The following is a 72,089-nucleotide window of genomic DNA, read 5'->3' on the forward strand; positions in this document are numbered from 1 at the left end:
CTGGCTGGTTCTGTGCATGCTGTTTTATAGTATTTTCTCTTTGCTGGCACGCACATTTACCTGAAGATGGTTCACATCTGTTCTTTGTAATTTAGTGATTATGTGAGGTCTCTGTGTCCTCCTTGTTTATTTTAAAAGGACTATGGGAAGCTTCATTTTCGTGAGATTTAAGGAAAAGTCTTGATTTCTGAGATTTCTTTGGTTATTTGCAGACTTTCCTTACAAGTCAGTGTCAAATCTTTACAAACTGTTAAACATTTAGAATCTGTTTAAATTATTTTCTCTGGTCATACTAATTTAGCTCATATACATTGATGGATGGTCCCTGATATTTTTCAAGCTGCTGCCAGTGCTTGACCATCTTGCTTGTTATCCAAAGGTAAACCTGATTCATTGGGATAATCGTATGTCCCAGTCCAGGGACAGTCCCTGTTTATACCCCTTGTCTTTATGTAATTATTGATATTCCTTCTCTCAAAATTGGACACAATTGGATGAACAAACATATGTCACCCTAGATAATGAGGTGTAACTGTTGAATCAGTAAAGTGAGAGATTAGATAATATCATTTCCAACTGCTATGGAAGAAGTCTTAGTAAAAAGTGCCTACTCAATTTTAAATTTGTAGGAATCAAAACTAAAAGTTTAGGAATTAATCTGCTTTTTGAAATGCTATAAATTATAGCATATTTCTAGCATATTTTGTACTTCTAGTTTATGTATCATCTGGTCTATTTTAGGTTATTTGGTATAGTGCAAAGTGGAACACTATTTAATCTGTACCATTGTCACTCTTGGAGAAATGCTCTTTTCACCAGCATCATCAAGTGTACTTTTATCCCCATTGTACTTATTAATATCATCTAGTCTTGTCCACTATATTCAATATATACTCTATTGATTTCCATTTGTTATGTGACTCTAACAGACAGAGATTCAGGGCATCTTTTAGTTTCATTTGAATCAGTTAGTGTAGAGGATCAGGTGCTTGATAAAGGTGAAATTACCCTTACAAGTGAGTGGAGAACTGTTTACCTAGAATAATGAACAATTTTGTGTGTTGGTTGAAATGCTGGATTTCCTACTGGGGAGTATTCCAAGGAGCAAGAAGCCTCCGTGTCAATATTCTATACTTGCATTAGTTGATAAGGTTACATCAATAACTCTCATCTAACAACATTGTGGATACAAAACGATCTGGCACTATGAGATATATGAATAGAAAATGACACTGGGAATAAAAAAAGGGATTGGTCTTCTAACCACAGGCATGTTTCTAATGTTCCTGCTGTGTTTCTTTCCTCTCAAAGATGAGATTTGGACCTATCCAAGCAGTATCATAAGTAATAAATGGTACTTTTATAAATTACCAGGATAAAAACATCTGTCTGCTTTCTCACTTAATGATCTCAACACACATCCTCCTTAAGAAACCTGTAGTTGCCTACGTATAAATAATACATTGACATGGTTTCAGTAAAGCCTTCAGTGAGAACTATAGCTGATTCAAATGTGAAATAGTGACATTTTCTTGGGAGTTATTCATAGCAATGGAAAGGGCACATTATACTTACTTACAGGGCTTTCAGCCAATACTCATTAAGTCATACTGTGTAGACTATAGTATTATTCTCAGAACTACCAAGATTATAGATATTATTAGCTATCCATTTCACAAATTATAAATAATGGAAAATACCTTTTAGAATTCAGACTGTATGCTCTATCAGACATAGACATTTCTGAGTGCTTCTAAGAGATTTCTGCAGGTAAAGCAATCAGTACTAAATGTAAACATATTTTATGATCACCCAGGGTTTCAGAGATTCTTAGGCTTCCAGAGACATTAAAAGTGGCTTCTAAGGAAATCCAGAACATAGCTTCTTAAATGTGGTAATTTTTAGTTCGCAAATATACCTACTTGAGGGGCTGTGTGTTTTCTGGCTTATGTGGACGCACGTACATACATATGTTATGACAGTGCTAGGGAAGTTAATTTTTTAAAAACTTAAAATGATGTGATTTGAACTCTTAAAATGTATTCCTTTCCATTGTTGATTTTGTAGCATTATTGACAAAATTGATGTCCATTCAACAAAAAAGAGAGCAGGAATGTTTTATACTCTCTTATTTATTGCTTCATGATATGATTTCTAAGGTATTTTGCACTATATCAAATAACGATTATTATCTAGAATATCCAATTATAAGTCATAACTAACATACACAATCAAATATATTAAGTAGATTTAATCTTTATCTGTCAAGAACAATGTATGTATACCAGAATGGCAAAGATTTCTTTTGAGTTATAGTTGATTTGCAATGATATATTAGTTTCAGGTGTACGACGTAGTGATTCAAAATTTTATATATTATAAACCATTTAAAGTTATTATACAGTATTTGCTATATTCCCTGTGCTGTACAATATATCCTTATAGCTTATTCATTTTATACATAGTAGTTTGTACCTCTTAAGACCCTACCCCTATCTTGCCTCTCTCCCCCTCCCTCTCCCCACTGGTAAACACTAGTTTGTTCTCTATATCTGTGAGTCTGTTTCTGTTTTGTAATGCACATTCATTTGTTTTATTTTTCATATTCCCATATATAAGTGATAACATACAGTATTTATCTTTCTGTATGTGACATATCACTAAGCATCAAAACCTGCAAGTCCATCCATGTTGTTACAAGTGGCAAAATTTCATTCTTTTTTGTGACTGAGCAGTAGTAATCCATATATAGATAGATATAGATATAGATATATGTATGTATATGTGTCTGCATGATGGATGTGTGTGTGTGTGTGTATATATATATATATATATATATACACACACATATATATATATATCACCTCTTCTTTATCCATTCACCTGTTGATGGACACTTAAGTTACTTTCATATCTTGGCTATTGTAAATAACGCTGCTATGAACTTTGAGGTGCATGTATCTTTTCAAATTAACATTTTTGTTTTCTTCCCATATTTGCCCAAGAGTGGAATTGCTGGATCATATGGTAGTTTTAGTTTTTTGAGGAATCTCCATATTCTTTTCCACAGTGGCTGCACCAATTTACCATTCCACCAACAATGTACACAAGGGTTCTCTTTGCTCCCTTTGCTCCCAAGTAACAAATGCTCACCAACATTTGTTATTTGTTGTCTTTTGATGATATCCCTTATGACAGGTGTGTGGTGATATCTCATTATTGTTTTAATTTGCATTTTTCTGATAATTAATGATGTTGAGCATCTTTTTATGTGCTTACTGGTCATCTGTATGTCTTCTTTGGAAAAATATCTATTCAGGTCTTCTGCCCATTTTTTAATCGAGTTTTTTTGATGTTGAGTTGTATGAGCTGTTCATATATTTTGGATATTAACCCCTTATGGGTCATATCATTTGCAAATATTTTCTCTCATTCAGTAGGTTGTCTTTTTGATAATGACAAAATTAAAGAGAACGGTTTAGGAACAGATAGCAAACAGTGGTTCCAGGTATTAGGAAGAGGGGAAGTTGGAGCAGGGAAATAATTGTGCCTATAAAAGGGTATTGTGAGGGGTCCCTGTGATGAAATTCTTCTGTATCTTGACTGTTGTAGTGACCACGTGAATCTACAGGCGTGGGAAAATTGCATAGACCTAAATACACAAACACACACATATACGCAAACTGATGAATTTTGAGTAAGGTCAGTGGATTATATCTGTCAATTTTCTGGTTGTGATATTGTGCTATGTTTATGCAAGATATCCCCCTTGGGGGGAACTGGATAGAAAAACATTCAAATCAGCTCAAACACCCTTTTCTCCATTCAGGCTTACCTAGATCATGCACAGAAGACACCAAACTAATTCTCCCTTGCTGGTATGATTTTCCACTCTTTTATCGAGGTATAGTGTCCTATCCATTTTGTATTCACAGAACCTAGTATCGTACCTGGCGCATTGTGGGTGCTTGATAAATATTTCTTCAGTGAATGTATAAATGAAAGAAAAAAATTCCACTAAATGAAACTGTAATCTGAGGAATTTCTTAGGCCTACAGAGATTTAGATTTCTGAAAATAAATTATTTTAATGAGAAGTACTAATTTTTATAGGTTAGAATCTTAGAGGCAATATAGTCTATTCTCTTTTATTATTTCGAGTCTATTTCTCTGTAATAATATAAATTATGCCCAGAGGAAAAATGGATAGTACTATATCATCAATAGCAAGTATGACCATCTAATTTCTATTAAGGTGTGCAGAGTTAAATCAGGCACATGGCTCTTGCTGTGCTGCTGTTTAAATATTCCCAACATAACTTCTCAGCCAAGAGAAGAGATTTGCTTTCAGAGACAGACTAGAAAATGTCTGGTGAATATAATATATGAATTATGAAGATCATTCCCACTTTAAAAGAGAATTATATTACATGGTCTTATGTATTCATTTCAAGAATAATAAAAAGATGCATGTATTCAATGTAACACTGTACATTTGTGATAAAGTATCACTTCTTCCTAATCCCGTTGGTCCAGTTCTAAGGCTTGATAGTTAAAAGGAAAAAAATTAAAAATAGCCTTTACATTCGATAGTTCAAATAATATTATATTGATGAAGTATACATATTTCATGTTTTATCTCATATCATTTCATTTACAGAGACATTATTGCTCATATATTTGAAACTCTTTTCTGTGATTGGCAACTATCAAATATCCCTTTCTCTTAAGTTACTAGGAATTTTTTTGTTAAATTATAGCACAGTAAACTGTAAGATTGTGCATAATGAAAAATGGTGTTAGAAAAGGCTTAGCAAATTTCTGAACATTCTACTTAGAATGTGAATATTATAGATTATGAATTTGTATGAAACTCTAGAGCAGAATCATGGCTAACTGAATGTTTGACTATACTTTTTGTTTAATTAAAAAAAAAACAGAATTAATAAAGGTACACTCCAATTAAATTTTATGGAGTAAATATCTGTAACCAGCAGCAGATAAAAGAAACAGAAAATTACCCAAGAGCACCCTCAGGCCATATCTAGTCTCAGTTCATTTTACCACACCAAGGGTAACTACTATTCTGACTTCTAACACTTTAGAATAACTGTGTCTACTTTTGAAATTTATATTAATGGAATCATACAATGTGTTCTATTTTGTGAATGGCTTATTTTGCTCAACATGGTTTTGGAATTCATTTGTGATTTTTGTTTTAATTGTAGTTCATTCATTTTATCGCTATGTAGAGTTATCGTCTATGAGTTCCCCAACATATTCATCCATTTACTATGCATACTCATTTGGGTTGTTTCTAGTTTGAGAGAATTTTGGAGAGAACATCGTTATGCATGTCTTTTCATGAACGTATCTATGCATTTGTGTATGGTACATACTAGGAATGAAATTGTGGGATCATAGGGAACCTGTATGTTCTATGTTTGGTGCAATAGTTCTCTCTTATCCAGGGTTTCACTTTCTGTGGTTTTACTCATGGTCAACGACAGTCCGGAAATATTAAATGGAAAATTGCAGAAATAAACAACTCATAAGTTTTAAATTGCTAACTGTTCCGTGTAGTGCGATAGAATCTCATGTTATCCTGCTCCATCTCTCTAGGGACATGAATCATCCCATTGTCCAGCTTATCCAGGCCATATACACTCGCTACCCACCCATTAGTCACTTAGTAGACTTCTTCGTTATCAGATTGACTGTTGCAGGATCACAGTGCTTGTGTGCAAGTAATCCTTACCTTGCTTAATAATGGCCCCAAAGTGAGAGTGTAATGGTGCTGGCAATTCAGATATGGCAAAGAGAAGCCATAAAATGCCTCCTTTAAGTGAAAAGGTGAAAGTGCTTGACTTAATAAGGAAAGGAAAAAAAAAATCATATGCTGAGGTTGCTAAGATTTACAGTAAGAACAAATTTTCTATCTGTGAAATTGTCAAGGAGGAAAAAGAAATTCATGCTATTTTGCTGTCGCAACTCAAACTGCAAAGTTACTGCCACAGTGCATGATAAGTACTTAGTTAAGATGAAAAAGGCATTAAAATTATGTGTGGAAGACATGAACAGAAAACGTGTTCCAAGTTGATGGCAGCCTGTTGGGCCATAAAACACTGAGCCTGTTCAAGGACTCCAGCAAAGGGTCCCTTGAAATGAGTGACACCAAGCCATTTACTGACAGTCAGAGATGGTTACACAGATTCAGGAATAGGTTTGGATTGAAAAATATAAAAATTACTGAGGAGGCTGTGTCTGCCAGTGAAGAAGTTGCTGCCACATTTCTGACAGAGTTGAGGTTGATTAAGGAGAGAGACAACGTTCCTATAACTTTCATTACAGTATATTGTTATAATTGTTCTATGTCATTATTGTTGTTAATCTCTTATTGTACCTAATTATAAATTAAACCTTATCATAGATATGTATAGGAAAAAACATAGTATATATAGGGTTTGGTACTATCAACAGTTGCAGCATCCACAGGGGGTCTTTGAACACATCTCTCGCGTATAAGGGGGAACTACTGTATTAGTAAACTGCCAAAATGTTACCGAGAGTGACTGTACCAATCTGTACTCCGTGGTGAGACATCTAGTCATCAAATATTCCTGCTTCTTTGTTTGAGCCTTTGAGGTGAGCACATAGAGATAACCTATTATAGTTTTAATTTGCATTGCTATGATGATTAATCAAATTGAGCAACATTACATATGTTTATTAGCCATTTGAATATCCTTTTATAACGTGCTGGTTCAAATTCCTCTTTTTCTATTATCTGTCTTTCTGTTTTTGTTATTGCATATATTTTCTGGATGTTTCAAGTATCTTCTCCCATTCTGTGGCTTATCTTTTCTCTGTCTTAATGGTATCTTAACTATAGTGAAATGCAATTAATTTTCCTCTTTGTTAGTTAGCCCTTTTTGTGTTTTAAGAAATATTTGTCCATCCTGAGGTCATGGGTTATGAAGTTACTCTTATATTTTAAAAACATTTTTATTATATGTAAATATTTTATGCATTATATATACAAATATGTTTTATATATGACTATATTTATAAATTTTATATTATTATATATGAAATATTTATATTAGATACTACTTTTTACTATATACGTATATATGTGTATATGTCTATATATACAGTATGTATAGCAGAGTGAGGTGTGAGGGGGAAAAAAAAACAGTGTATAAGATTGTGGAAATAGTGTTGGAATCTGTTGGGAGGACATTGAAACAGGCATTCATCAGTCAAGGGCATAGACAGGGAGGGGAGGGAAGAACATCTGAAGTTTGTGTCATCTTTTCAGAGTTTAATAGGCATTACCTTCTTTAATCAACTCTTGATAAAATGAAAAAACCACCCTTTTTTCTCAAGTTCATACAAAAATCATTTTTTGAGTTCTATCATCATGCATGTGGAAAGAGAAGTGATAAAACCTAAGAAAATTCTCACTATTATTATGAATACATTTTAGGAGCTCTGTCTGTCCCACACATTGTGCTGATTTCTCCTCATTTTAAATTTAAGGTAACTGAGCAACCTGAAAAGTTAACTAACTTGCTTAACATTACTCAGTAAGTACTGGAAATGGGGTTCATATTAAGATTTTGTACATTATAGTGACCACACTCTTAACCCCTATACTGAAGCAACTCTCACAAGGGTTTATGAAGCTCATTAGACATAGGTTTTATAGAGAAGAATAGAAAATTAGAATCTGTATCACTCTCATTGAGCCACCTTAACTACTGAAAAGTCACCATGCCTTAAGTGGAAAAATAACATTTTTCCAATTTAAAATGGAGTCCACATAATAGTTCAACCAAGGATGAAAGCCAACTCCAATTATTTTCAAAATTACATTGTAATAATTGGATTTTTTTCAAAAAAATTTATTCTGGTAAAATACATAAGCACAAAATATGCCATCTTAACCATTTTTAAGCATACAGTTCAGTGGTACAAATATATTCATAATATACTACTATTATCATGCTATCATTGTCCATCTCCAGAACTCTTCAACTTGTAAAACTGCAACTCTATACCTATTAAACAATAACTCCCATTTTCCCCTCCCCCCAAGCCCTGGCAGCCACCACTCTACTTTCAGTTTCTGGGATTTTGATTACTCTAAGTACCTCATGTAAGTGGAACCATAAAGTGTTTTTTCTTTTTGTGATTAGCTTATTTCATTTAGCATAATGTCCTCAAGGTTGATCCATGTTGTAATTTTCCTGATATTTTGTATTATTTCTATCTTTTCACTCAATTGAGACTTAATTTTGGCCTAACGTATGATCTAACCTGGAAAACGTCCCATGTGCACTTTAGAAATTTGTATTTTGTTTTGGTGTAGAGTGTTCTGTATATGTCTGTTAGATTTAATTGGTTTACTGCATTATTCAAATGCTTTATTTCCTTATTTCTCTTTTATCTGGTTGTTCTACCCATTATTGAAAGTGGGGTATTAAAGTCTCCAACTGTTATTGTAGAACTATCTATTTCACTCTTCAATTCTGTCAATTTTTGCTTCATATATTTTGATGGTCTGTTATTAACTTAGTAATAACAGGTTAGTTTATAATTTCCTTCTTCGTCTCCTATAACCTTTCTAAAGTATATTTTGACTGATATTAGTATAGCTACCTCTGTTCTCTTTTTGTTACTGTTGGTGTGGAATACCTCTATACTTTCACTTTTTTTTTTTTTAGCATCTTTATTGGAGTATAATTGCTTTACAATGCTGTGTTAGTTTCTGCTTTATAACAAAGTGAATCAGTTATACATATACATATATCCCCATATCTCTTCCCTCTTGTGTCTCCCTCCCTCCCACCCTCCCTATCCCACCCCTCTATGTGGTCACAAAGCACCGAGCTGATCTCCCTGTGCCATATGGCTGCTTCCCACTAGCTATCTATTTTACCTTTGGTAGTGTATATATGTCCATGCCACTCTCTCACTTTGTCCTAGCTTACCCTTCCCCCTCCCCGTATCCTCAAGTCGATTCTCTAGTAGGTCTGTGTCTTTATTCCCGTCTTGCCACTAGGTTCTTCATGACCTTTTTTTTTTTTCCCCTTGGATTCCATATATATGTGTTCACATGCTGTATTTGTTTTTCTCTTTCTGACTTACTTCACTCTGTATGACAGACTCTAGGTCCATCTACCTCACTACAAATAACTCAATTTCATTTCTTTTTATGGCTGAGTAATATTCCATTGTATATTTGTGGCACATCTTCTTTATCCGTTCATCTGTTGATAGACACTTAGGTTGCCTCCATGTCCTGGCTATTGTAAATAGAGCTGTATGTAATACATGGCTCTTTTTGAACTATGGTTTTCTCAGGGTATATGCCCAGTAGTGGGATTGCTGGGTCGTATGGTAGTTCTATTTTTAGTTTTTTAAGGAACCTCCATACCGTTCTCCATAGTGGCTGTATCAATTTACATTCCCACCAACAGTGCAAGAGGGTTCTCTTTTCTCCACACCCTCTCCAGCATTTATTGTTTGTAGATTTTTTGATGATGGCCATTCTGACTGGTGTGAGATGATATCTCATTGTAGTTTTGATTTGCATTTTTCTAATGATTAGTGATGTTGAGAATTCTTTCATGTGTTTGTTGGCAGTCTGTATATCTTCTTTGGAAAAATGTCTATTTAGGTCTTCTGCCCATTTTTGGATTGGGTTGTTTGTTTTTTGATATTGAGCTGCATGAGCTGCTTGTATATTTTGGAGATTAATCCTTTGTCAGTTGCTTCATTTGCAAATTTTTTCTCCCATTCTGAGGGTTGTCTTTTCATCTTGTTTATGGTTTCCTATGCTATGCAAAAGCTTTGAAATTTCATTAGGTCCCATTTGTTCATTTTTGTTTTTATTTCCATTTCTCTGGGAGCTGGGTCAAAAAGGATCTTGCTGTGATTTATGTCATAGAGTGTTCTGCCTGTGTTTTCCTCTAAGAGTTTGATAGTGTCTGACTTTACATTTAGGTCTTTAATCCATTTTGAGTTTATTTTTGTGTATGGTGTTAGGGAGTGTTCTAATTTCATTCTTTTACATGTAGCTGTCCAGTTTTCCCAGCACCACTCATTGAAGAGGCTGTCTTTTCTCCACTGTATATTCTTGCCTCCTTTATCAAAGATAAGGTGACCATATGTGTGTGGGTTTATCTCTGGGCTTTCTATCCTGTTCCATTGATCTATATTTCTATTGTTGTGCCAATACAATCTGTCTTGATTCCTGTAGCTTTGTAGTATAGTCTGAAGTCAGGGAGCCCGATTCCTCCAGCTCCGTTTTTCTTTCTCAAGGTTGCTTTGGCTATTCGGGGTCTTTTGTGTTTCCCTATAAATTATGAAATTTTTTGTTCTAGTTCTGTGAAAAATGCCAGTGGTAGTTTGATAGGGATTGCACTGAATCTGTAGATTGCTTTGGGTAGTAGAGTCATTTTCACAATGTTGATTCTTCCAATCCAAGAACATGGTATTTCTCTCCATCTGTTTGTATCATCTTTAATTTCTTTCATCAGTGTCTTATAGTTTTCTGCATACAGGTCTTTTGCCTCCTTAGGTAGGTTTATTCCTAGGTATTTTATTCTTTTTGTTGCAATGGTAAATGGGAGTGTTTTCTTAATTTCATTTTCAGATTTTTCATCATTAGTGTAAAGGAATGTAAGAGATTTCTGTGCATTAATTTTGTATCCTGCTACTTTACCAAATTCATTAATTAGCTCTACTAGTTTTCTGGTTACATCCTTAGTATTCTCTGTATATATTATCATGTCATCTGCAAACAGCAACAGCTTTACTTCTTCTTTTCTGATTTGGATTCCTTTTATTTCTTTTTCTTCTCTGATTGCTGTGGCTAAAGCTTCCAAAACTATGTTGAATAATAGTGGTAAGAGTGGGCAACCTTGTGTTTTTCCTGATATTAGTGGAAATGGTTTCAGTTTTTTTTTTGGTTTTAGTTTTTCACCATTGAGGACGATGTTGGCTGTGGGTTTGTCATATATGGCCTTTGTTATGTTGAGGTTAGTTCCCTCTATGCCTACTTTCTGGAGGGTTTGTATCATAAATGGGTTTTGAATTTTGTCAAAAGCTTTCTCTGCATCTGTTGAGCTGATCACATGGTTTTTCTCCTTCAATTTGTTAACATGATGTATCACGTTGATTGATTTGCTTATATTGAAGAATCCTTGCATTCCTGGGATAAACCCCACTTGATCATGGTGTATGATCCTTTTAATATGCTGTTGGATTCTGTTTGCTAGTATTTTGTTGAGGATTTTTGCATCTATGTTCATCAGTGATATTGACCTGTAGTTTTCTTTCTTTGTGACATCTTTGTCTGGTTTTGGTATCAGGGGGATGGTGACCTCGTAGAATGAGTTGGGGAGTGTTCCTCCCTCTGCTATATTTTGGAAGAGTTTGAGAAGGATAGGTGTTAGCTTTTCTCTAAATGTTTGATAGAATTCACCTGTGAAGCCATCTGGTCCTGGGCTTTTGTTTGTTGGAAGGTTTTTAATCACAGTTTCAATTTCATTGCTTGTGATTGGTCTGTTCATATTATCTATTTCTTCCTGGTTCAGTCTCGGAAGGTTGTGAATTTCTAAGTATTTGTCCATTTCTTCCAGGTTGTCCATTTTATTGGCATAGAGTTGCTTGTAGTAATCTCTCATGATCCTTTGTATTTATGCATATACTTTCACTTTTGACCTGTTTGTGTCTAGACCTAATTTGAGTGCTTTGTAGACAGCATATAGTTGTATCATTTTTCTCCCATCTGCCAGTCTCTGTATTTTGATCCAGGAGTTAAATATATTTGCATTCAATGCAGTTACTGATAAAGAGCCACTCCTGTTGTTTTGCTCTTTGTATTCTATGTGTTTTATAGTTTTTTGTCCCTTATTTCCTGAATTCCTGCCTTTTTTTGTGTTTAATTGATTTTTTTAGTGAAATATTTAAATTCCTAATTTCCTTTTTTGTAAATCCTATAGATCTGTTTTTTATGGTTACAATGGAGATTACATTCAGTATCCTATAGTTATAACATTTGAATTTATACCAGCTTAACTTCAACAACATATAAAGCTTTGTTCCTTTATGGGTCCATCACTACCCCCTTTTAGTGATGATATCACAAAACTACATTTTATACACTTAATGCCCCCAAACAGGGATGAAGAATTCTTTTTAGACTCTGAAATTGTGTAGAAAACACAGTTTGGAGTTACAAATCAATGTTACAATAATATTAGGTTTTAGAATAATACTGTTTTTAAATGTGTTAGTCTCTTAAATCATGTAGAGAACAAAAAGTAGAGTTAGAAACTGTTACCAGCTTTTATATTTGCCAATGTATTCACTTTTACAGAAATCTTTCTTTTTTCATATGGCTTTGAGTTACTGCTAATGGCCTTTTATTTCAACCTTCAGGACTCCCTTGGGTAATTCTTACTGGGCAATTCTTCCCTAAGCTTTTGTTTATCTGGGAATGTCTTGATTCTCCCTCACTTTTGGAGGACAGTTTTGCTAGAAATAGGATTCTTTGTTGACAGTTTTTTGTCTTTGTTTTTGTTTAGCGCTTTGAATATACTTGCCCACTGCCTTCTGTCCTCCAAACACTCTGATGAGAAATCTATGGTAATACTGTTGAGGGTCATTTCTATGTGATCACGTCTGTCTTGTTGCTTTCAAGATTCCATCTTTTTCCTTGGCTTTTGAAACTTTAAGTATAATGTGTCTCAGAGTGGGTCTCTGAGTTCTTCTTACTTAGAGTTGATTGAACTTCTTGGATATTTATATTCATGTATTTCATCAAACTTGGGAATTTTTTAGTGATTTCTTCAAATATTCTAGGTTCCTTTTTCCTCTTTTCCTTTGGACACTCCCACAATGCATATGTTGGTCTTATTGATGGTGTTCCACAGGTCTTTTAGGCTCTGTTCACTCTTTTCCAGTCTTTTCTCCTTCTGTTCTCAGCCTCAGTAATTTTTATTGTAATGGAAATATGAGTTACAAGCTTTGGAATTACACTTTATTCACATCATGGTTGCATAATCTTGTGTAATTTATGGCTAAATAGTAGGAAACAAGAATAACTGTATACATAGATTTACCCTGACTCAGAAATGGTGTTGTTTTTGCATCAAATATTATAAAAATAGAGGTCAGTACGCTGACTGATATTAGGAAGCTACAATCTGTTTAGAGGAGAACAGATATGAGGCCATGTAATTATTTTCAGAGAAATACACAAATCAAGAAAATGACATTCAGCTTATTGAATCATTCCATCAAAATGTGTACTCTACATTTAAAAGTAAGAAGTGCTGAAATTCAAAGTTTAATATGCTTCAGACTATAGAATCCACTGAAAGTCACTAAAGTTGAAATGTACAAAAGTCAAATAGATATTGATGAAGAAAGCAGAGATGTGAATTGATTCCATTATTTTAGACATTTGTGTTAGAATTTTACTGTTTGTGGGATTTATTTGAATAATGTAAGAGAATTAAACTGATACAGTTTGTCATAATATTGATTCATTATGCTTTCTCTGTGTTTACATATTATAAAAATATTTATATTGTAAAAATATTAAAATATAATTGAATTTATTGGTTATATTTACATTTAATAAATAGTCACATATTAAAATATAAAATTTGGGATGTTGCTTGTAGATTATCACAAGCTTAAGTTTATCTTTCTAGCATTATGTACTGGTAGAATTTTATTCAAATTTGTTCTTTAATTTTCTACAATGAAACTTCTGCTTGAAAGATATTTTGAAGGGAGAATCAGATGCTTTCAACTCATTAGAAATGAGCTTTGGAAGAAATGCTCATTATTAATGAAAATATTTACTTAACTCTAGCACAAATTAACCACCAATGTTATAAAAGTGGATAGATAACAAGACACTTTTTGGAATGTCAAATTGGGTTCCTGCAGTTTTTTTGCAAGTTTAATGATTTTCTGGTAAATAAACAAAGATAAACACAAACCCACAAACTAACACTGTTACAAAAATATGCCACAGAAATACTAAGACTAAAGAATGTATTTTGATTTCCACTTACTCTTTCTTCAACTTGAAGTACATACAACTTTAGGTAGGAAACATTTATGTTCTTTGATAACATATGTTCAGTAATATCATGCTTATTTATCCTAATTATTGTTAGAGTTATGGTCTAACTAGAATAATTATTTTTAAAATCAATCCTAAGTACTACAAAGGTCAATTGCATTTTTAAGTGAATAAAATAATACGTGTAATATTTCTTATTAAGTAAAACTAAAATACTGCGAAATGCACAGATTTTAATTTTGCAATTAATACATTTATGTTAACTTATACACCCATGTTACTGCCAGGAATCAAGATATATAGCATTTTCATCATCTCAGAAAGTTGTCTCCTATCTCTTTCTGATCATCCCTCCCTCCAGCATTCAATAACCTCTGTTCCGATCTCTGTCACCATAAATCAGACTTTTATTGAAATTCACATAAATGGAACATTAAAATTTATATTCTTTGTTTCTGACTTCTTTCATTCACCGTGGAGTTTTTGAAATTCCCTACGCTTTTGTGTGTATCAGTAATTCTTACTGCTGAAGAGTATTTTATTATATAAACATACTGTGATTTGTTTTCTTGTTCTCCTATTGATGGACATTTACATTATTTTTATTGTTTGTTTATTATAAATAAAATTTCTTGATTCTTGGAAAGGTTTTGGAGGGGCAGATAAGTTTTCTTCCTTTTTTTTGGTTACATATCTAGGAGTAGAATTGCTTTGTCACAGAACAGGTTTAATTTTATAAGAAACTGATTAACAGTTTTCCAAAGTGGTTGTAGCATTTTATATTCCCATCAACAATTTCAAAACTACTTGTTACTTCACATCCTCCTTCCAAATTTCGTATTAATACTATAAAGCTCAGTCATTCTAATGTGTACAAGGGTGTCTCATTTCCCTGATGAACAAGGCCATTGAGCACCTATTCACTTTCCTAAAGGACATATGTATATCTATTTCTAAAATGTCTTTCCAAGTATATTGCCCATTTTTAATTGAGTTGTTTCTATGCTTATTATTGATTTCTGAAATTTGATTACTATTCTGTATATAAGGCATCTTCTGATTTTATTTTCCAATTTCTAATGTTGTCTGCTGGGTGGATGTGGGTGTGTAACTTTCTGGGTTTCCACGGAACATAGTAATTTCAGTGTTAAATCAGGCTAGTCCTAGGATGGTTGTTCACCCTAAAAGTCAAATTTTTTTTTTCCTTTTATGGTTCTTTGTGTGTCACTTTTCAGAATTGTATTCCTAATCCTAGGTCATGAAGAAATTCTCCTATATTATCTTTTAGAATCTCAAAACATTTAGGTTTTATGTTCACCCCTGAGACATGTTAAGTCAGTTTTTGCCCTGCAGCCCAACCCATACATTTGCAACACCATTTATTGAAAAGACTCCTGAGTACTGTTATCACAAAAACAATTATGTCCTACACCTTTTTTTTTTTTGGTTGTTTAAAATACAGTTTTGTCTATTTTAGGTCTTTTTCATTTTCATATAAATTTTAGAATCAACATGTCAATTTCTTTTTAAAAATCCCATTCAAATTGTGATTGGGATTACATTAAATCTTTAGATCAATTTGGGTAGAATATCCATCTTAATATTAATTTTTCCAATCTATGAACTTGGTGTATTTCTCTCCTTATTTAGTTCTTTAATTTCTTTCACAATATTTAGTGGGTTTTAGTGTGGAAGTCTTACATATTTTTTGTTGAATTTATTCCTAAATAGTCTGTGTTTTATGCTATTTATAAGTGGATTTTTAAATTTGTTTATTACTCGTTTTTTATACATAAAAATAACTTTTAATTTTTTTTTACCATGTACTCTCTGTTTTGATCTATAAAAGAAATGTTTGGTTTCCTGATTTCACAGTAAGGTGAATCCTTACAAAAAGTAAATGACTTGCCCATTGGCACAGGGTGTGGGTATTATTCATAAAGTTTAGACTAATGAAGTTCATATAATGGGTTTAAAAATTCTATTTGTGCCACTTATTTGAATGTTGCTTGCTCTAGTGTTTGTATTTATTTATTACTGGCTCAGATTTTGTTTTGTTGTACTAAGAATATCAGAAACTATTAAAACAGACAAGTATGCATCAGTGCAAATAAAATTGCAATGGCTCTAAGATTTTTTAAAAATGTTTTAGTTACTGAGGCATTGCCGTTTCTCTCTTTATATATTGAAGTATAGTCGATTTACAATATTAGTTTCAGGCATACAACATAGTGATTCAGTATTTTTATAGATTATACTCCATTTAAAGTTATTACAAAATAATGCCTTTATTTCCCTGTGTTGTACAACATACCCTTGTTGTTTATTTTATACATAGCAGTTTGTATCTCTTGATTCCCTACCCCTATCTTGCCCCTCTTCTTTCATTTTCCCCACTGGTAACCACTAGTTTGTTCTCTATATCTGTGAGTCTCTTTCTGTTTTGTTATATTCATTCACTTGTTTAATTTTCTAGATTCCACATATAAGTGTTAACATACTGTATTTGTCTTTCCCTGTCCGACTTATTTCACTAACCATAATACCCTCTAGGTCCATCCACGCTGTTGCAAATGGCAGAATTTAACTCTTTTTTATGGCTGAGTATAATTCCATTGTATATACATACCACATGTTCTTTATCCATTCATCTGTTGGTGGACACTTAGGTTGCTTTCATATCTTGACTATTGTAAGTAATGCTGCTATGGACATTGGGTTGAGTGTTTCTTTTCAAATTAGTGTTTTCATTTTCTTTGGCGATATACCCAGGAGTGGAATTGCTAGGTGTTCTGGTAGTTCTATTTTCAGTTTTTTGCAGAACCTCCATACTGTTTTCCACAGTGATTGTGCCAATTTACATTCCCACCAACAATGTACTAGCGTTCCCTTTTCTCCACACCTTCAACAATGTTTGTTATTTGTAGACTTTTGATGATAGCTATTCTGAAAGGTGTGAAGTGTTATTGTGGTTTTGATTTACATTTCTCTCATTAGCAATGTTGAGCATCTTTTCATGTACCTGTTGGCCGTCTGTATATCTTCTTTGAGAAAATGTCTATTCAGATCTTCTTATTTCTTCATTGGTTTTTTTTGATGTTGAGTTGTATGAGTTATTTATATTTTTTAGATATTAACCCCTTATCAGTCATATTACTTGTCTCTTCTAAGGACAGTAATTCTTAGCAGTTACTACTGATATAAAATTTCAATTTAAGCATTCCTTGATTCACAAGTTTTACTGAGGTTAGCAGGAAGGATTTACCTTTCAAAACTCACCTACCAGTGGGAATAAGCCCTATTAAACAGACTTTGAACTAGGATAACTCTTTAAAATATTATGTAGGAGTTCTCTTCTCTCAGAACTGTGCTGGTTAGCATAATCTGTACATACATGGGTATGCAGTTTAGGTATGAGTAGTTTTTCAGTCAAAACAGCAATTCAGATTTAAATCCAAAATCATGAGAACTACTACATTTCTACTAGAATGCAACTTCTGTGAGCCATGACTTCCTCTACTGCATTTAAATTTTACTATGATTAGCCAAGATAATGGTTAAATATGGTGAATAGGTTTCTTTCGACTTAGGTCATAGCTGTTAGTATTATTATCAAAACTACTTTCAGAGGGAGATGTTACATATGCTCTCAAAATTCAGTGTAGTAGGACAGAATTACGTATAATTAAGTCTTTTGCATAATGTACCATCTGATACCAAGGAAGAATGAGAAGCACCATCCAAAGGAAGAATAAAATGAAGTGGACTGGCAGATTACTTGCAGGAGAAGAATGTCTGAAGGTCATTTATATTCTCTGCTGAATTAACTTATATATCTTTTTTGTCTGATTATCCTTGCATACCCAACATTTTTCCTAAGCCTGCTAATGGCAAATCAGCATACTGCCTGACATGCAAAATTTTTTGTCTTAATTGCACTTTCACAGTATCTTCAAAGTGCCCTTTCAGGAGTGAAAAAAAAAAACATTAGGACTTCAGATATATTCCTTGCTTGCTTCATTTACAATCTGTAGGACCAATAACAACGATTCTTAACAAAGCCAATACTGGATTTGAGAAGCCTTCACCTCCACTTGAAAGAGTGAAAATATTACTTATTCTTGGTTGGTCTGCTAAGTGCTAATGTTCTGCTCAATCTCCCGAAATGGAAATCCACCCAACAAGGGCAATTGTCCTGGCACCAAATGCTTCCTGTCTCTGTGGGCTTTACAAACAATAATTATTGGCTTCTAAATGGTTATCATAATATTCATTATGTTTATCTTTGGGTAAACACTGGGATATGTGGGGCAGAGAGACATAGAAGCTGGAGTTTTGGTGAGTTGAAGCACTTTTTTACTTAGGGTTAATGAAACAGACAAATACCATCAAAGTATGTTCTCAATCCTTACAGCCCAGCATGAGCTGTATATCAATGCATGATTGCTCCATCTGACATAAGTGTGTAAAGAGAATCAATGAATAATACTACTACTTATTAGAACTATGTGCCAGACAATTATAAAGGATTTATAGATATTATCTCATTAAATCCTTCCCCTAAAAAGTAGGTACTGTTACCCCTCAGTTGTTTTTTTTTTAACTTGAGTAAAATGAGAAATTAAGTAACCAGTTTGCATACTAACAGATGGTAGAGTCAAAACTGACCCTCAGAGGCCACTTTTAACTTCATTCTTTTGGAAGTTTCTACCTTGGAGACTTAATAATGATGCATTCTTTGTTGTATACTAAAAACAAAGGAAAAATAGTAATTTAATTATGTTATAAATGTTTGGCAAATCTGGGTTTTATTCTAGAATTTGATTTTTGAATGCATTAATGTAAAAAATATTACTAAATACATTTGTTATATTTTTACATTTCCTAGATAAAATTAAGAAAACAGGTTTATTCATACAATTTTGAACTTTTCCAAAATAGTTTTATTTTTAAAAGTATTATACTTTTGATTTGTTTACACCACTTTCTGGTTACATTTCCTAGACATTCTTTGTTCTTACACATTTGTGCACCTACTTGTACTGCTATCTTTTTTGGATCAAGAATTTAAGTGGCTCTCAGATGAGGCAATTTCATTATTTGTTCATGCTTTTACTCTGTGACACAGAAAATTAAGTGTCTGCCTCATTCTTGTCTTATTTCTTTGTACCTACCTAGATTAATCCTTCATTAGTTCATTATCTGCAAATATTTTCTGTCATTTCTAAAACAAGACTTTAGTAGATATTTTAGAATATTTATTGATTTAGTGATTTACATCTTAATAGACAAGTTTATCCAATATAATTATTTTTTCACCTGTTGATTCTAATGCCTTTTTACAAATCTCAGCCCATCTCCCCGACCAAAAAATAAACATAAAAACTATTACATTACTCATTTCCTCTTCATCTGTTGAATTAATCCTATTTAACTCAGTAATGGAGGAATTCAAGGATTTGGGAAGCAAAACACATTTTTGTCTGAATGGTCAATATAAAGTTCCTTTTTATTTGCATGTGAAAATTCACATTTTAAGACATCTTTCAAGGTTTTTAGACATCTTTTCTTAGAATCTTATATAAGAAAGTACTCATATAAATTAAAAGTATTTTCATTTGATACCATTAAATAATGATAACGTAAGCATTTAGCGAGATTACTGTCTGGCACAATGCCAAACATAGCAATGATTTTTTTCAATCACTGTGCTGCACATTAAGTTTCTTGCAAATAAAATAATTTTCTTCAGAATTGAGAAATCTATTTTGAAAATCGCCATATATATGTATTCTTCAGTTTACAGTTAGAGGTTTTCCTCTGAATTTTTCCTATTTTCTTAGTGTTTATTAGTCATTCCATGTGGTGATAGGAAAGTTATATAAGACACTCTTTTTTTTTCTGTTATTCTATGATCATCCAGTTACATTTCTGATCAACATAATTTTAAATTTCGATGTGTCCCTAAGTTTAGTCTATTTACTGTCCATTCCTGTTGACGTGTAAAATGTTCAAGTGTTTGCTTTTTTCTTCACAACTTTTTTTCTGAATTTTTACGTGTTGTTGTTAGAGAACACTGTTTCCTTATTTTAAATTACCTGTAGAGGCTTCCTTAAAGTTGCAGAGTATTAAGAACAGAAGTATATGTTTACCCTAAATACAAAACAAATATATAACGAAGGCAAAAAAAAATATGGATGGTTAAATACACTGCCTTGGATGTAAAGAGAACACTGGCTTCAATTCTCAGTGTTCTAGTACTAATGAGGTGATCTTGGGAAGTTACTTGTCTGTATCTTAGTTTACCTGTCTTAAAACTGAATATAGTAACACCGAGTACGTTAAAGGGTAATTGTAAAAGCTAAATCAAATAACGTGTGAATGACATTAGCTATTATTATAAAATGCAATTTCACAGAACTGTTTTTTTTAATGACGGAATACATGAATAAACGAAATTTATGTCCCCTTTGCTCAGTTTATCCTTCTATTGTAAACAGAACACTTAGTACTTTATTATCCTTCTGATTCAGGCTGGTTAAATTAGCAAAAAAACTGACCAGACCATGTTTTTCGTGTCTATTGTACTCCAGATTTCACCCTCTCAGTGCCATGTTATAACAACTGTATGAAGTACAAACATATGAAAGGATCAAAGAGGATCATAAACTACATTTTCCTTTATTATTCCTCTTTCCCCATTTTTCCTTTTCTTCCTTCCTTCCCTCTTTCAATCCTTTTCCTTTCCCTCTCTCCCTCTCTTTCTCTCTCTCCCTCTCTCTACCCCTCAAACCTCTTGTTTTTTCCTTCCTTTTCCTCTTAATATGAATTGTAAGAAATTAACCAAAATAAGGGATGCAGAAGGAGCAGCGGTTTGGAAGGTGGTAATGTATTCAGAGGGTTGAACACTGAATTTTTTGTGTCAGTATTAAGAGTGTAGTTGAAACAATGTAACTAACATGTAATTGGTTTAAGACAGATGAAGAGTGATGGTAACTATTTCAGTTATCAGCAGACAGTTTATTGCTATATCTGTTGTGGTTGATTAGATAGGGGCTATTACAAAAATCCCTTGGCTCACTGTTTGCTGACCTTACTCTAGAACAGAGCATGTTAAAACAGGTTGAGAATTACATGAAGGGTTTTATTTTTTAAAATAAAGATTCCTGGGTATCACATCTAGAAATTGTGATTTAATAAGTCAAAGTGGGAAATGAGAATAGAGGTTAGAATCTGAATAGCTTAAATGCCTTCTGGTAATAAAATTAAAAAAAAAAAAAAGCTAAAAAATTTGCTCTGTAAATGATAATGTTAAGGGAAATGAAAAACTAAGTACAAGCTGGGGGAAAATATTTACAAATCACATATCTAACAAAAAACAGAATGTATAAAGAACTCCCAGCATTCAATGGTAGGAAACAAACAATAATAAAGTAAAAATCCAATTTTTAACGAATAGGCAAAAAAACTTCAGACTCTGAATTAAAGAGAATATAAGCATGATAAACAATCCCATGAAAAGATGTTCAATATCATTAGCCATTAGAGAATTCATTAAAACCATGTTGTGATACCACTATACATACTTAGAAGAATGCCTTTTAAAAAAAATCTAACAATACCTAATGCTGTTGAGGATGTATAGCAAAAGGAACATTGTATATTGCTGTTGGGACTCTGGAAAACACGGTCATTTTCTTATAGAATTAAACACACACTTTACTTATGATCCAGTAAGTCAATCCCAAGTATTGGCCTTACCTAGAGTAATGAACACACGTCCACACAAAAACCTATATGCGAATGTTTCTAACAGCTCTAGTCAGAATCACCAAAAACTGAACACAACCCAAATGTCCTGTAGCAGTTGAATGGATAAACAGTGTGCAATATATCCATATAATAGAATACTATTCAAAACCAAAATGAACTGTTGATAAACACAACATATTGGATAAATCTCAAAGGCAGTATGCTAAGTGAAATAAGGCAGTCTCAAAAAGTTAACTACTGTATGATTCTATTTATGTTACATTGTCAAAATGTTACATCTATTGTGACAGAGAAGAGAACAGTGACTGCCAGAGTTTAAGGGTAGGAGGAAGTTGTGATTACAAAGGGTAAGCATGAAAGATTGTTTGGGGTGATGAAATTGTTCTGTATCTTAATTTTGGTGTTGAATTCACAAATCTATATATATGTTAAAATGTATAGAATTGTGTATTTCACAAAAAAAGTTTTATTTCATGTTAATTTAAATACTAAAATGACATCAACAGCAACAAAAATTCCCTAGGTGTTCTGAAGCACAACAAGGATTTGGAACCAGTGCTTTGAATGGTCCCAATTTCCCTGACAATTCTAAATCAGTGAGTCAGGGATATAGCTCAGATGTTTATATCATTAACATATATTTCCAAGAACTGTTCTATGGTTTATGTAAATAAAAAAGTTATCCCATTGAAGTCCAACTGGTAGAATTGTAGAAGATGAATGTAGGGAAGATACTGATCTGAGAAATCATGAGGTCATCAGCGACCACTACATTTGCATGTATCATGCCACAGTGTTTATTCACACATGTGTCCATTTCTCTATCCCACTCTGAACTGCCTTGATTCAGAGACTGTGACCCATTCCATTTTCCATTCCACTGAGCTCTGTGTGTGGCACAGACTGGACCCTTGACTCTTGGTCCTCATTCAGTATTTATAAAATGGCTGTTTTTAGGAATCAGAGGTGGAAGCCTGGTTACAATTATCCAAACTTACTGGAAAATGATTACTATGTAAATAAAAATAGTGAGGTCAAGCCCTGGATGTAATCTCTAGCTTGCTGCAAAATATAACTACCATTGTGTTTCCCACTGTTTTACTCTACTCTGTGATAAACTATCACCATGTGGCTTCAACTGTTTCTTGATGGCCCCAGAAAGTAGAGCTTAGCTCAAAAGTTATACTGGGAAGTGTGCACCCAGGCAGCTGGAGTGAAGGAGAAAGGGGTTGTTAAGCAGGGGAATATAGAGATCAAATTTAAGGAGATATTACTGAGCTGGCAAATGTAGGATACAAGCAATACCTCAGTTTTTCAGGATAGTCCTACAGGAAAACAAGTCAAATAACCATCTTAGAATACTCTTCTTATAAGGGACAAGGGGAAGATTTTAACCACTGATTTCACATCCCTTTGGACAAACATTCAACCCACAGAGCAGTAACTTGCTTTTCTACGTATCTGGGCACCAAGGAGGGTTTTGTAGTGTTTGATGATTTGTGATCAGTGGAGAAGCCCTTGTTGTAGGAAGTGCCATGTATGTGAAGAGGGACAAGGTTATGAAACAAGACTCAGTCAGGTGGCACATGAACGTGATTAGTGCCTATGCAGGACTGGGTGTCATAACAACTGGAACAAGGGACAGGTGAGGCCCAGAAGATCTAAAGTTGCTAAAGAGGTAGATACCTGATATACCGACCTACTCTTTCACACCTGCCTGTAATGTAAAAGTATCAATTTTGGTTTTATTGTTCTGTAGGCTCAAAAGTCTGGTTTAGAGCCAGGATCTTTATTACTGAATAATGCAAACCTCCTTTTTCCAGTACCATCTACTAGTTAGGTTCAAATCCAATTCAGCTACTTTGTAGCTCTCTAAACTTCAGCAATTAAATTTTCAGCATCTCTTTCCTCCTAACAGTAAAGAGAGGAACCAAAGATTTTTTTGGGTAAATGAGCAGAATTAATATATGTAAAATACTTATTAGCACCATGTCTGGCACATAGGGGCCTCTCCAAAATTTATAACTATTATTTTACTTGTAATTAGGACAATATTTATAAAATAATGGACCATTTTGAAGAGAGAGCAATGAGATTCAGCATTCAGGAACATGTAAAGCTATTTGAATGGTGGAGACTTCATAGGGGAAGTTTAAACTATTCAGGAGAGCAACTTCAATGTTCTTTGAAAGTGAGAATGTTTATTCCTTAAAAGACAAATGTAAGTAGCACAGATTTGGGAGCATTGTATGCCAGATAGGATGGTCAGTGTGAAAAGAACCTACAGAAAGCAAGAGGATATAAAAGTTTCTCAGACATGAAGATAAACAGCTGGTGTTAAATGGAGAAAGTAAGTGGTGACAGTATAAAGACTTGAAGTGGCTGGGTTTGAATTTGAGACAAAGGAAGATTTTACAGAAAAATTTTTAACAGAATGAAGAAGAAAGAGGATAATGTTGAACCCCTGGAGAAGGCTTATTTATTGTTGTCTTATGTTCCGGATTACTTGAGCAACAACAATGTAATGGGCATTGTATAAAATATAGTTTACGTCCCGCTTACAAGGTTAGTAAGAATAGAATCCATAAATAAAAGGCATCAGTTTAGTACTGAATACTGTTGAGAATTATGAGGTAATAGACCACTTTTTTTTTTTCTTTTTCCTCTGAAGCCCATCTCAAATAAAATTTGTCATTGAAAAGGATGCATATAGGAGTCACACATAAAGGAAGACGAATACAAATTAAAAATAGGAGCTAAAAATGAAGGAACAGTTTGGAGGAGTACAGAAAGACCATTAAGAGGAAATTCATCAAGAAAAGCCACTCTCTTGGTAGACTTATGTTTGTCTGATACATGATAGAAAAGTAAGAAAAAATAAATACCATACAGTGCACACAACTTAAAAACAGATGAAATCATGAATTTTATGATTTATTTTTAAATAATTGGTAAACAGCCAATTGATAAAATCCAGCTAATTGAGTTAGGTCATCTTCCAGTATTATTAAAAAAGAATTAAGATCCTTTGATCATTTAATTTAAATCTGCATATTTACTGAAATTTTCTGTTAATGAAACATTTCACTGTATCTTTTTTATTGTTTGATTTCTCATTGAATTCATTGTTACAAAACAATATGTGATGCATTATGAAAAGAAGAAATTAGAAGAAAACTGAGGAGTAGAATATATAATATGTATTGATGTATCTGAGGTAACCATTATCTGAAACATAAGAGCACCAGGAGGCAGTCATTTTGTAATTAGCAAAAGAAAAGTTTTCATTAAGATATAGGGTGTGAAGAGACTTATATCAATGTGGCTACAAGGATACTATCATGGAATACTTTTCTTGAAACTGTTAATGACTGTAAGCTTGTGAACATAGGTTTTGAAATTGCTTTTAAATAACCCAGTACCTTAGAGAGTTGGCAAGGTCTACTAGTACTGGCTGTTAGTCAGGTTCGGGAATACTGGGGCTTTATAGCTCAACAGAAATAATAATCTAGCATAATATGCCTCCAGATACTGTCTTGGTTGTTCGAAACTAGAGTAGACACATAGGAGATACAATCAATACAAAAAAAGTGCATCAATCGTAACAGATCCAGTATTTCTGTTGCCTTTCATTGCTACTGTATTGATCCAAGTCACTACCATCTCCCTTCTAGACTCCCGCCTGGTCAGCTCTCGAGCTCCCCTGTCCATTGCTGCCTACACTCACCATGTTCTATTCTCCACACAGCAGTCAAAGTGATACTGTTAAAAAGTAAATATCACTTACTCTATGGTCTTATTGCTATTCCTTGACCCACATTAAGGAATAACCTGCCTCAGCACCTTTGTGGTTATTCTCTCCACATGAAATATTCTGTCTAAATATTCTTAGTTTTCCCCATCCCTTCATTCAGATTTCCACTCAAGACAATCATCTCATACTTCACTGCCCAGCTTATCTAATATACCTTTCTGAGTCACTTATTATCACCTGTTTTAGTTTCTTCAAAGCACTTATCACTATAAAACATTGTGTGTTTATTTTCTCATCCATTAGATTTAAACTATATGAATGCAGAAGTTTGTTTGGTTCATTACCAAACCCTATGTTCCAGAAAGAATAGGGTCTCAATTTTTTTTCTTGAATGAATGAAAGAATGAATGGGAAATGAAAAGAATGGAGAACTAAGTGCTTTTCAAGCACAGATAACTGGAACAGTACTCTCAATATATCTTTCTGTAATTGTGGAAATATTCTATATTTGTCCTGTCTAATACAGTAGTCACTAGAAAACAAATGAGTCTATTAAGCATCTAAAATGTGGCTAGTAAAACTAAGAAGTTGCATTTATTTTCTTTAATTAAATTTGAATAGCCATGTTTCTATCGTATTGGAAAGGACAGCATGGGACAATAACAGAGGCAGGTGAATAGAATAACTAGGCCTATTACATAGCATATTGACCAAAATATTTATTGTGCAATTAACATTTTCAAAATTGTCCCACTGAAATTTTTATATCATTTGAAATGACTGCCCTGGTGTTATTACATTATTAAAAATTTCAATTTTGCCTCCAAAAACCTCATTTGACTTAGCCTTGTAGTTCAATTATGTGATATTGGAACATATAAGCTTATAAGTGAAAATTCTTTTTTTAACTACTGAGAATAAAATGAAAATAAAAAGAAATATGAGAATTTTGATTTTCAAATTTTTAAAACATCTACTAAACAGTTTTTGCTAGTGTTGGCAAAGCTTTGGATGGATTTATGCAAAGGATTTACAGTTAAAGACTTTCTCCATTCAATTTCACGTTTGATTGGCCCTCCCTATCCACAGATGTAGAACCTGCGGACATGGAGAGCTGACTGTTTTGAGCATCTTTGGGGATCCTGGAACCAATCCCCTGTGGATACTGAGGGATGAATATATACAAATGTACCAATGAAATAATCAGATACAGGTTAAGTGTATTTGGTGTATGATAGTTTTCAATGAAGCTATTATTGATAACTATGCAACCATATCTTTAACATACAAGGACAATGGATTTACATGAACTAGAAATGTACTACATCCTATTGTTGAAGTACATATGTGGGACTAAGCCACTAATTTTGTCCTAAAAAAGAGAATAACATATAATGCAATATATGTTGTTTATGTGTTAATATGTGTATAATTTGATTGCATAAGCCATCAATAAGTACTTTTTATTTATTAATTTATATGTTTCAGGAGACTAATGGCAATAACTGAACTGGCTAAGGTTAATAATTATCGCTGTTTGAAGTAAAAACTAACAGTGTTTTAGTCCTTGGCCTTCTAAGTAAGCATATTACATAGCTTTGCATTTTCTTACGTAAAGCTCTTTCAGCTAACCTAAAAAAATTCCACTATACGCTCTTCATCCTCCTCTTAGATTCTAATTGCCTGTTCAGTGTATCTCTCTAATTTACCAGCTTCTCCTTCAGTTTGTTCTCTATCACATGCATCTTTAGCTCAGAGGAACCATAATTAGCCAGGGTAGACCTATGTCAGTTAAGATGCTCTTGTTTGCAAGAAAGATAATGTACTACTTGTATTGACTTAAAATTGTACTACTTGTATTGACTTGTATTTTAATATGAATTTACTGATTCCAGAATTCAAAAGTCCAAAGATGGGGATAACTGGGCTTGGTTTAATGCATACCACATGACTCCAAAGTATATGTTCCTTTTTTCTTCTTTTTGCATTCACTGTAAAGGTCCTGGGATTCAATCCTTTCATCTTGATCACATGCCCAACATTGAATCATTGAGTGGGATGTGCGTGGTTAAAATCTATCGACCTGTTTTAACTTTAGAGTAAGGGGTGGGATCTCTTCTGGATCCACATAAACCTCACATTAAAACTGGAGTCTGTTAGACAGGTGGAAAGAAAAGTTTGTCCTAGGAAGAACAACAAAAACAACTACAGGGCGAGATTCCTTCCTTCTGTATTCCTGACCTCAGCAGACCACCTTGCTATAAGAGAATGATTCAGACACAACTTAGTGGTAAAATGAGTTTATTCTTCATTGTAACTTTACGCACAGAAGTATAACATTTCTCTATTTGAAGCCACCACATCTGCTCATTTGTCTTTGATACTTTTTCATGTCCACAACTGGTAAGCTCTTTGATTGGGGCTGTTATTTACTTCTTTCACATAAATATTTATGTTTCACTTGTGTGGGTTAGAAATGACAAATGAGCTGTAGTGTAGCATTAAGTGTGAAACAAGAGCAGGTTGTTATTTTAGCCAAGGTTTGTTAATCTGGCCTCACAGTTCTTTTCTGTAAGACTTCGTTTTGAAATAGTCTTAGGTTTTATTTCATAGTACCTGCTTACTTATGAGCATTTATTCATGAGTTAATCACAGTAAGCCCTCTAATGCCCATTAATATCATCCACAATAGACAGAACAAACAGCATTATAAGCTATTTTTGTTAATAGAGCAAAAGACAATGTAACAAAAATACAATTATTTTGACGTGTATTTATGTATAATTTGAAAACAAACAAACAAACATCTACTCTAAATTTTGGATGTTTTTCCACCAGGCTATATGAGAAAATTGTAAGAAAATAAAATACCTTATAAAGGCAAACTAAGCTATGATAGGAAATATCAGTATCTTCAACATAAAAAAGAGCATCATGAAACAAGAAAACAGGACGGTCATACACAATTCACTATTGCAAATAAAATAAGAATTAGAAAAAAATTTGATTTTCCACCTACAAGTTTTAAAGATAGTGTAAATTATAGCTTGATGGTTTCTGAAATAAGTCTGATTTATAGAGTGCAGAACTGACAAGAGTGTGTAGGAATTGCCATAGTTCAACTCTGGCTTAGGGCTTTGAAGTGGTGTTATATAGTTTTTCTTCCAGTAAAATGGTTCACTTTTCATTTTATAGAGCATGATGATGGATGGCACTTTGGGAGCGTTGAAGTAATATGTGGCATCCCCAAACAGTCAGATATACTTCCAGTGTTTAAACAGCAATCTACCACTGGGCACCACAGATGAATATGCTGGCTTTTGGTCTGATTTAATTATGCCATGGGCAGCAAATGAAATTTTCCTGAAAAGATTAACTGACTTTATCAAAAGTAAATTTATCTAGCAATATCTAGTCCCTTATCACATATTAATATTGTGGCATAGAATAGAGGAGAGATTGTTTAATAAAAGAAATAGGAAGAAATTATATTGCTGGCACTGTGAAAAAGAATTATATTGTGCTTAAGTCCTTACCTATGTTGCCTTCAACAGATAACTTTAAATAATTTAACCACTCTGAGGCTGATTTTTCTCGAAAATAAGGACAGAATCACCTGCCTTATTTGTTACCATTGTTTGTTGGTAAATACAAATGAGATAATATGTGCAAAATCATCTCTATATTGATTCTGTTCCATTATCCTTTTCTGGTTTTTCTCTTGATCCCTTTTCAAATTATCTGAGCCTTAAAGGCTGTTTTTCTACAAGTTTCTGTCCTTGACCCTCTTCCCTTTTATTTTTTTTCTACCTCTGTGGGTAATTTTATTCACTTTCATTGATACAGATTTCAGTATACACTCCTGATTTTCCAGCAACAATTTCCATTCAAGCTCCAGCACCCATGCACAGAACGATTTGCCAAGGATCCACCGCTGAATTTAGTTATGTCCCTTCCATTTTGGCCAACTCTCACCTCACTTCCAGTAAACAAAACTACCATCTAAGTTAAAACTACCATCAAAGTGAGTAAGCTGGAAACCTGGAATCTTGTTTAAGAATCTTACATTGTTGTAACCTCTTATATCCAAGCAACAATTAAATCCTACATATTTTATCTAATTTATGTACTTATAATTCATTCTATCGCCTCTGAACCTACATACACAGCCTTAATGTAAACTATTGCAGTATTAGCTTTTAACTTGTCTTCCTGTCTCTTGACCATGGCACAAAAGGTAGATTGCTAGATCTTAAAGACAACTTCATTCGCATGCCTGAACCCCACTCAAATCCTTTAATGGTCCTCTCACACCGACAACGTAGTGTGATCTTTAACAAGACCCACGTAACTTCATCATCTGGCGGCTGCCCACAAATGTCAACTTAGGCACTGAAAATGAGGCCGGTACGAGGACACTCCCTATGTCAGTAATATGAAATTAAACTTGGTTCCCCGAACAGACTTTCTCTTCAGTTTCATGCCTCAGTAGCTTTGCACATGATGTTTCCTATGTCTGAAATGTCTTTCTCTTCTTATTCACCTAAATAATCTAGACTTATTGTAACATCCTTTTTCATGTACTTTCTCCTGTGGGAGATCATACTTGCACATCTGAAGTTCAACGATAATCTAGCTATATGTTGGACCCCCCCCAACACATTTATAAGTTTCTTGAGGGCATGGATGGGTCATCCTGATGCATGTAGGCAAGGATTTTAATTTTAAAATTATATTATTATGATTTATCAAAACATTTACTAAAGAAATTGGGATTTAAAATGTTGTGACTTTGTATACTCACGCTTGCCACTTTTTAGTGAGAAACAGTTAAATCTGAATGTCTGAATTCAAAGCTAAATTCTCAAGTGTAATAATGAACATGATGTAATTTACATTTACACTGTTTATTTGTGAAAAATTAATTGGCCAGTTAATAGACTATACACTGTTATAAATAAAGTATATAATAAGTGAATATATTTTTTTAATAGATAAGAATTAAAATCAGAACTGAGGCTTTTTATCATTTAGGTAATTTCTTAGTTTTATAGATTCTAAAAGGCATTTTTACCTTAAACAGAGAATTTGTTAATGATGATAATAACTAAACTATATTGAATACATAGTACGTGCCAGGCATTGTGCTATCATACTTCAAAATTCACAAAATTCATATGCGTAAAGCACAGTTTAGATAGCTATTTGCTACCTTACTTTAACTAGTAAGTGGTGGAGATGGTTCTGCAGGTCCTAGAGGATGCTGATAAGTAATGATATTTTTTTTTAAATTACATTCTGTAGTCACATAGGCTTGGAACATGGAGTAAACTGTGTTAACTAGGTTTCTTTAAGCAGAACCCATCAGAGTCCTTATATTGCTGATGTGCAATGGACAATTTGATTTTCCAAAAAGAAAATGTGTTTCCCAAGCTTATTTGACCATGTTATCTGCTCACATTTGCTGCAAGGGTATTTTGCAAAGCTGTTGTCTCAAAAACACAACCTGGAAAATACTGCTTTGAAATTTCCATTTATAGTTTAATATTTAGCTAAGCAGATGCAAAAAAAAAAATCTCTTTATGTGAAAGAAGTCGTATATTAAGCTTGTTTGGTATATTATTAAAGCTATTATCACAAATGTTTATCTCTGTATTCTAGAATATAATATGCTCTGCTTCCTGGAAAAATATTCAGGAAATATTTATGATAGTCTCTCTAGTCTATGTTGGAAATATTAAGTAATTAGATGGAATCAAAGCATTATCTAAAAGCAAACAAATTCAAATTTGTCTATGACAAAGAGATTTAGGATATGCATTTTCAGTCTGTTTCATAAGATTTCTTATTTACCTTTCAAAATGGTTCAAATATTTCAGAAATAAATTAAAATAACATTTAGGCAATTCGTGTATAAAAGTCAAGACTTATACACCGTTGTGAGCTAATGGAAGTTACAGTCTGAAAGAGTTGTAGCAAATGCAGCTACTATTGGGAACATTTTCTGTTTTGAGAGAGGATAGAGATTGGAATAGAATAAAAGCAGCATGGTGCAACACATAACCTGCAGGTGAACAGTTTCTTCAGCTGTTTACACAAGTGACTGCCAAGTACAGGTGTGAAGAACAACAGACATGAAGATACGAGAAGAGAGTGGAGGAATCTGCTAATAGAAGGGAAGAAATAGAAGGGAGCTGAGAAGCGGGGAAGTGTCACAGGAAATCATGACTGCTTTCTCATTTCTTGAGAATGAAAAAGGAGAAAGGACACTGATAAAAGAAGGATGATGAAAGGAAGTGTAGTTACTTTGAATGGATTACTAGTCACGAAGATAAGGGCAAATCAGCAAGTCCTGATTATAAAATAATTGGGGTTAATTAGAAAGGATGCTTTAGTAATGATGAGTATAGTGGGGATGAAAGATACAATAGACTCAGAGAGGTGACTTGTCAATAACTTTTCAGGGAGAATAGAAAGAAAGAATGAGAACTGGTAGGTGAAATTTCCGTAGATATTAATGAGTCAGTGAAAGATGGCTGGAGATGAGTCATTTGGGTAAAAAGATAATGAAACATTACAAATTAGCTGAATAAGACACTGGACAGATATATTAGATGAATTCTTAATAAACTCTATTCCCAGATTATTTTCTTGAGGTAAATAGTGATCCAGAAACTATTTATGCAAAATCCTTAAAAGATAGAAAAAAGGTCAATAGAATACTTCTCTAATGTCATGCCTGATGTCACCCATGTGACATTACCATGCCCTCATTACTTCCTAAGTGAAACTTCACCATCCTATCCTCTCTGCTCAGAAAGCTCCAGAGTGTAGTTCTTGGACAGTTTTTCTTTACTGTATATGCATTTTCTTGATAATCTCTTTCAGTCACATAATTTGAAACCCAATATATACAGTATTTATCACAGTAATTTATTTTTTCTGCACAGAACTATGACTTGAAGTCTACAGCCAATTGCCTATAAGACATCCCTGCTTGGGTATCTCAAGCAAAATCTGGCCAAAAGTGAGCTTCTAGTGACTTTTTCTTTAAAGCTGCTTTTCTCAAGTCTTTCCACCTCAGTTTTTAACTACTATCTCCTACCTAATGCATGGGTCAAAAACCCCCGTGAGGCAATCCTTGACTGCTTTTTCTTCCACATATCATGTACCACCCACCAGAAAATCTCATCAATTCTATCTGAAAAATATGTTTCACCTTTTCTCATTGCTCTGGTCCTCACTTAAATTATTAAAAAAAACTCCTAATTCATTGCTCTGCTTTCCCCCCAAACTGCTACATTTTATACACAACACAACAGTATCTAGAGTGGTAACCTGTAAAAACAAAAATAAAATTGTGTCACTTCTTAGATCAAAACCCTCCAATGTCTAGCCACATCACTCTGATTAAAGCATACTTCATCGAGCCCTCATATACTTAATATTCCCTCTTCTTGGAGAGCTTTTCCACCTGCTTTCTTTACGGCTTATTTGCTCACTTCCTTCCAGTGTTTACTCATGTTACCTTTCCAATAAATGTCTCCTTGTCCACCCTATGTAAAACTGGGATACCTTCTCTTTATTACCTGTTTGTGCTTTATTTTTCTCTGTAACCCATACCATATAACATTCAATATATTTGACTTATTAAATATGGTTATATATTGTTTCCCATATAAGCTTTGTGAGCACAAGAAATTTTATCTGTTTTGCTAACTGTTTTATTGACTGTGCTTAGAACATGCATGGCTCTTAATACATGTTCAACAATTGTTTGTTTGCTTGCTTGCTTGCTTGCTTGAGTGAATGAATGAATATTTGAACCATGTAAATCCTCTACTTCTATCTTCTGCCAATGCAAATTGATGAGGGTTAGGCATATGCTGCAATACCAGCCAATTCACATACTGTTTAGTGACCAAAAACCTTAGGCACATGATTATTCTGAAGAAGATGAGCTGAATCAGGCAAAACCTATTTTTCAGCAATTTGAACTGAAAACTGCAGGAATCATGCCAGTTATACTTGAGAACAAAAATACGAAGGTCATTGTCTAAAAAAGAGCAAGAAGTGACGTGGGAAGGGATAATGGATCAATAGAGAAAGGAAGCCTTAAGAAAAGGGCAAAAGATACTTGGTGAAGGGAGGAGAATGAAACAAAAGGAGTAAAACACAAGGAGAGAAAGGCTATTCACTAAAGATGCTGCCATTTTAATTCCAATTTCTATCCCTTGTCGACCTAAAAAAAAAAAAAAAAAAAAAAAAAGCACAATGTGAGAGTTGTGAGGTAAGTTTTATTTGGGGCAAAATGAGGACTATAGTCCAGGACATAGAATTTCAGATAGCTCTGAGAAACTGCTCTAAAGGGTTAGGGGGGAAGGTCAGTATATATGTGATTTTGTTGAAGATGGAGGACATGCAATCAAGCACATAATTTTTGCAGAAGGTTTTTGCTAGTCACGAGGAACAGTCATCACCATGAAGGAATTTAGTGCTTTTCTAGATATGAGGAGGTACAAGAATTGAGCTCATAAAATCGGCTCCTGAAAAATATCTAACTATCTGAAGACCCCTTCTGCCGGTTTTTTTTTCCCCAGAGCACAGAGTGCCTCATTTCCGCTCTCCACCCTGAGCTCCTTTCAGGCGGTGTTGAAAGTCAGCAACTGCAGCAGCACATGTTTTAATCCTTGTAGAGGTAGATGGCAAGTGCCAGTTTGTAGTTGACACCCAATTAACTTTAGAGTAAAACTTCTTGTAGACACATCTTTCTCACAATTGTGGAGGACATTCATTTCAGTCTGACTCAGCTAAAGACATCTTTTACTTCTTAATTTTAGTAAATTACCTTGATTTTGCCTTCAAGAATTTCTCCTTCCAAGCTGGCCGTAAACTCAAATTTAGTTATTTATTTTTCTCCTTCACTCTTACTCAGCTTTGCCTGCTTAGAGTTTGCTGTTGAAAAGCAGTTCCATCCTGCATGGTCCTTTACACTTCCGTGTATTTGGTTTTCCCATTCTGCATTTGGAGTGTACGAAATTTGAGTGAGAAAGCCAGCATTCTGTAAGAGCTCAGCCTTCCTTCCTAGAAGCAGCTCACAGGCCTTTGTAAGCTCTGAGTTCCTATCACTTCCCTGGGGAGGAGACAGAACCCAGGTTCCTGCCGCTTCTAGGACAGAAAGCTACCTTTCCTCTTTCTGACCTTCAGAAATTTGTTCTCCTTAGCTTATTTCTTCTCAGAGTCTTTTTTCATGTCCTGTGAAGAAGAAGGTGTTGGACACTGGGATAATCTCTCTACTGGGCACATCAAATTACAAGACAAGGAGAGAGGCTGCTTCTGCTTTCAATCCTGCTAAAATCACTGTAGAAAGAAATCGCAAAAGCCTGGCTATCTGTTTAAAACACACACAAATTAATATTATTATGCAAGTGAGTCTGACTTATGGAGTCTGTGGGCTTTGTCATAGTGACGTATTTTTTGGTAGATTCTATGGTCAAACAATTTCTCCGATTCCTAGAATTTGGGGAAAAAAACAGATAAAAGACAAACTATTTTTAAAACGAAACGCTTTATAACACTTTATTTTTATGTTCTCTTATATACTGTACACTTTAGTAAGATAAGTTAAGTAATTATTTACCAATTTTATTAATATTATAAATACCCTAAACAAATGTGAAGAGATGGATATAGTCTTGCAGGACATTCACAAAACAAAAGAATGTAGTTGAAACAAGCCACTGAAAAAAAAATAAATGAAATTGATGCATATAAAACATTTTACCTTTGCTATTAACCAGATCTATATTCAAGTAAAGGGGCAAGTTGGACTGCCTTGATGTATTTATTTTCTGACCCGGTTGATGTTAATATCGATGTTACTAACCTTCTAATCCTATTCAGATCTAAATTATGATACATATTTTAGTCAATACAAAACAGTTTGCTCATTTATAAAATGTGAATAATAATAGTACCAATCTCAAAAGATGGTTGTGAAAATTATACAACTTGATACAGGTAAAGCACTTACAATAGTTATTTATTAAAATGGCAAATAGTCAATAAATGCTTTTCTTATTAGTTTGACAAACACATTCTCATTAAATTCTCCATTTCACATCATTCTAATTTGTCACAGTGTAACAGTGACGTACTTTCATAAATATTGTAGGTGTAGCCAATTTTTTCATAGTGGGTTTTTAAAAAATTGTTTTTAAAAAATTATTTTTTATAGGGTAAATACATACATTAGATAGATAGATACTATAGATCATAGGAGCGGTAGAGAATTATAGTAGCCTTTAAACAGGGAAGACCCTTAAAAATATAAGAACTTGATTTTGTACCAAGGGTGTGATATCTCAGTGCGTATTATTAAAGCAATAAATCTCCATTATTTGGCTAATCAAATTTACTACTAAAAGCTTTGGTGTAATAAAAGGAATTAAAGATGAATATAAGGGCAATAAGGCTCTGCAATAGAGGAGAACAAAACAAAGAAGAAAATGAGATCACAAATTGCATAAATTTTGGAATACTGAGATAATTTGATAAACTGCAGTCTTGTATTTGAAATGATTGATTCACTGAACTTACCAAATCAGCCCCTAATTATTAGGCACAGAAAAATCCTTTAATTTTTTTTAATCCTGAGAAATACAGGTGTTTGTTAACATCTGCCTGAAACATAACAAAATTCCATGGATTCATCATCACATTTCATGTTATCCATAAAATATAAAAATCTCCCCACTTTTATTTTCCTACTTGGGGAGGAGTAAGATTCTTGATATTCTGATTTGTTTAACTATTTATTGATTAAATAACATTCTTGTTTCTTGGGAAGAAAAATAACTGATATGAGGTTTATTGTATATAGATGTATTATATTGTTGATTTTCACGATGATTTTTATTACAAATTATTCTGTAAGACATTAGTAGCATACAGATATATGAAGTTTCATATAATCATGGCATATACCCTGGAACATAACAAATGCTAAGTGGGAAGAGACTAATATGAGACAATTAACTTCCCATCATAAGTAACCATATACTTTATCATCTAAACCGGGATAACTTTAAGAGTGTAGGTTATGTAAAAACAATTACAACAGTACTACATGTATAAACTAATATTGCCCCATTAAACAGGGTTGTATAGTCTTATGCATTAAATGTAAAAAAAAAATACTATATATAAAATAAAGTACATAAAAATAGGCATACTCTGTATTATGTTAGTATACATACACACACACATACATACTGGTAAATGTATATTATGTAGTATACATAAATATATATAATATAAAATGTATATTATAATACGTGTGTGTGTATATATATACTGCATATATTTTTTACTATTTCAATGTTCATTTAATACTGAATAGAAGAAAAAATACTCTATAATTCAAGCTATGAGTTGCTTTTACAATATTCTATTGAATTGGGTGGATAGCGGCAATTTTTTTCTTTCCCTTTTACAAAAAAACTCTGTTTTCTTATTTATGTTTCTAGGTAAGGTCTCACAGGTAGAAAGAACTCCCTCCATGGCCAAACTGCAAGGGAAAAACAATTATATTATACTCATTACTTGTTTCTCTTTATACTCTATTTTATATACTAAAGTTTCTTCCATATATCTCTAGGTAAAATCAATACAAACGGACAAATCACTTTATAAACTAGAAGATGATAAGTCCCAAATTTCTACTTTCTGGTCCCGACTATCAACCATCCTTTACATAAAATGGCTTCAGAACAGTTTGTGATCTTGTTTATAGTGTTCTAGATGAGTTCTGCCTCATAAATGTTATTTTTCATTGTGACCTGGAACTATTTATAAAACTCTTGATGTGATCTGATTAATGCAGCATAGAAGGAACTTTCACCACCTTTGTTTATTCATTGATTAATACAACTAAAAATTTCATTAACATTTTGGTGTTCCCATTATGCTGATGAAATACATTGTTTCAAGTCAAGTAAACCCTTGAATCTTGTTTATACATGTTCCAGTGTATAGAACTAGAATTCACCATCCAGCATTTCTGTGTCTGGCTCCTTGGCCCAAATGCAGGAAATGCGAAATCCTCGTTAACATTCTTTCCTCTAGCTTCTTTGAGTATTTTTATTGTCATCATTATCTCTTCAACTTCATGTTCTAGAAAATATGAATTAATGCACTCTCTACATGTCTGTTTATCAAAGTCACTGATAAATGGTAAAAAAAAAAAAAAAAAAATCAAATCCTAAGACAGAGGCTTCTAACATATTACTAGAAACCTACACCTGGGCAGATGTCAAACTATTAATAAATACCTTTTGATATGTATTTCACCCTATTTAAAGTATGCTCTGTCAAATTAGAAAGACTAATACAAGACATATAAATGTATCTCTTGCTGAAGACCAGTCATTCTATATTGCAGTATTGAATACCCAATCCTCTTATACCATTGTTTTCCACGTTATAAATTGGAAGAAGGAAGGAATGGACCATAAGTACTCCAGTATTCTTTGGTTCTGTGCTCAAGATGTCATTATTTCCACAGTAATGTTTTTGTATTGCTAAATAACAAGTCACTAAGTATCAAAACTCACTCCTTTCTCCTTGCATAAGTACCAGATTCTATTGTAGGGGACTTTTGTTTTCTTCTTTAATAAGATATAGCATCTGCTCTTGAAAATGAACATTATGTGATGTTTGTTATACGTCTTCGGAAGTGCTGTGTTTCATCTCTTCTTTATTGGAATCATTGTATATTGAATTAGAGTGGGTAAAATGGAATAATTGGATCATAGACTACTAAAGACCAAAATCTCAGGATGAGTAGGCTTATAACTTGACCTCCGAATCAACTGGTGCCAAGACTTTAATGATATACGGGCTCTGCCTCTCTAAATCCCATATTGGCTTCTTTTATGTTCTTGTGGGCTTTATTCTCTTTCATTGGAAAATGCCTTTTTCCAGACAATGAGAGAGATGAGTGCCTACCACTTCCACTTGTTAATTTTATATCCTACAGGTCCAACCACAGGAGAGGGACCTTTTTTTCTTTTCTACCTATGTGGGAGAGGGAGGGAAGCAAGGAAGGAGGGGAGGGAGGGAGGGGGGAAGACAGAGAAAATGTGAAAGTCACTGATCCATCTGGTGTGGGTGAAAGGACCACCCTAGTTTTATCAAACTGGGCTTTACAAGCAGCAAGAAGGGAGAACACAGCAGGCCTGCTATGAAGTTTGAGACCAGAAAAGCAGTTTTGTGTTTATGACCCTGGGTTTGATTCGTCTGAGCTCATCACTGTTCTGTGGGGTCGCAGACACCTCTTCATGTCTAAATAATTTTCTCTGTGAAAAGATTCATATTTGCCATCTGGTTCTAGTGGAGCCACAATTTTCTTCCCCCCAATCCACTCCACTCTTAGGACCATTTTATTTTTCCTTTTATCCTCTGAAATTCTAATTTTATTTTTCATCTTTGAGACTCTCTGTGTTCCTTATTTGGTCTATAATAACACATTCTGTCTTAAAACTTCTGATATTTTTTGAAATTCTAAAGTGGAAGTAATTCCCCCCAAGGGATAAGGGATATTTGGCAATATGTGGAGAGATTTTTTAGCTGTTATAACTGGTGGGAGTGAGGTGGGGGGTGGGGGTTGCCACTAGCATCTAGTAGGTGGAATTCAGTGATGCTGTTAAATATCCTACCAAGACATAGACCAGTTCCTCACAGCGAAGAGTAATGTGGGCCAAAATAGCAATAGTGCTGAGTTTGAGAAACCCTGTTCTGTAAATTATAAAAGTACTTCTAAAATTTTGGCGCACAAATCAACAAAGATGAGCCCACTATGAAGTAGTAGGAACAACCCCCTTTATCATATGAGAGAGGTTGAATTTGGAGCATAAGCCATTTTCTAAGGTTTTTTTAGGTTTAGAGAAAAAAATATATTGATACTTCATAAGTGCCTTTGTTAATTGGACTGGATAACTATAATAATAAACTGTGTATTTCCTGTTTGATCTCACCAGTCTTTCAGAACAGCTATTAATGCTTTGCTCTTGATTTATGTAGAAATATCTTTTTTAAATTGCTTGATTACCACAAGCAAATTACTATTAATTATCACTATGCAACTCCAACCTCTAATAGCCACCAGTGAGTCACCCAGGAAAGAGAAAAACTTTTAAAGGTTTTTAAGATACCATATAATTTTCTTCCCTTTCCATCCCTTGCTAATCTCCTAATCAGTGAATACTTAACTAACAATTTTCTGTTTACTTTAAAGTCACTCTTGCCCTTTCACTCTCTGGCACTCTCACGCACTTCACACAATTTCCCTCTCTCTCTATTGCTCCAGTTTTTAGTAAGACAGCAGTACCAGATCCCAGACCTCACCAGGAGGCAGATCCAATGGGAGGTCACTGATTACAATATATATAAGTTGAAAGGAAAAGAAATAGAGTGAGCAGTACTTTTGGATTTTGTCCCTCTTCTTGGGAATCAAAGCAAATGGCGGAAAAAGGGCTAAAGATCCTTAGCAAGAGCAACTAACTCTGAGACCTAGTAATGGATTGAAATTCATTACCTTTGAAGGTTTAGATGGCCTAAATAGAAATTAACTTTTTTCAATCAGCTATTTAAGGTTTTTATTAAAAACAATTCATAAAAATGTGGGCAATATTATGATACACTGATAATATATGATGTGTAATCTAATAATATTTAATTTTAAAGTATTCAGGATATTGTGCATAAGTTACCTCTACAATTTTAGCACCAAGGATATTATCATCTCCGTAGAACCTGTTTTAAATATACCTCATACCAAATTGAAATGATTGCAAAATAGATAATTTAGGTTCTTTTTGGTATTTGAGTGTCTGATTTTTCCAATATTTTGGGAAAACTAGACATTCAGAATCTCAGGTTGAGAATCAAAACTCCTTGCAGAAATGGAACCAGTGAAATATAGTACAGGTAGAGTAAGCATGAAGTTAACCCTAATTTTGCACATCAAGGAAACAGGAAACTGAATGCAGTTTTCAAAGTCACACATCTGTCAATTCAGCTACTAATGTGTACACACTAAATATGTGTACAGCCAGGGGCTTGAGGTTAGCACGCCGTATGAGCCACAAATATAAATGCCAACTGGGTGGGAATAAAATCATTATTTTTAAAGGATGAAAAATGAAAGGAACATAAAAATTTTCATGATTTATTTTAGAATAAATAGAGGATGGTAAAATTTTCCAGTTTACACCGACTGTTTATCATCTCCCTGCTCCACACATAGGATTCCCAAGGTTTACATTCCTTTACATTTAGGAATGATTCAGTAAAAAAAAAAAAAAAAAAACTAGAAAAAAATGCCATTAAGTTACCTTTTATGGTTTCCTTTAGTTTTGTTTCTTGAAATTTTTATGGTGAAAACTACTTTACATACACACAAATAGAGTAGCATAAAGAACCCCCATGTACCTGTCCTCCACCTCAAAAATTTAACAATTATCACCTCATGGCAAATCTTGTTTTATTGTTATCTACCCAACTATGCTATTTTCAAGCATATTCCAGACATCATATCTTCTGTAAATAGCTAAAAGATAAGAACACTTTAAAGAATAACCATGCTTACATCACATTAAAAATATTATGTTTTTTTTTAAATACATGGCTTTTTATCTTTAAAAGTGTTAATTAACAAATAGGGACAGTTCTCTGAACACTTAAGAGGAATAAATAGCTCAAAGCAGTATCCGTGCTTCTGCGATAGAATCTCTGAAGCCTTTCTTAATAGCATGAAGTATCAAACAAACTAACCAGTGCTCAGTTTCCCTCAGTGTCTTTTGATTTTCATTGGTTGGCGTGTTTGTTTAAAAGTAGTCCACACATTTTACTTGGTTGTCTTTCCCTGCCATATAATGATGCCCTCCTTTTTTCTGGAAATTTATTTGTTGGAAAAAAAAAAAAAAAAAACTGAGTTACTTGTCCTTTCCTGCATTTTGAGTTTTGCTGATTATACCTCCACACCCCTGTATTTCATCTAAATTAGTAAAATATTATTCTGATTCAGTTATTGGATTTTTGTTTGTTTGCAGGAATCTTTCTTCTGTGGTATAGGTTACTTGCATTCGGAGTCACTTAAATTCTGGGTTGCCGCTCATTGGGATGTTAAAATTATCACTGCGTACAGTTGCTATTAGCGTGTTCTAATACATTATGAAGTTCCACATTTTCACATTATATTTTTTAGCTCTTTTATTTTATTATAGATAAAATTGGTGATATTCTAACTTATTTCTTTGCTTTGAATTTTATTTATTTTTTATACAGCAGGTTCTTATTAGTTATCTGTTTATACATATTAGTGTATATATGTCAATCAAAATCTCCCAATTCATCCCACCACCACCATCCCCCCACCACTTTCCCCCCTTGGTGTCCATATGTTTGTTCTCTACATCTGTGTCTCTATTTATTCCCTGAAAACTGTTTCATCTATACCATTTTCTAGGTTCCACATATATGCTTTAATATACAATATTTTTTTTCTCTTTATAACTTACTTCACTCTGTATGACAATCTCTAGATCCATCCACGTCTCTACAAATGACCCAATTTCATTCCTTTTTATGGCTGAGTAATATTCCATTCTATATATGTACCACATCTTCTTTATCCATTCCTCTGTTGATGGGCATTTAGGTTGCTTCCATGTCCTGGCTATTGTAAATAGTGCTGCAATGAACATTGGGGTGCATGTGTCTTTTTGAATTATGGCTTTCTCTGGGTATATGCCCAGTAATGGGATTGCTGGGTCATATGGCAATTCTATTTTTAGCTTTTTAAGGAACTTCCATACTGTTTTCCATAGTGGCTGTATCAATTTACATTCCCACCAACAGTGCAAGAAGGTTCCCTTTTCTCCACAACCTCTCCAGCATGTGTTGTTTGTAGATTTTCTGATGATGCCCATTCTAAATGGTGTGAGGTGATACCTCATTGTAGTTTTGATTTGCATTTCTCTAATAATTAGTGATGTTGAGCTGGTTTTCATGTGCTTCTTGGCCATCTGTATGTCTTCTTTGGAGAAATGTCTATTTAGATCTTCTGCCCATTTTGCCCATTTTTGGATTGGGTTGTTAGTTTTTTAATGTTGAGTTGCATAAGCTGTTTATATATTTTGGAGATTAATCCTTTGTCTGCTGATTCATTTGCAAATATTTTCTCCCATTCTGAGGGTTGTCTCTTTGTCTTGTAGTTTCCTTTGCTGTGCAAAAGCTTTTAAGTTTCATTAGGTCCCATTTGTTTATTTTTGTTTTTATTTCCATTACTCTAGGAGGTGGATCAAAAAAGACCTTGCTGTGATTTCTGTCAAAGAGTGTTCTTCCTATGTTTTCCTCTAAGAGTTTTATAGTGTCCAGTCTTACATTTAGGTCTTTAATCCATTTTGAGTTTATTTTAGTGTATGGTGTTAGGAAGTGTTCTAATTTAATTCTTTTACATGTAGCTGTCCAGTTTTCCCAGCACCACTTATTGAAGAGACTGTCTTTTCTTCATTGTATATCCTTGCCTCCTTTGTCATAGATTAGTTGACCATTGGTGTGTGAGTGTAACTATCTTATTTCTTTATTAATTAGTGAGAATACATTTTTCAAGAAATGAATTTCCCTCCTCAGTTATCTCGATGCATTTTACATAGACAAACAAGATATATTTTATTCTTTCCCTATATTTACTCTTTTTGTGATTAATGATTTGGTTTCCTAGTATCCTCCATATATGAACATTAAGATATGTTTTTAGTGTCAGTTTGAAGTCATGGACTTCAATTAGTTTAATCTATTGCTGTTATTATTGATGCACAAATTGCTCCATCTTTGGCCAATGGAGGGGCCTCCTCCTCTTCCCACTTGAATCAGGTAATTTCCTTTGATATCTGGCTTTTGGCTTTAATCTTAAATAGTATCAACTGCCCATTATCTGCCATAATATGTGAGGCCTAGGAAACATTATTTAATGAACAGCAAAAGTGTCATATTTAATTTTTAAATAAAAGATATATATCTCCACCACTTTTTGCTATCCTTATTGTCTAATGTTAGTGAGAGTAAAAGAATCGTCTCATAAATAATCTATAAAGCATATTTTTCTTCAAAAATAATTGACAATCGTGTGGAGAAAGAAGTATCATGTTACTTGATTCTATTTATTCTTGCAGGTCAGTTTTTTGAAAGTTAAGTTTACTTTTAGTGACTGTGAATGACAGCCAGTTTTGATGTAAACCTCCCATGTTGTGAGTGCTCATGATTGTTTATTTTCTATGTCATCATCACTTTCTTCTTCTTGCATTCCTCTTCCATTGTCATAGAATGCTGTGATATTGAATGTGTAAATTATACTCTGTTAAGTGCAATTGACTGTATTGGATGTGTTTTGCCATCTCTTAAATCCCATTTCCTGTCAGTATTGTTTTTACAATCTTTCAAATCAAGAGTTTCAAGATGTTTATTATAAGGTTACCTTGTTCTTGAAAGAGGCCATGCTTTCAGGTCTTATGTGAGTAGCATAGGAGTGGTAGCTATAAAGCCCCAGTTTCTTTCTAGAGACCTACCTAGGTAGTTTCCTCAGTGAAAGCTGCATGACTGTGTTTTATATCAAAGTGGATCCTTGTGTACATTTGTGGACTCTCTCCTCTAACCACTTTGGGGAAATTCTCAGAAGGATTCTCAGAGCTCCTTGCTTCAAGTTTTCAAGAGATTCTCAGTAGAAAGTATTTAACTTCTTGGAATGGATACATATCACTTCCCTTCCCTGAATAAATTCTATTTATCATTCCCAAAGTAAAAATTACAGTAACTTCTGAAACATTAGATATACTAATAATGGTTAGGAGAGGATAAAAGTAGATCTAAAGTACATATACAAATTATGGTTGATGAAATAGTCTCATGTATGGTGCATGTCACCTACAGGGGTACTAATGGTTCTTAAAAATATCAGTAGGAAATGCCAAAATTAGACTACTGTGTAACCTATATTTTAGTAGAATACACATTATTCAGATAGTGACACCCATTATCTGTTGTTTCTGGCAAGGGAAGTTTTAAAAATATTTGTGGGAAAAATTAAGAGATGAAAAAGAAAGGACATTGTTTTTAAGCATCATTTTCCTCTAGAAAAGAGGATTTCTTAAGAAATACTAAGTATGATGGACATAATGTCAAGAATAATTACACTTGACATTGGACAGGACAGTGGAAATGCTTCATCCTTTAAAGTTTCATGAGTCCACATAGCAGTTTTGAGAGTTCAAAATTAACACTTAAGCGAGACTAAAGCTGAGTATTCACTCCTACTTTATATGTAGAAAAATCAATCTGCCTCACTTATTTTCATTCATAATATAGAATCTTTTGGCATTGGAAACAGAATGCTAAGCTTTTCTGGTGTTCCTTTCACATGAACACTGTAATAATATGATGAGTCACACATGGACAGTTTTTTATAAAGGGCCTGTGTGATTATCCTCAGTGAACAACTGTAACCCTGTCATGTAAAATACATGGAATTGCTTAATTTGTGTTTAAAATAACAGTTATAATTGACAAATAATGTATTAGGACTTGACAACCCTATACATTTATACTCTTTAGTGGAAATGCATGTAAAAACCATAGAAGGCAATTTAAAAAAAAATTTAATTCTTTAGGAAAAGGAAAAAAATCGATCTCCACTGCCTCTGAATCTGAAATACCTTATAAATATAATGCCTAATGATGGTAATCTTTTTGTCAACAATGTTCTTTTCATTTGTTAAATTGGCTCTATGTGTATGTGTAGGTTTTATCAGTGCTACCTTTTATAATGTTGTCAAATGTGGGGCAGACAAATTATTGTTTCTCAAGTAAATAAAGCTTATTTTTAGCTCTTTAGAGATCTGGAAAACCTAGAATCATGTATGAAAGCCTCAAATAACTAGGTACTAAACATATGAAATTAAATATTTTGAACACTACTATTAACAGATGCTTAGTCACTGAAATAGTATATATAAGTTTCTAAGAAAACTTGATGTTGTTTATCAAGAGTTTTAAATTATATTTTAGGACATTTGATGTATCTCATCTGCAATAAAAAAAGAAAAGCAATGTGAATCAGTGAAACAGCACTTTGTAATATGGTAATTGCATTATGAAGTGCCCACATCAGAGTCCATGTTGCCATAATAAAACATATTTGCCACAATAATAGGTCTTGAGAAGATATTTTAAGATAACCATGTATGTATCTACCTTTTGTATGGAAAAAAGTATAATTCTTGGGTGGCCTTGTTGTAACTAAAACTCTTTATGAGTATTCCATATTTTCCATTTAATTTTGTATTTAAGAGAATTACATTATGGTGGTATCCCATTATTGTTTATAAATCCGTCTCTTCTTTTGAGACCTTTACATTCTCTGTAAGGCTTCTGTGTCATTGGGAGATGATAAGGTTGAATAAACCAGAGTACATTTTCAGGGATAACCCAAGTCTAATGTAGTAGTCTCTCAGTTTGATCCCTTAACAGCCTGAATTTTTCTCGGTAATTATTCCTTATTTCTTCAAACACCTTGTCATTTTTTCATAGAATTAATGCTCTATGTGTACAAGTGGTTCTCAGACTTTCTTGGTTGCAAGACCCCTTTACACTCATGCAATTATTGAGGATCCCAAAGAGCCTTTGTTTATGTGGATTGTATCTATTGATATCACCCTATTTAGAAACTAAAACTGAAAATTTTTAAACACGAGAATACACAAATACACATTCCACTAGACATCAGAGCAACAATGTCATCATTAGGCGTGTAGCCTCTAGAAAACCTCATGGTATGAATGAGAAAAATGAAAGTGAAAAGGACAAAGAATGTACTAGGATTAAATGGAATAGAGTTGAACTCTTGGATCCCATGAAACATCTTGGGGACCTCAGAGGTCCCTATACCACATTTTAAGAACTATTCTCTGCCATAATTGTTTTGCATGTCTCTCCTCTGCTCAGTGATTCTTGTTTCCATGGAGCATGTATTATTTAACTTTACATGTACAGAACCTAGTGAAAGGACTTATTCATGGTAAATGCTTGGTCGATGTTTGTTGGATGAATAAGCATGTTATCCACATTAGTGTATCAGAAAATAATTCCACAGATTATTTCTTAAAATAATTACATATTTAGCTAAATTTTAATAATATTTTTTGTATATATATGGGAATAATATATAGTTTTATACTATATATATGTATAGTTGTGTGTATATGCATATATAGATAGATGTAGTTTTATACACACAGATCTCAGGTTGCCTCAGTTCAGGCGGTTTTTGGAGATCCCTGATTATCATCATCTCAATAGGCAGAGCTCCTTTGTATACAGCATGACAGCTGTTTTTCTGCAATGCTGTGGAACACGATTTTTTTTTTAAAGAGGCTTCGATCCCAGCTTCTTACAGGCCTACTCCCACCAGCTTATGTTGCAGTCGTGTCCTGTAAACACTAGTCTTTTACCAATACCATGAAGAATGGGAAAGCTCTCCATTAACTCTGTCTCCTCCTCTACTTTAACCCGTGTATTTATTGCCCATTTCTTCTCTCCCTGAGATTTTCTTTAGTAGTCCTTCAATGTAAACTATTCTTAGCTATTATCTTGAATAACTCCAAAGAAAAACAGTTGATCTGTGAGATTTAGACATGCTCTATGCAATCCCATATCACGGTGATGTCTGAGCATAAAACAAATTTGACAGAAATTTAATAAACGTGGTAAAGTTTCCTCTTAGGAAATATTTACCAATCATTGCTTTGTTTCAATCTTGACACAAAGTGTCAAGTAAAATTGCAGTTGCCACCTTATTTGCCACCTTAGTTTTTTAGCAATCCCTAAAATTTGTTATGGGGTAGAAAATCTTGAAGTGAGGAAAGTTGACGCTCAAAAGCCTGCTTTACTCCCGTGGATACAATTAAGTTTAACTTAAAATTAAGATAACATTGCTTGCTACATGAAGTAATAGCTACATTAGTAAAATAGTACATTTCATTTCTATCCTTTTTCACTTTTTAACATACACCATGCATATAAAAAGTGCACAAGTTCAATATTTACAATTTAGTGATTTTTCACTGAGAGAGCACCCCTGTAACAACGTGATGTTCGACACACTAGGAACCATCTTAATGTCTGCCTCTCAGTACTCCCTTTTTTCCCCATAAAACAAACTACTTTCCTGATTTCCATGGAAATCAGTTGTTTTTCCATTTACAAGCTAAATATGCAATCCTATAGAGTATGGTTTATTTTTGCCTTTTTGTTTTTAACTTTCCACAAATATAAACATATAGAAAATATTCTTTTGTGTCTGATTTTTCTTTAAAGACCACATATTTGTGACAGTTATCCTTGTTGTGAATAATTATAGTTTTAAAAAAAATTTGTATTGCTATATATCTTTCAATTATATCCATTCTACTTTCAGTGATCAGTTGGGTTGTTTCAGTTTGTGGTTATTATGAATTATACTGTCATGGCCATTCTTGTGTAGTTTTCTTGGTGTCCATGAACACACCATGTTGGATATATATACTTTGGAGTAAAATTACTGAGTCATAGACAATGAGTATATCCAACTTTCCTGGGTAATGACTGACTGTTTTCTGAAGTGGCTGTAATAATTTAAAACACCCATAGGCAGCAAATGAAACTTATAGTTGCTCCATGTAACTGTCACACTTGGTACTAAAACAACAATTTTAGATCTTCTAGTGTGTGTGTATAGTGACATTTAATAATGGTTTTTATTTTGTTGGTTATTAAGTTAGTAACTTGTTATTAAGTTAATAACAGGTTAAAAGTTAAATTTGTTGGTTAATAAGTTAGAGCATTTTTCATATAGTTATTGAACATTCAGATATTATACCTGTATTGTGCTTTTTCAGTCTTGCATATTTTCTATTTTTCTATTTTCTATTTTTCTTACTGACTTTAAGAATTTTATTTTCTTGAAACAAGATATTTGCCAGTTACATGTGTTACAGATCTTCTTGAACTTTGTGGCTTACTTTTTCACTCTTAATGGTGTCTTTAAAAGAATAGGATTGATTCTTACATTTAACAGAATACTTTATGGTTAGTGTTTTTGTTTTAACCGTTTAAAAATTCTTTTCCTGCCCTAAGGTCAAAAATACAGTACCTTAGTATAACTTCTAAAAGCTTTGTTGCTTTGTACTTCACATTCAGATCTCAAATCTATCTGGAATTATGTGCATAGTTTTAGATAAGGGTCATTTCAATTTTTGCCATTTGGATATGCAATTGCCCTAACACAATTTTTCACAATTGTAATTTCTTCATTTGTCTGTAGGACAAACTGTCCCTATATCAAATGCCTTTTTGTGATGTGGCTCTGATTCTGAGACTTCTATTCTGTTCTATCTTTTCAATTATATATTTCTATATAATTTATAGAAGTATTATTTATATAAGTATTTATATTTATATAAGTATTATTAGCATTTATATAAGTATTATTAGCATTTAATTATTATATATTGTGCATAATAACTACATATTTGATAAAGCAAATCATTCTACATTATTTTTCTTTTTAAAGAGTTTCTTGACTATTCTCATCCCATTGGATTTTCATGTAAACTGTAGTATTAGTTTGTCTATTTCCACAAATTATTGGGTTGGAAATATTATTGAGATTTTATTGAATCTATATATCATTATATATGACATCACTATAATACTGCATGTTCCAAATCCATGAGCATGATAGATCTTTGCATTTAGTTAGGTCTTTAGTTTCCTTCCATAAGGATTCTTAATTTTCTTTTTCTTTTTTTTAATTAATTAATTTATTTATTTTTGGCTGTGTTGGGTCTTCGTTTCTGTGCGAGGGCTTTCTCTAGCTGTGGCAAGCGGGGGCCACTCTTCATCACGGTGCGCGGGCCTCTCACCATCGCGGCCTCTCTTGTTGCGGAGCACAGGCTCCAGACCGCAGGCTCAGTAGTTGTGGCTCACGGGCCTAGTTGCTCCGCGGCATGTGGGATCTTCCCACACCAGGGCTCAAACCCATGTCCCCTGCATTAGCAGGCAGATTCTCAACCGCTGCGCCACCAGGGAAGCCCAAGGATTCTTAATTTTCTAAATGGAAAACTGGGTCGTGGACAATGATCATCTCTTGTTAGAACTGTTCCCACACATTTGACATATATTATACTGTAGTAAGCAATATCTTTTAATAGTTTTGTTTATAACTGTTGCCCTGATATATAGGACCACAATTATTTTTTGTATATTGCTACAACAAACTTTCTAAATTTACTTTCAATAGATTATTTTGGGTTTTCTGTATGTACCAACAGACTACATACAACTAATAATTTTCTTTTTCCACCAGTCTTACATTCCTAAATTATTTTCCTTCCTTCCTGTCCAAAGTCGGATCCCCAATCAATGTTGACTAAAAGTAATGATAACAGGGATTTTTCTCATTCCCAAATGCAAAAGGGAGAATGTTCAATATTTTCTTATGTATGCTGGTAATTTTATAAATACCTGTGTAAGATTAAAACTCTTCCCTCCTAAACCTAGTTTGTAAGATTTTAAAAATTCAATTAGTGACGGATAATGAATTGTATCAAGTCTTTTTTCTAAATGGTCATATGAATAATTTCCATTTTTTTCATTATGGTGAAAATGTCAATTGATATTAAAATACTAAATCAGACTTGCACTCCTGAATACATCCACCTTGGTTGAGATACATTATGCATATATGTCTATCTCAGTGGAACTGGTTTGATACATTTTGTTTATAATTCTTGCATCTATATTCATGAGAAAAACGGGCCTGCATATAACCTGATTTCTACTAACTTTAGGTATCAAAGTTATACTGACCTAATAAAACTGGGAGTATTCCCTTTTAAAGTATGCTGAAAGCATTGTATAAGATTAGTGTTATTTTTTCTTTAAGTGTTTGCTGTAATTCATCCATATTAGTATATAGGCTTCAAATTACTTTGAGGGGAGAAGATTTCTAATTACTTAGTCAATTTTTCAGTAGTTAAACAACTACTCAAGTATTTTTGTTCGTCAATTCGAGATTATATTTCTAGGAATTTGTCTTTCATTTAAAATTCCAAATTCATTGGAAAATTTTCCTCATAAGTTCTTATCTTTAATGCCTGTTATCTCTGTAGTGATATGCTCACTTTCAATCATGATATAAATGTTGTTCTTTTTTTTTTCTTTTCCTTAATGAGTCCAGCCAAAGGTTTATTTTGCCATTCTCTCTTAAAATTTCTTTCCTAAATTTTATAGTATCTCTCTCTCAATCTCTGTTAGAAACATGGTAAGTTTTCTCATTTTATTGGCAAAGCCTTTAAATCTGTCTGGCATATTTTGTACATTTTGTTTCTTTCAGTTGCATTCTGAATGATATCTCCAGATTCATTCTCCAGTTAACTATTTCTTTAATTAAAATCTCTATTGAATTGAAAACATGTATTGAATTTAAATTTATTACTTTTTATTTCTAGAAGTTCATTTAATTTTCAAATGGAATTCCTTTGTAATCTCTTACTTTCTGTTTATGTTATTGCAATTTTACATATATACACACACGTATATATGTGTGTGTATATACATATAATATCAAACATTATTTTCTAAATTATACGTTTCATAATTCTAGTATTCGATGTCTCTTGAGGTCTGAGTTTTTATGTTTTTTGTTCTGCATCTCACTATTGTGTCTTTGGTCCTTGGGTCCTTAAAGATTGTTTACTCTGAACTGCTTATTTTTTTTTTTTTAATTATTATTATTATTATTTTTTTTTTAATGCTATTCTTGTCTGCTTACATTCTTTTTATGTATGTATGTATGTATGTATGTATGGCTGTGTTGGGTCTTCGTTTCTGTGCGAGGGCCCTCTCCAGTTGCGGCAAGCGGGGGCCACTCTTCATCGCAGTGCACGGGCCTCTCACCATCGCGGCCTCTCCTGTTGCGGAGCACAGGCTCCAGATGTGCAGGCTCAGCAATTGTGGCTCACGGGCCGAGTTACTCCGCGGCACGCGGGATCTTCCCAGACCAGGGCTCGAACCCGCGTCCCCTGCATTGGCAGGCAGATTCTCAACCACTGCGCCACCAGGGAAGCCCATGAACTGCTTATTTTTTATTAGAACTCCACTTAAATCCTTCACAAGGATTGAAATTGTACCACTGAAGAGAGGAACTGTGATTCTTTTTGCAAGGTGCACATGGACATAATGACTCCTAACCCTAGAACTTAGATTCTCTTTTTAAAAATGTTCAGACAATACTGAAAATGAGAAATTCACCTGGAAACCTATGTGACTGTCAGGATACAATTATAGTTTCTCAGCAGAACTCTTTTGCTCCTCTAACATGGGATCAGTTTGAGGAAGGCAGCTCTAACTTTTCTTTATACTTGTTATTCTGTAGTTTCACCAAAATGCATCTAGTTGCAGATTTTGCTTTTATGTCTCTTCACCAGGACTCAGTGTCTTGAGTCTGGAAACTCACATATTTACTTAAGCAACTTTATCAGATATTATACTTTCAAATATTTCCTCTCCTCATTCTATTTTTTTTTTTTTATTTTTGTATTTTTTTACTTAGGTCTTCTACTTTTGCCTTTTTTTTCTTTTGCTGTGCCTCTTTTTTCATATTTCCTATATTTTTCTGCATTGAATTCTGGGTGGTTTCCTCATTTCTACCTCCCAGGTAATTTTCTTCTCTTTGGTTTTGTCTAATCTGTTCTTTGGCTTATCCATTGAGATTTCGATTTTTATCACTGTTTCCAGATTTCTAAGCATTCTTTTTTTAAAAAATCTTATTTTTTCTGTTTCCAAAATGAACTATATTTTCATTGACTCCTCTATGCCTTTTTTATTTCTAATTTTAACATATTTAATTTGTTGTCTTTTTCAGATTATTTTACTGTGTCGAGTTACTAGGATGTTATTTCTTTTGCAGTTTGGGCTCATTGTTATTCCTCTATATGGGTTTCCACTGTGAACCTGCATTTCTTCAAGGGGCAAATTTTTCCTGCACTAGGTGAATGACTACATTGTAAAAATGTCCAACAGAGGAGTTTTTATTTTGCTTTACCAGTGCCAAGGGAATTCAATTGTCCTTGTCCAATAGTTATTTTATGTTCTCAGTTTGAAAATCTTGTTACTACCCTATATGTGTACATGCTACAGGTCAGTGCTTCTGATTCTTCACCTAAGACTTCATATAGATGACAATTAGTTCCTACATTGCCCACAGCTAATGAGTCAGATCCCCACCCCCTCTTACTTTAACAGAAAGAGTACTTTTTAGAAGTCTCAAGCCTAATTCTAGTGACCTTGCTTTTTTTTAAAAACGTCTTTATTGGAGTATAATCGCTTTACAGTGGTGTGTTAGTTTCTGCTTTATAACAAAGTGAATCATCTATACATATACATATATCCCCATATCTCTTCCCTCTTGCCTCTCCCTCCCTCCCACCCTCCCTATCCCACCCTTCTAGGTGGTCACAAAGCACCAAGCTGATCTCCCTGTGCTATGTGGCTGCTTCCCACTAGCTATCTATTTTTCATTTGGTAGTGCATATATGTCCATGCTACTCTCTCACTTCATCCCAGCCTACCATTTACCCTCCCCGTGTCCTCAAGTCCATTCTCTATGTCTACGTCTTTATTGCTGTCCTGCCCCTAGGTTCTTCAGAACCTTTTTTTTTTTTAGATTCCATTTATATATGTGTTAGCATATGATATTTATTTTTCTCTTTCTGACTTACTTCACTCTGTATGACAGTCTCTAGGTCCATCCACCTCACTACAAATAACCCAATTTCGTTCCTTTTTATGGCTGAGTAATATTCCATTGTATATATGTGCCACATCTTCTTTATCCATTCATCTGTTGATGGACACTTAGGTTGCCTCCATGTTCTGGCTATTGTAAATAGAGCTGTATGTAATACATGACTCTTTTTGAACTATGGTTTTCTCAGGGTATATGCCCAGTAGTGTAATTGTTGGGTCATATGGTAGTTCTATTTTTAGTTTTTTAAGGAACCTTCATACTGTTCTCCATAGTGGCTGTATCAATTTACATTCCCACCAACAGTGCAAGAGGGTTCCCTTTTCTCCACACCCTCTCCAGCATTTATTGTTTGGAGATTTTTTGATGATGGCCATTCTGACTGGTGTGAGGGTGATACCTTATTGTAGCTTTCATTTGCATTTCTCTAATGATTAGTGATGTTGAGCGTCCTTTCATGTGTTTTTTGGCAATCTGTATATTTTGGAGAAATGTCTATTTAGGTCTTCTGCCCATTTTTAGATTGAGTTGTTTGTTTTTTGATATTGAGCTTCATGAGCTGCTTGTAAAGTTTGGAGATTAATCCTTTGTCAGTTGCTTCATTTGCAAATATTTTCTCCCATTCTGAGGGTTGTCTTGTTTATGGTTTCCTTTGCTGTGCAAAAGCTTTTAAGTTGCATTCGGTCCCATTTGTTTATTTTTGTTTTTAGTTCCATTTCTCTAGAAGGTGGGTCAAAAAGGATCTTGCTGTGATTTATGTCATAAAGTGTTCTGCCTATGTTTTCCTCTAAGAGATTTATAACGTCTGGCCTTACTTTTAGGTCTTTAATCCATTTTGAGTTTATTTTTGTGTATGGTGTCAGGGAGTGTTCTAATTTCATTCTTTTACATATAGCTGTCAAGTTTTCCCAGCACCACTTATTGAAGAGGCTAGCTTTTCTCCATTGTGTATTCTTGCCTCCTTTATCAAAATCAAGGTGACCATATGTGTGTGGGTTTACCTCTGGGCTTTCTATCCTGTTCCATTTATCTATATTTCTGTTTTTCTGCCAGTACCATACTGTCTTATTACTGTAGCTTTGTAGTGTAGTCTGAAGTCCAGGAGCCTGATTCCTCCAGCTCCGTTTTTCTTTCTCAAGATTGCTTTGGCTATTCAGGGTATTTGTGTTTCCATACAAATTGTGAAATTTTTGTTCTAGTTCTGTGAAAAATGCCATTGGTAGTTTGATGGGGATTGCACTGAATCTGTAGATTGCTTTGGGCAGTATAGTCATTATTGCAATGTTGATTCTTCCAGTCCAAGAACATGGAATATCTCTCCATCTGTTGGTATCATCTTTAATTTCCTTCATCAGTGTCTTATAGTTTTCTGCATGTAGGTTTTTTGTCTCCTTAGGTAGGTTTATTCTTAGGTATTTTATTCTTTTTGTTGCAGTGGTAAATGGGAGTGTTTCCTTAATTTTTCTTTCAGATTTTTCATCATTAGTGTATAGGAATGCAAGAGATTCCTGAGCATTAATTTTGTATCCTGCTACTTTACCAAATTCATTAATTAGCTCTAGTATTTTTCTTGTAGCATCTTTAGGATTCTCTATGCATAGTTTTATGTCAACTGCAAACAGTGACAGCTTTATTTCTTTTCTGATTTGGATTCCTTTTATTTGTTTTTCTTCTCTGATTGCTGTGGCTAAAACTTCCAAAACTATATTGAGTAATAGTGGTGAGAGTGGACAACCTTGTCTTTTTCCTGATCTTAGAGAAAATGGTTTCAGTTTTTCACCATTGAGAATGATGTTGGCTGTGGGTTTGTCATATATGGCCTTTGTTATGTTGAGGTATATCCCTCTATGCCTACTTTCTGAAGGGTTTTTTTTCATAAACAGGTGTTGAATTTTGTCGAAAGCTTCTTCTGTGTCTATTGAGATGATCATATGGTTTTTCTCCTTCAGTTTGTTAATATGGTTTATCACCTTGATTGATTTGCATATATTGAAGAATCCTTGCATTCCTGGGATAAACCCCACTTGATCATAGTGTATGATCCTTTTAATGTGCTGTTGGATTCTGTTTGCTAGTATTTTGTTGAGGATTTTTGCATCTCTGTTCATCAGTGATATTGGCCTGTAGTATTCTTTCTTTGTGACATTTTTGTCTGGTGTTGGTATCAGGGGGATGGTGGCCTCATAGAATGAGTTTGTGAGTGTTCCTCCCTCTGCTATATTTTGGAAGAATTTGAGAAGGATAGGTGTTAGCTCTTCTCTAAATGTTTGATAGAATTCACCTGTGAAGCCATCTGGTCCTGGGCTTTTGTTTGTCAGATCCCCACCCCCTCTTATTTTAATAGAAAGAGTAGTTTTTAGAAGTCTCAAGCCTAATTCTAGTGACCTTGCTTTTTATAAGCCAGAAAATATGTCTACAGTTTTTTCATGGATTCTGGAGATCAACTCCATGTGCCTTCACCCAAGTATAAAAGTTTCTCTACCCCTTCTCATCTTTCTTTGATTACCCTTTTCACTTTCATCACTTGAGAATTTTCTGTTCTCTTCTTTTTTTCCCTTTTAAGCTGGGCATTGCATACAAAAATACTTCTTATTGCTATGTTTTAACAACCTTTTCTGGGTGATTGTGCTAAAAGAGAGGTCTGTCCAAACAGCTTGCTCAGCTTTTCATGTTGGAGCACTCCAGTTTTAAATTTTGAAGAGCTTCAAGCTACAGTTATTTAAAACCTTTAAAAAATGCATTATTGATTAAAGTCCCATTGATAAGGAATAATCTTAAGGAGAGCAGAGAAACAAACACTATTGGATCTTTTATATCCTGAATCTGTTAAAATAATTAAAAGGGTAAGGTTTTAATAGAGATAAGAAAGAAAACTGCTACTATAGGGGAAAAAATGCCTATAAGACCCTGTAAGACTCTCAGTTTCTTTGATACTGGAAATACATCTGTGGTTAAAGGGAAATTAGCTGAACTAAAATGTAAAGTTAATGTGACAAATTTCTATTCCAAAGACTTACTTGAAAATTAGACTCTCTAACACCAAAATAATCTTTTCGAATATGTATTGCCATGGGATTTGGTTATAGATATAGGACTGAGTATGTAGAGCAGAATAGCCTGAGGGAGAACATTTCTTGGAGAGTTAAATGGGGAAGAGGAGAAAAGAACATTTATAAAAGACAATAGTAATGTAATAATATGACAATAATTAAGATTTTTGAATCATTGCTTTGTGTCTGGTAAGGTTAAGTGCTTTATGTATATTAATGTATTTAATCATACCTTTATTAGGCAAACCTTAAAAATGTTCCTACTTTACAGATGATGAAATTAAGGCTCAGTTCCCTTCATCCCTCCCATCTGCCCAGGTTCCCAACTAGCAGGCAGTGGAGCCAGTTAAGTTCTTGATAACTATCAAGATAACTTGATAACTTGTGAGTAGGTATTAGTGCCATGAGCAAAACTAGGCTGGTTTTGAGGAAGAGCTGGTTTACATAGGTAAAGAGGATCAATTATGTTTAGAAACAGAGACTTAGAAGCTAATAGGATTTATAAGTTTGAATCCAGTGCTTGGGGACAAGCTCAGCGTGAAAACTATAATTATATGAATAATAATCAGAACAATATTAGCCACTAATTTATTGACTATTAACTATATTGCAGGTACTATGCTAGGAAATTTAATGCATATGTGTCCTCATTTTCAATTTAAAAATAACATTACGAAGAACATATTATTGTCCCTATATTAGAGAAAAGGAAACTGAGCCTTAGAAAGAAGTAATTTGCTCAAAGAACAGTGCCAAGAATTAGAAAAGGGGGTTATAATCATCTGTATCTGATTTCAAAGCATACTTTTAGTCCCTTCATGTAATCTGCCTCCATTTATATAGATCCCAAAACAAATATAGACTCAAACTACAAGTAGACTCTGTGAAGGTTGTAGAAAGTTCATACATGATAGACTTTTTAAAGGGTTAATAGGAAGCGGTAAGAATTTTGATGAATGTTCTTAATAATCTGCAACTGATTTAAAATTCAACATGCTTTCTCAGAAAATGTTAGGAACTGGAATTTGGTAATTCTAGAGGTTTTATTTATAAATGTTAAGAATTGTGCCTTTTACAGTGTTCTGAAAATCATTTCTGTGTAATTTCTATATTTAAAATAATATGTTAAGGTTATCAGTCTCTTTCTTAATCATGTCAAGATATAAGTTCACTCCAACAAGTAATTCCAGTGGGTCTGAGAATAGATTATGTAGTTGGTATTTAATTTTAAGGTTTTGCTAATCACCTGAGCCAATGTTATTAATTTATAGCCGCATATTCATTTGTGTATCTGCTCTACTTTTTAAATTTTAAATATATGGAGAGTGGAAAACTCTGTGGAGTATATACTATTTACAGAGAACATTTTTAGATCAAACTTTTGTGTGACTCCTGTTCATTAGAATCATTTGGTATTTCTGTAGAAATACTGCAGAGTTCATTACTACTGAGAAGTACTGAATGTGCAAATGTAGACTTTTTGGCACAAATCAATATAATCACAAGCATAGCTTCTTAATAAATATGTAATGCAGAGACTGTGATGGGGGCAGAATAGAAAATAATACCAAGCCACAGACGCAACTTAACTGTATCAATAATTGCGGCTAGGGGATGGGAGGGCTAATCTGAGAGGAAGGAGACTAGAAATAGAGCACAGGCTAGACTACTACTCATATATGTAACTTTGGCCTGTCACTTAACAGGTTTGAAAATATTTTTTAATAAGGTTTTGAAAATATTTTTTATTTTATTTTAAATAAAATATTTTTAATAGCACATGAATTAATATTTAATAGCTTTTACATCATATCTAATAAATTTTACTTTTTTCCTGATTATTTCATTTTGTACATATGTATTTGTAAAAATTTTACAAAGCTCCTGAAATTCTCCATACATAGAATAGTTTTATAATGTAATCTAAGAAAATGGCAATTCCTAGTTCTGGCTAGGCTTACTTTAGAAATTCAGGTATAATCATATATTATCATACATTATTATCTGCTATTATAGGAAAAATAATATGTATTTGACAAATAATGATGCACCTGTACATTGTAACAAAGTGTATTATTAGTTTAAAAGTTAGACTACTGTTTCTTTCTGGTCTTTAAATAGAAGGCATATTATATCTGATGTGGTTATAAATGAACAAAATATATAGGTGCATCAATTTTATGATTCACCAGGTATTCATAGTGGAAGTTTCTTGATTCTTGATATTTTATCCAATTACTTTAAGTCATTGAAAAAACAATATTTAGCAGCACAATAATTTTACTCTGAATGTCATCATTGTGCAAAATACTAAAAAGTATCATTTTAATATAGACCTTCTCTTCCAAATTTTCTGTAAATAATTTTCAAGAGACACATTATGGAAACTCAATAGACTTGAGTGTGGAAAAACATAACTGAGCTGGTAATGATAAGAAGACTCCATGAGGGGACAATTAGGTTATATTTGCTGTGCTTTTTTTAAAAACTAAACAATTTTTAATAAATGTAACATTGAGTTTTTAATCTATTGGTAGTGACTGTCTATACTGAAGTGAAATTTTTTTAAAATTATATCTATTTGGGATTTTCTCCTTCCTTTGGGAACACTGGAATATATAAAATGACTGAAGTCATAATGGCAAAGCCAGGGAATGAAAGAAAGGAAGAAAAAACTATATACTCCATTAACCCAAAAATTAGTTACCTGGAATTTTCTCCCATCATGGTGAGGGCCAGAGTTTTAGGAGAATTCTGTCTTTATATCAATTATCTTCTCTTGCCAATTGTTATTTTCTTCTTCCCCAACAGTTTGATGTCTTCTGTCCCACAATAAATGCTGAATTAGTTCTATATTAGAGAAAAATGTATAAAAGGAAAGGAAACTATAATATATAACATTTCAGAAAGAGGAGATTCCTGGGGTGAGCATGGATGGAACATGCTGTCTATTACAATATCAAAATATCGATTTCTATATACAGCCAGGTGGTTAAGAACACAGAGTTTGATTTGGAGACAGAATAAACCTGAATTTACATCTATATCTGCCATGAACTGGTTGTACATCATTAATTCAATAATTTAATTTCAGTAAACCTCAACTTCTTCTACTCTAACTGGAAGATGATAGTCCTAATTTATGAAAATGATGTAAGGATAACATGAGATGATTATACTATTTACTTAGCACTATACATGACACAGAGTGTTTAATACCTGTGGCTGGAAACTGAATATTTAGGCAAGGGTAAATGTAATTACCAACAGTTTGGGTGTATTGTAAAAAAATTTCTACTAGTGATTCTGATCTCCCCTTACCCTGTTCCCCTACACTGTCTACCTCCCACATTGAAAGTCATTTCTTTGTATATAGAAAACAAGTGGTGCATTTTTATGGGTATGTGTATTTTATTTTACTCAAATTCAATTATATGACTTATTTTTCAACATAATTGGTCCATAATTTTATCCAAGCCCCTTAAATTTAATTAGCCAGTATAAATGACCCCATATAACTTTCCTATATTAACATAATAGTCTCACATATAACATTTTATAGCAGAACATACAGTGTAATAAATCAACATATAGTAAATAACCTAAAGAAATATTTGAAGAGAAATCCGTTTGTAACTTAGTCAAAACCACTTGGAAGTTTCTATCTACCTATTAATTCAAACACTAATTGCTGCACATGCTGGAGAGCAATGAGGTCAACTTCAAATCTCTGAAAAACTAGAAGCTTGTATTTTCACTGTTCTGTGTTTTAAACATCTATTCTGTCACCCCAAGGGGAAACCTTTAGACAAAATCATCTATTAAGATGTCAGGTCTCCACAGTTTCATTTTTAAATAGTTCTCTAAGCAGAGGTTGAATTAAAATTTTGGATTTCTAAAAAAAGGCTAAGAATAACCCTATTCTTTTTGTTAATTTCGCACTTATCAAGCCTCTCAACCCAGAGCTAAGGGAACCTCTGTAGTGGAAGAAGGGCTTTTTTCATGGTATTCAAAATTAATGATTTTTAATGGTTTGAGATTAAGTTCTATGAAGGCAGGACTTTTATCTCTTTTGTTCTCTGATGCAGCCCCTGCCACTAGCCAGTATTCAGTAAACATCTGTTGAATTATTTTATTATTTGTATGAATAGTTTTTAATTGTCCTTGCTTTTTTGTGGACCCAGATATACTTCCATCTTTCTATTATTCTGCTATTATTCTTATGCCCAAAATAGTGATAATGAATTTAAGAAATCTAGTTCCTAGATGTTGGACTATCGTTCTGTATTAGATACAGCATAGGGGCCCATAATAAAACTTTTAAATATTTCCACTCTACATTTATTAGAACAGTCAAAATCCATGATAGAGAATCAGACTAAAAGCATCATGGGAAACTCACATTCTTGCCTTCTTAAAAAACTGAGACCCACAGTAGGCTACACCTGTTATAAGTGCATACCATCATGTTAGTTGCCATCTACACCCTGAGAAATTGTCTCATTATCTATACAATTACAGATAGATCTCTGCCTCTCACATTTCTTAAGGTTTTCTCATGTCTTAGGCAATGCAAAATATTTACTTCTTTTTTAATAAAATATTTTTGCTTATTTTTATAACTGGTACCCTTTTACACTGGATTCATGTGGCATTTCTTACCTTTAACTACAACAGAAAAACACTAGGATGCATGAATTAAACATCAAGCTGGCAAAGCAAAGTTAATAGCTTCCTTTGATTTTTTTTTTTCTTTGATATAGCACAAATGGGTTTTTATATTACAGGCTTATTTACAGTAATCTCCTATCAGCTTGCCCTGGAGCAACGTGAAAACACAATTAATACAAAAGTTTACCATAATAGTGACTCACAGCAGATGAAATTCACCATCCCCATATTACAACCTCTTTTAATAGCGTGTTGCTCCCTTGACTCACAGCGTGTAAAATCAGGAGCACTTTGTGTTTGTGCAGAGACCTGCTTTAGTAGAGTAGAATGATTTATTGGTATATCATCAAATGTCACCTAATATATTGAGTACATAAATATTAAAACCGACTTCTCACACATAAGTGTGAGCATTTTAGAATCATACCTTTTTTTGCTGCCAGAACAGTATTGGCAGCCATCTAGTCCCCGTTTCTCATTTCAGGGGCTCACAGTGAGTTAGTCCTGGTTTGAGCTGGAGCCTAGATTTGAGTCATGCTCTGTGGCATCCTTTTGCTGCATAGAAGAAGAGAGGATCCCAGATGATGATACAGAGCACACTTCTACTGAGCCTTTCTTTGAGACCCTATAATTTATCAGGCTACCTAATAATTAATCTTCAAAATCTACTCAAACTCCCAATATTTCCAGGAAGTTCTATTTCATGAACATTCTAATAAAGTGAGATTGTGATCCTTTTCATACATTTTCAGAAATGCTGGATAGATTCTGACCAATGCATTTGGTTAAATGAATGCAGTAAACATTATGGAGTAGTAATAAATGTCAAGTCCTGTGATAGACAGGAAGGATAGAAAGATAAGTATAATTACTGTGCTGAAGATACTCAGGGTTTTGTAGTTACCACTATATAAGAACTCTGAATGCACATCTATAGAACCCCCTGCATTAAGGACATCCCTTATTTTCAAGCTGATGGATTCAGACTGAATAACTTATTTTAACACTCTTCCATTCTTCAGATGGAAAAAAAAAATTAGAGAAGCTGTCCCGTCAGGAAATTTTAAAAGGGAAATAGACTTCAACATGGATTAATGAATTTTATGCTACTAAGGAACATATTGTGAAACCTAACAGAACTGATTTTTATTCAAAAATGTGCTAATGATCTCCTAAAGCCACCTTCTCTGGAAGGCAACTTATATAGCACACCATAAAGTGATACTTTTACATTATATTGCATTTGAATTGCACAGATCACAAACCTCTGGCTCTATTTAAGTGGAATTATGTAAACTAATGATCTACCCACTTCAGATTTACTGATTAATTTCCAACTTTCCAGTATATGCTGTGAGGAACAGGTGTAATAAACTGTGTGTGTGTATATGGCTGTGCATGTATGTTTTTGATTCCTTCCTTTGTATGACAAAAACACGTATTTTCTTTATTGGTAATTTATCCAGTTCAGTCAAAATTCTTAGATATCAAGCTAACCTGGGTTGGATTACAAATAGGTTAAAATTAACAACGACATTTTATAAGAAGAAAAAATGATTCAATAGTTTTTTTCTAGGTGATCAAATTCATTACATTTCACATTCACTATGTGTATAATCTTTATTCAAAAATACTCCTAAATGAATGGAACAATTACAAAAAGTTATCAGAACCTGTTATGTGTCAGACACATGCTGGGGACATAACAGTGAACAAGATAGATATGTTTCCTGCTTTTGAGGTGTTCACATGCTGAGGAAGGAGGCTGACTTACAAGAAATACATAAATGAAATAATTACAGATTGTTAATGTGATAATAAAAAGGGATTTTAAAGTAAAAGGAGAGGTGTATTTTATAGGGGGCTAAGGTCTCTTAGAAGGTATTTAAGCTAAGCCCTGAGAGGGAAAATTGATGTACCCACGGCAGGGGCAGGGTAGTAAGAAAACACATTTCAAGCATGGAAAGAAATGTGAGCAAATATTTGAGGTAGCAAAGGACACAGGAAGTGGAGTGAATGATAGACAAGGAGAAATAGCAAGAGAGTCACAAGTGGGCTGAAGAGGCAGGCAATGCAAAGATCAATGGGGCCTTTCTAGCCAAGGGAATGGGTTAGGATTATCTCATGTAAGGGAAGCAATTATAGGATTTGAAACTAAAGTGAGACATGGCCCAATGTACCTCTTTCACTTTACTATGAAGAAAATGGAGTGGAAGGAAAAAGGAAAAGAGGCTTGCTGGGAAACATGTCATAATCTGAATTTTGTACTTCATAGACTTTCTACTACATGTTAAATAGAATACTTTGAGTTTTCTTCTATTGTAATTGTCCCTGAGTCATTTGTTATATCTTTATCATTTTTTTTTTTTTTTTTTTTTTTTTTTTTTTTTTTTTTGTGGCTCACTCTCCCCTGCTTCTCCTCTCAGATACCCAGGTTCCAGGATCAATTCTTTTTCTTTTTCTTTTTTTAACACCTTTATTGGAGTATAATTGCTTTACAACGGTGTGTTAGTTTCTGCTTTATAACAAAGTGAATCAGCTATACATATACATATATCACCATATCTCTTCCTTCTTGTGTCTCCCTCCCTCCCACCCTCCCTATCCCACCCCTCTAGGTGGTCACAAAGCACCTAGCGAGCTGATCTCCCTGTGCTGTGCAGCTGCTTCCCACTAGCTACCGGTTTTACATTTGGTAGTGTATATATGTCCATGCCACTCTCTCACTTTGTCCCATCTTACCCTTCCCTCTCCCCATGTCCTCAAGTCCATTCTCTAGTAGGTCTGCGTCTTTATTCCCATCCTGCCCCTAGGTTCTTCATGACCATTTTTTTTTTTAGATTCCATATATATGTGTTAGCATACGGTATTTGTTTTTCTCTTTCTGACTTACTTTACTCTGTATGACTTTATCATTGTTTAGTGATTTTTTTTTTTCTGGGTCCTGAAATATAGGGAATTTAGTACAAGCACTGTGTCAAATGACATGTCTTTTAACTTTATCGTCATGGACAGAAACTATTATGTAGCTTAAACACATTAAAATTGAGATTTGGAAAGAAATAGCTAAAAGCAGCCATTTTAAGAGATGTGAAATTATGACTACTGGAGTTTACACAGAAAGTTGAAGTATGCCTGAGTTGTAGTACTCTTATGACATTAAAATATATTGGCTCTTTTAGCTTCTTTCTTCAAGCTAAGCAGATTTTGTTCTAGGCTATTGTTTATGGTCCCATCAGTATTGCTTTGTGACTCACATTCAAGTTGGGATAAAAAAGAGTAAATGTATTGCTTTTCACATAAAGTGACTTACAAATAAAGCATGACCATAAGTTCAAAATAGCTGGAACTGATATTTTCATATTTTACTTAACTTTGTCTTATAATCCGATATAAATATACATAGGAGTCTTTAGCAGTGTAGCTTTGCTTTGCTAAAACTGAAATGGAGGATTACTGTTTAATAGAAAATTAGAATTACATCTCAGTCTTCTTTTTTTTTTTGATTTTAATTTTTATTTATTTTTCCCCTATGGCAGATTTTTAAAAAAAGTGTATTGGAGTATAGTTGATTTATAATGTTGTGTTAGTTTCAGGTGTATAGCAAAGTAAATCAGTTATACATATACATATATCCACTCTTTTTGAGATTCTTTTCCCATATAGGTCATTATAAAGTATTGAGTAGAGTTCCCTGTGCTATACAGTAGGTTCTCATTAGTTATCTATTTTATACATAGTATCAATAGTGTGTATATGTCAATCCCAATCTCCCAATTAACCCCCCCCTTCCCCCTTGGTGTCCGTATGTTTGTTCTCTACCTCTGTGTCTCTATTTCTGCTTTGTAAATAAGATTGCCTATACCAATTTTTTTCAGATTTCACATATATGTGTTAATATATGATATTTATTTTTCTCTTTGACTTACTTCACTCTGTATGACAGTCTCTAGGTCCATCCATGTCTGTACAAATGACCCAATTTCGTTCCTTTTTATGGCTGAATAATATTCCACTGTATACATGTACCACATCTTCTTTATCCATTCCTCTGTTGATGGACATTTAGGTTGCTTCCGTATATATTTTTTAAAAAATTCTTTTCCTGGCCTCAGTTTGATGTTCTGATCTCCAGACTAGGAAATACACCCCCCACCCCCCACCCCAGATATCATATTTTATAGGTAAGGCAATTTCTCACTTAGAATAGTGGAATTCACAGTAGATATAAAGTTCAGTGACTCTTCCTGGTGTTCTCTGTCCAACAGCTGTTATTCCCCTGACCATTTCCAATCCAGAAGACAGAGGAGTGGAATGGTTTCAGGGTATCATCTTAAGAGAAGGGAATTTAATGCTTACTGCAGTATACCCATCCTTCTTTTTAAATTGAAGTATAGTTGATTTACAATATTTCAGGTGTACAGCAAAGTAATTCAGTCATACATAGATATATTCTTTTTCAGATTCTTTTCCATTATAGGTTATTACAAGATATTGAATATAGCTCTCTATGCTATAGAGTAGGTCCTTATTGTTTTTCTAATTTATATATAGTAGTATGTATCCATCAATCCCAAATCCCCAATTTATTCCTCCCTCCCTCCCCCTTTCTCCTTTGGTACACCCATCTTAAGCACTATTTAATTTGGTCTTTCCACTCCTGACTCCTGTCTTGTGCAGGAGGGTCACTTGTTATAAGGACACTCATATCAAAATCAAGGGCCATGAGAGATTCTCACTGCTTATTTCTTTTTTAATTCTGTCAGATTAATTAGGCCATCAGTACAATCATCTCCTACAAGAGTTCCAATACTGAGTATCTTGAGATTTTATTAAATCTATGATGTCTCTATTAAATTAAATGGCAACTTCTCTTACCCTTACTTACTTATTTCCTTACTCACTTCCAGGCTCTCTTGACACTTAGAATTTGTAGAATACCCAAAACTCTGGCATCCAGAGAATGCTCTATTATCATAGTTTTTACTGCCACTGCCTTCATATTCAAAACATATTTCCTGAGGATTATACTCTTCAAGAGTACTTAGAAGTTTTAGATTCAGAATAAAGTTTAAAAGTTAGGTACTCATAGGAACTGTATAGTGGGAAAAAATTATTTTACCTCAAAACCTAGTAGGGTGGTAAAATATTTTGGTTAGTACAAAACTTATATTTCTATTATAGGAAATTGGCATACAAGAAAAAATAAAATAAATAAAACTTGAGTTATTGATCTTTATCTAAACTTTCAGTTGAGCAAGCTCAATAGTAATGGATTAAGCCATCCAGATTTGATACTTTTCATCTAATCTCATATACTTTCCTTCCAATCTGGTTTTGACTGACTCTAAACCTTCTTCCACAAATCTTCCAGACCAAAATAAAAAAGTATTGCGTTCAAGTCTATATGCATTCTATTATATATATATATATATATATATATACATACATATTATATATTAAGCTAACCTGGCTTATATATATTATATATAATTATGTATATACTTTATGTTTATAATGGCATAAGGATTCTGAACTAGTTAGTAAAAGATTGGCGTTCTTACCTGCACTCAGCTACTCAGTTGTTTGAGCTAGTTTTCATTATTTTAAGTGACGTGGCTTTAGTGTTCACCTATAAAATAGGGTTAATTACAGATACATGCTGTAGCCCCATGTACTAACCTGCTTGGCAATATGTAACAATTCTTTGTATTTATGCATTGGAAGGTTCTTACATCTTACTTGATGAATACAGAAAAGTAATATCAAGTTCTATTATACAGTGTGACACAGACATTGAACTATTTCCCTCACGTAGACAGTGTTCATAATATCTCATATACAGGTTGTTTTGAAGACTCATAAAACCAGAGGGTTTGAGCCCACAGTATTTCAGAAATAAGTAAAGCTGCCTGTGAAAATGGTAGCTATAACAGGCCACTGCTTCACTATTCCATCTGGAACAAAGAGGTAACTAATTGTTAAATTGGCCAATCTCTCAAATGGCCACTCTGAGCTGTCCCTTTGCTCATTCAATGAGTGCAACTGCATAAAAGTGATTGTGTTAGGAGTTGCCGGAAGTGGAAGAATGAGCCCAGACTCGCGGCTAGATGACTAGCTCATGACCCATCAGTTGAACTAAGTCTGCCTGGCTTCATAATTTAATTTAAATTGCAACCTTTGCCTCAAACAAAGCATATGAATTGGAGCGGGATGTCACCCAGAGGCAGAGATGATGAAATGTTTTAGAATCACTTACCACCAACTAATATTGATATATTCCTGCCAGGCAGGAACATCTGCTAGGGCAGAGGCTGAGAGGGGCAGTATGGCACACCGTGCTCCCAGGCAGGCAGCTGGGGTCTCCTGGCATTATAGTCCTTCATGGCAAGAGCTACCCTTCTCGTTATAGGAAATGAAACACAATGAAGGGAAAGTGGAAGGACTGCATGTGATTTATTTGTTTCCTCAGGACACATTATCGTGTCTGGTATAAATAGACAATGCAAAACCATTCAATGGGAATGAACTAACCTGATTTCAAATTCTTTCCCTTGCTGTCCAACACTGGGGAAGACACTATATCAACATAAACATCAATTTTCACCTTTGCAAAATAAGGATTGAAATAAAACTAACAGAATTTGTATAAGGATAAACTTTGACAACGCTTATAAATATATTTTGTCAATTTTTTTTAAAATTAATTAATTAATTAATTTATTTATTTATTTTTTAGTTGTGTTGGATCTTCGTTTCTGTGCGAGGGCTTTCTCTAGTTGTGGGCGAGCGGGGGCCACTCTTCATCGCGGTGCGCGGACCTCTCACTATCGCGGCCTCTCTTGTTGCGGAGCACAGGCTCCAGATGCGCAGGCTCAGTAATTGTGGCTCACGGGCCTAGTTGCCCTGCGGCATGTGGGATCTTCCCAGACCAGGGCTCGAACCCGTGTCCCCTGCATTGGCAGGCAGATTCTCAACCACTGCGCCACCAGGGAAGCCCCCTATTTTGTCAATTTTAAAGTGCTGTGACACCTTAAGGAGAATATAATTTATCAACTATGTCCATATTCTCCTCCTACAACATACCAGATACGAACATGACCAGTGACAAAAAATAACATCCATTATTCTATATTTAGTAAATTAATTTGCAGTAATCCCACATGAAATATAATAAAGTAATATTTATTTTAAAATTTAGGAACAATTTTAGCCTGCAATTGATTTTTCTGGTTATCTCTGAGTTTGCATCCCCCCAAAAGCAAACCTATACAATTTAAAATAATGATCTGTAGACCCACATGAGAAGGTTCTGAGAGATGGAGAAAAGAAGACAGATTGGCTAGGGACCTTGGAACCTGAAGAATGACACTGTGATGATTTCCCTGTGTTTTCTTTTTGCCTTATGTGTCCTAAATTATAGGCTGGAGAAAATGACAAACTGGAAACACCTAATGGGTTCAGATAAGAGGGGGGAAAAAAAAACTCCCCAAAAGTCTGCTCTCTCTAGCCAGAATACTAAGATAGAGGCAGCCTAGAAAGGCAGAAAACTCTTAGACACTAATTGCTCTGTTGCAGCCAAACACCACAGGAAAAAAAAAAAAAATGTGGTCCCACCCACTCAGTCCAGCAAAGGCCAAATGCCACACTCTCCAACAAGATACATCAAACATACCAACATTGGTGAGACATGGATAAAGCAATGCTGAGAGGAAAATTTATCTCATTAAATGCATATACCAGAAAAGAGGAAAATTCTCTAATAATGTAAGCTCCTTCTTCAAGAACATAGAAAATGAAGGGCAAAATACACCCGAAGTAAGAAAGGGAGGAAATAATAAAGATAGGATCAGAAATCAATGAAATGGAGAACAAAAAGAAATCCATTGAGAAAAAAAATCAATGCAACAAGGTGCTGGTTCTTTGAAAAGATCAGTAAAATTGACAAACCTCTAGGCAGACTGACAAAAAACCAGATGGACACAATTCAGAGATATCACTGAAGACTCTACAGACATCAGAAGGATAATAAAGGAATACTACAAACAACTTTGTACAATAACTTAGACAACTTAGACAAAATGGACCAGTTTCTCAAAAAACACCAACTATCAAAGTTCGCCCAATACGAAATAGAGCATTTGCATAACTCCGTAACTGGTAGACGTATTGAACAGGAAGTTAAAACTACCACATGGCCACTTTGGACTCAACAGGCAAACATTCTTTGCTTGAATCAACAGACAAAGAAGGAAATTACCATGCCCCTGTGGTGATTCATCCTACCATGAGAAAAATAGACTGCTATTCCACAGTGGACAGATATAAGAAAGAGTATGTCTGAAATACAGAGGATCTCTTAGGGTGTGTCTTAGTGCCACCATTTCCTGTGATTAAAGTTAATGGACAACTAAAACAAACTAATCCAGATAGCACTACTGATAGCCCAGACCCTTCAGGAATGAAGGTTTGGATCTCTCCACCACGGAAAGAACCATGACCACCTTAGGTGTTTGCTTGAGGGCAAAGGGAATATGGAAAATTCATAGAAGGAGGTAGTTATAAATACAAGCTATGACCACATGACCAGTTACAGACGCGAGGGGAATGTAATGGTCATGAGTATTTCTTCCTTATTTTGTTATAAATATGTGTGTGTATGTATAGCAAATATCTTTTTCTTCACTCTCTTGTACATTTATCATATAATTTAAGATGAATTGACTTTATATCATAATATCTAAGTATTGTTAACTTTACATCATAACATTTAAGTTACAGGATCTCAAGAGTAAACATCACCTAAGGACTTTAAATCCTCTTCTGGGGAAAGGGTGTGTACATTTTTGGTTACATACAGGCTATTTGTGTCATTTTTGGTGAAAGTATGACTTTATTATCATCTTTATTTAGAGATCAGTTGGTTTAATGAGATGTGTATGAATGCCATGTTCAGAAGTGATGGACTTCTGATGGTTACCTTGGCTAGGTCATGATTACCAGATATTCGTTCAAATACTGGTCTTGATGTTGCTGTGAAGGCATTTTTAGATGAGATTAACATTTAAATCAGTGGACTTTGAGTAAAGTAGATTACCTTCCATAATGTGGGTGTGCCTCATCCAATCTGTTAAAGACCTAAAGAGATAAAAGATTGACTACCTTGAAGGAGAGGGAATTCTGCCTGCAGTCTGCCTTTGGGCTATCAACTCCTTCAGCTTTTCCCTGGCTACCCTGCAGATTTTAAACTTGCCAGCCTCCACAATGGCATGAGTCAATTTCTTAAAATAGATATCTCTCAATATCTATCTATCTATCTATCTATCTATCTATCTATCTATCTATCTATCTATCTATCTCTGGAGAACCTTGACTAATACAAGAGGGAACTTAGTCAACTTGACAAGGAGCATCTAAAAAAACACTACAGCTAACACCTTAATTAATGTTCAAAAACTGAATACTTTTCTCCTAAGTTTATGAACAAGACAAGGATGTCTGTTTTCACCATTTTTATTCAACTCTGATGGAAGTGAAAAAAGTCAAGAAAAGAAAGTAAAAGACCTAAATATCAGAAAGGAAGAAATAAAACTCTTCTTACAAACAGATGACATGATTGTGTATATAAAAAATCCTGAGGAATCTACAGAAAAAGAACCCCCTAGAACTAATAAGTGAGTTCATCAACATCACAGAATACAACATAAACACACATAAATCAATTTTGTTTCTGTATATTAAAAATAAATGCATGACTATCAAACCAAAATTACATTACTATTTATAATCTCTCGAAATAAAATGAAATACTTAAAACTAATGAAACATATACAGGACTTGTACAGTAAAACTGCAAGGTATTGATGAAAGAAATGAAAGAAAACCTACATCAATGGAGAGATGAACTCTGTTCATGGTTTGGAAAATTAGAATAGTTATCATGTCAAAATTGATATATAGATTAACACAATTCCTATTAAAAATTGATATACAGGTTCAATGAAATTCCATAAAATTTTAGATAATTTTCTAAAATTTATATAGGAAGGCAATGGAACTGGAGGAGCTAAACAATTTTGAAAACAATTTTTGAGAAGACTAAAGTGGGAGAAAGCTGTTAACCTGACTTCAAGGATAATTATACAGCTACAATAGTCAAGTCAGTGTAGTTTTGGCAGAGGGACGGATGTAAAGATCAATGGAACTGTACAGAGAACTCGGAAATAGCCCTACAAGGATAACTCCCTATTGCTGTTTGACAGAGGTGCAAAAGAAATTAAGTGTAGTGAGGTAGACTTTTCAACAAATCACGCTGGAGCAATTGAACATCCATACACTCAAAAAGACTAGTCTCAACTTAAGTCTCACACCTTATAAAAAAACTTAAACTGGATCATGGAGTAAAATGTAAAAGACAAAGTCATAAAACTTTTAGAACAAAACTGAGGAAAATTCTTCCCACTCTAGAGTGAGGCAAAGATTTCTTAGACTTGACATCAAAATGTATGGTCTCTTAAAGGAAAATTGATAATTGGACTTCATCAAAATGAAAATTTTTGCTCTGCAAAAGATCCTGTTAAGAGAATAAAAGAGAAGCTATAGACTGGGAGAAAGTATTTGCAAACTACATACCTAAAAAAGGGCTAGTATCGAGAGTATAAAAAGAATGTTCAATACACAACAGTAAAAACAAATCTAGTAGAACATGGACAAAAGGCAGGAATAGATATTTTACCAAAGACATTGACAGACATGTGAAAGATTTTCAACGTTAGCCATTAAATAAATGCAAATTAAAACCAAAATAAGTTATCACTGCACACCTATT

Source organism: Balaenoptera borealis (assembly GCF_965194805.1).
Source record: "Balaenoptera borealis genome assembly, chromosome: 10".
Taxonomy (NCBI): domain Eukaryota; kingdom Metazoa; phylum Chordata; class Mammalia; order Artiodactyla; family Balaenopteridae; genus Balaenoptera; species Balaenoptera borealis.